Source organism: Heterocephalus glaber, unplaced genomic scaffold (assembly GCF_053883595.1).
Source record: "Heterocephalus glaber isolate CG9 unplaced genomic scaffold, H.glaber_assembly_v1.0 deba00001523, whole genome shotgun sequence".
In the NCBI taxonomy this organism is placed as follows: Eukaryota; Metazoa; Chordata; class Mammalia; order Rodentia; family Bathyergidae; genus Heterocephalus; species Heterocephalus glaber.
This window is the reverse complement of record NW_028258327.1, coordinates 25994409-26066497: the sequence shown is the minus strand read 5'-3', so window position 1 is coordinate 26066497 and position 72089 is coordinate 25994409. Positions and strand designations below refer to the sequence as shown.

The following is a 72089-nucleotide window of genomic DNA, read 5'->3' as shown; positions in this document are numbered from 1 at the left end:
CATTTAAGCAATATTAGCTCAAGATTACCATATACCTTTTTATTGTGTATTAAAAAAGCACTGCAGAATCTTCTGGAATTTCTGAAATCACTTCACTATACAACAAATCACATAATAAATTATATAGAATGTAAGTTTAAATATTACATTGACTTCATTTAGAATTAAGTGTTGCATAGCTTAAGTTAAGAAAAGGAATAAGACATTAACATCTGTATTGGTTCTGCTACATGCATCAGAGAAATATACTTCAGCATCTCAGTTAAATTTTTGCCAGAATTTAGATTTTGGCCACCAGGATATCAAAACTTCAATGTGACTAAATACCTGGTATCTTATAAAAATAATTTTCAAGACAGATATCATGTTAATTTACTTAACTGTAGGGTCATCATAATTATATGCCTAAAATAACTGTCTTTTTCTGAATAAAAATTCATTGAAATATTTCATATAGATAAACTCTGAATTTTACTTCATTGTATATATCCATTCTCTATTTTTTTTTTTTTGGTACCGTGGATCAAACTTGGGTCCTTGCACTTGCAAGGTAGGCGGCAGAACCACTGAGCTAAATCTCCAGCCCCATTCTCTATTTTTAATTATGTATAGTCTCTATGGTAGTATTTGCTAAGCATTGGAAAGATGTAGTGTTCTACTCACTATAAAATAAACTTTCCACATTAAATATCAGGTAAAAATAAGATCTCTGTTTCTATTTTCATCAGGTCATTTCCTCTGGCTTTGGTGACTGCTATTAAATATTTAAGCAATTTGTTTCATGTACATCAATAAGCCACTGTCTAAAATTTCTGACAAAAATTCATTAGGGGAATTCTTAAATAATTATTACTAAAATGTCAATAGGCTTAAACTTCCCTGAACTTGAGTTTTGCTCTTTGTCATCATTCCAAATCTAATTTGACTTCTACTTTAACAAGTTCCTTTCCTCTCAGGCACAATCCTGCATTCATTTCCTTTTTTCAGGACTCTATCAATATGTTACTCTTAGCTATAATGTAACCAATACAGTCAGTTTGTACTTCATCAATGAATGAAGTCGTTTATTCATTTCATAAAAATGATTTATGGATGAGAACTTTAAGTACACAGAATGGAAAAAATAAGAGAATAACAGTTCGGACTATGAATGCAGGTGCTGTTTAAAATTCTCCAGTGCTTTGTACATAAAGAAAACTTTTACATGCTGTAAGAGATTTCACATGTTTTGCTAAGTGGGTTTAGATTATCCCTTGAAGAATTCTGTTTCTCTTGCTCGTTCCCAATAAATATCTATTTTCATTTGAGGGAATAAAAAAAAGAAAATTCAGAAAATTCTCCATTTTGTAGCAAAAATGATGTTTAAAGCATCTGTAGCTATCAAGTTGAAATTACAAGAAATGTGTTTGCATGTGACAAGCTTAAATCAACTCCAAATGATGTCCAAATTGGACAGAGCCCGGGTTTTGTCACCATAGTCCTAACATTTCAGTTTAGATTAAGAACAGACTCATGTTCTACAGTTTCTCTGGACAGAGTTGCTTCTTTTCTTCCAGCTGCAAAGAAACAAATCCTGATTTATATTAATGATTGCCACACCATTCCACAACAGAGAGCTACCCTAGGCACGGAAATAAATTTCCCCAATTTTGAAAAGATAAATCATATAATTTTTGTTTTATAAATTGAAGTCAGTATATATGAGCTAAAATAATATAGTATATTATATAGTTCACATTTAAATTGTTTACATTATATTGAATAGACCTTAGATACCTGGGAAAACTGTTAGAAAACTGCTTTCTTTCTTTTTTTTTTTTTACATGCAACAATATTGCTTCCATTACTTATAGGAAATTCTTTGTATCTTAAATTATCATTATATATCTCCCAACAAATGTTACTGTAGGTTTATTTCTTTAGATAAAAAAGCCACATAAAAGAGGAAAGTAATTTTGATTACTTTTCAAGAATAAAAATATAGATTGAACACATTCCCAAATTATATTTAAAAGGTGGCTGAAGTGAAGCTTTTTCCATTAAAAAAGGAAATAAATGAATAATCTGAATTCTGAGAAAATAATCTGAAAATAGTCTAAAAGTCTTTAAAGTCTTTGCTTAAAAATATTATAACCATATGTAATTTACCAACCTGCCTATTCTTTTTGGAGGCAAATACACAATAACCTGATTTATGTGTTTTTTATTTTATATACTAACATTTGGAGAAGAAAAGTAAGTTGTCATATTTTGAAACATCCTGTAATATTGGAAATTGAAGGTTTTGTAAATTTTATACTTGCTCCTATGTCAGTTATTCACTTCAGGAGGTTATGATGTTTGAAGCCACATATAAAATTTTAACAAATACTAAGAACTCAAGAAATGCTTACTTTGCCTCCTTTAGTTCCCAACATTTGTTTATGAATTCTCTCATTCCTTAATGATTGGATAATATATTGTTCATAAGAACAATATGCTAGTTGTTGTATATTAATATATTTATATATTACTCTGAATGATAATATAATTGGTTGTATTAGCTATAATAAAATGCTTCGATAAAAATAGACTTCAACTGTCTGATATCTTAAAACAATAGAATTGTATTTTTTGCTTATGTTATAGTCTTATTCATTCAGATATGAGAGGGAACTCCACTATGCTGCCTTCTGGGATCCAGGCTACCAGCAGCTATCACTTCTTCAAATGTGACTGTTAAGATTTCTTGACTATTGCTATCCCAGTTAACTGAGAAGGGAGAAAGATAACAGAGAAACACATGGGAAATCTTTATAGACCAGCTTTGGAACTCAACCGGTATTTGTTAGAACTCAGTCAAAACTAATGCTGGGGGGCTGGGAAATATAGTCTCTGGGTGTCCGGAGAAACATATCAGATTTGGGTCTCTGCCACATAAGTTTATAGAAAAGAAAAATTTATAAATCTGCTTTAAACTAAAATTTCAAATCTTGGATTACTTCTTTCTAAGAAAAAACCCCTAGATTTTTGCTGACAATAATAATTATTCTTACTATGATGGGCAAACATAAATGTAAGGGCACTGGATGTGTGAGAGGCATGTACTCAAGAAGCTATAAGAGACAGTGAACCACAAGACTTAGCAATGCAGATTCCAATCAGAGCACGCTGAGTCTGCCATTGCTTGTTCTGCGACTTCGCATAAATCACCCAATATCTTCTAGTGTCAGTTTCCTTAATCTGTAAAACAGAAATGATAATATCACCTACTTTATCAAGGTGTAGTGTGGATTAAATGAGGAGTACATAAAGCAATTAGAACAAGTCATAGTACATAGTGTTTGACAAGCTCACACTGTTACTATAATAAACACGGAGATGGTTTTGTTCCTGAACCCTCTATTTTAATTCCTTGCTACAGCCATTTTCATATCTTGTAAGCTCGGGGAAATGTAAATGAAGTTCAAAGAGATTTCCAATTCTAATTCAGTTGGTCCCGTGGCTTCAGTGATTTTTTTTTCAAGTCCCTCTTCATTTATAAGCTAGAATGAGAATTTTGAGTATGAACGAAGACAAATAGGGGCAATAAGTATGATTTCTCAACTTAACATCCATTCTCCAAATTAGGAAGGAAATGAGAGACTGCAAAAAGAGTGTACAGAGGGCCAGGGATTTAGCTCACTGGTGCTGGTGCCTGCTTTGCAAGCACAAGGTCCTGAGTTCTATCCCTGGATTGAAAAAAAAAAAAAAAAAAAAGAGTGTATAGAGAAAATTGAGTAAGTAAAGATGTGATGGTATTTGTACAGATTTAAGAAATGGTTGTTTAATGTACTGCATGGGATGAAGGGGCTAGGAAAGTCGGTGTAAGTATGAGCCAGCATGCTGATTATGTGTGAAAGTCTGTGATTATCACTTGACAGGCTATAAAATAGATCCAGACACAAGCTCGTAAACACTAAGGACTGAGGTTTATATATTGTCTGGCATTGCCTGAGTCATTTATCATTTGCTTGTTTGTTTGTTTGTTCTGAAATTGGTCTCACTCTGCAACCCAAGCTGACTGTGAACTCATGGCCTTCTGCCTCAGGCCCTCTACTCACTGGGACTAGAGGCTCAGACCACTGTGTCTACTTCAAAGCAACTTATGTTAATAGCCAGTTATATCAGTCAATCACTGGCAATCAGAAAAAATTAGTCTGGATTCTCTTCCCCTCCTTTTGCTTGTTGTTCTTCTACAGAGCTTTACTGAGGTATAACTCACATACTATTAAATCCAGTTCATCTTTTTTAAATGTATGATTCAGTTTTTTTAATTTATTAGTAAAGCCGGGTATTGTGGCATGTACCTATAATCCCAGCACTCAAGTAAGCTGAGGTATGAGGATCACAAGTTCCTGTCCCACCTGGGCAAATTCACAACTCAGCAAGAGCTTGTCTCAGAATACAAAATATAAAAATGACTGTGGATGTAGTTCAGTACAAAGGCCCTGGGTTCACATTCCAGTCCCACAAAATATATTTTTTTCACAAAATTGTACCACAACTGTCATTAATTCCACAAAGCTTCAACACCTGAAAAGTAACATCACAACTATTGGTAGTCACTCTTCACAGTCCCTATCAACAATCAATCTTCTGCTTGTCCCTGTGGTTTCATTTATTCTGCATTTTCACCAATTAAATAATATATATGTGGACTTTCATGACTGGCTTCTTTTTGCTTAGTATAATATTTTAAAATCTATCCGTTATATAAAGTGTGTCAGTAGTACTTCATAACTTTTTATAATTGAATAATATTGTTATATAGATATAACACTTTTGTTTATCTATTTATCAGTTGGTGAGTATTTGGGTTGTTTCTACCTATTGACCTTTACAAAAATGATTGAATAAACATCTATGTATGAGTTTTTGTATGGACATATGTTTGTATCTCTGTTACACATATGCCTAGGATTGGTATATATTCTTTATATTCACACTAGCAATATATGAATATTGATTAGCTTTCCTGTTGCTGGTACAAAATATCTGACAACCACTACTTAAAAAAAGAGAGGGTTAATTTAGCTCACAGTTTAGAGGATTTAGTCCATGGCTAGCTAGCTCCAAGGCACAAGCTGGGAAGCAGAGCAGGAGAATAATACCACAGAGAAGGAGCCAGGGACCAGATATGGTACCCAACCTGACATAGTCAGAAATGTGCTTGACTAATCTTCTAGGTATTTCTTAATGCAGTCAAGTAGAAAATCACTATTAATGATCACACAGTTTTTCTACATCTTTACAAATGTTATATATCTTTTCTATTATTCCCATCCTAGTAGGTGTAATGTGGCCTCTCATTGTGATTTCATTTGCATTTCTCTAATGACAATTATGTTGAATATTTTTGTGTGCTTATTGGCCATTTGCATGTTTTCTATAAAAAATTGTCTTTTAAGATCTTTTTCTCATTTTTAATTGGGTTGTTATTTTCAATTTTAAAATATTTTTCCAAATTCTAGATACAAGTCTTCTATCATATTGTATTAATCACTTTTTCTGTTTATACAAGTCTTCTGTCATATTGTATTAATCACTTTTTCTGTTTCTAAGACCAAATACCTAACACACACAACTTAAAGAAAAAAAAGTTTTATTTGATTCATGGTTCCAGAGGGTTCAGTCCATGGCTAGCTATTTATAAGGCAGATACATTGTGACAGAGGGGCTTAATATAAGAAAGCTGCTCAACTCACAATGACCTTGAAGTAAAGCAGGGGAACAGCACCAAAGAAGAACAGGCCAGGAACCAGATATATTTCACAAGGCTACACCTCCTTGACCCATCCATACACACACAGAAGTGTGCTTAACTAATCTCCTGTGTGGCTACTACACTAAACTGTTTCTGCTTTTAAAGAATCTTTTTGGTGTATGTCTTATATAACTACTTTGTACAACTATTTGTATAACTACTACACAGTGTAGTAACTATTGCTATCATTTTATTATTTGATTGTGAAATTTTGTTTTATTATTTCACAAGCTGTCACACTACAGCTCTTGTCAACATCACACCCAAATACATCTCCTTAAAACCTAATTAATCTCTAAATAAATAGATTAAGAAATTAATAATTATGCTTAACATGATACAATAATTCTGAGTAAAACTACACAATAATCCCTTCTCCAAAGTCTCAGCAATTCTAACATTTCTCAAAAATCTAAATCAATGTCTCTTCTGGAACTCAAGATTAACTCTTAACTCTTTGAATCTGTAAAATTCAAAAAGATACAATGATATCCCAAGGTACAATAATACAGGGCAAACATTCTCATTCCAAAAGGAAAGAATAGGGAGACAGAAAGGAATAGGACTGAAGCAAAACTGACACTCAACAGGACAAATATTAAGTCCTATCACTTCATGTCCAGTATGAGCAGCACATCATAGTGAGATGTAATTTACAGAAGGCTTGGGCAGACAACTCCCACCCCACATTACCATCTTGGCCTTAAGGATTGTAGCCCACATGATCTCTCTCTAGGGCTGATTCCATTTGATGTCTACCTCTTTCCTCAGCAGGCAATTCTTGGCATCTCTGACATCCTGAGATCTTCAATGCCCCATCAACTTCATTCTTACAGCTTCATATAACCACCTATTAGGCGCACATTGCCTGTATTTCTAGGTCTCCCTCTCAATGCTAGGTGGAAGTCTGGATGACACCAAAACTCTTATGTTCTGCATTCCTGAGGAACCAGCATAATGTAGTCACCAAGGTCTGTTGCCAATAGAAGCAGTAGCCAGGCCTTCTTGGAGCATGATCATAGTGGGCTTTGAGTGCCTGGGTGGCTGGGCACAGTGAAGTGAATCCCAGAGAATTGATTTCTTAAGAAGCTTTTCTTGGAAAAAGTTTTCAATCAGCAATAATTGCACCTCAGATAAACCTCATTGGCTATGATATTGCCACTGTGCAAAGCTAAGAAGCCTTTCTTGAATAGGAGTCTCAGGGACTCTGCTCAAATGAAGCATTTGCACTTTTGAAAGCTTCCTCTTGGAATGGGTGAAGTCTTGCTAACTTCTTGTTCTCATTCAAAGTAATTAAGTACTTTTTAATGGTACTAATTTCTCTAGCAACTATCCCTCCTTCTGCTCCAACTTTACACGTGGTTTCATTTGGGCCACAATTTGTTTTACAAATTTTTGTCCTCTGCTTTTTGTTCCTAATTCTTACTATACATCTGGCTAAAACAGGCAGCAGAACTCAGGCCAAAATATTAATTTTGAGCTGCCTTAAAATTTCCTCTCTCAGATCAATTAGTCCATTTATCTTAATCTAGTCTCCCCTAAAGTCTCAAGATATGAAGAAAATGTAGATAATTTAGTTATTTTCAGAGTACACATGGTCTCTAACTCAATTACCAATGGTATTAGTATTTCTAGTTGAAAACTCTTGAACCTGGATTTTATTGTCTTCATTCTCATCAGTAATCTGGTCTTCAGAGCTCCAATTTTAATTGCCTACCCAGCTCTGCTTACAACATTCTAGGGCTTCTCTAGAATGCATCTAAAAATCTTCTAAACTCCTGCAAACACTTTCCAAATCCTTCTGAACCACATGGTCAGGTATAGTCACAGCAGGGGCCCACTTCTGGTACCAACTTTTTGGATTAGGCAGCTCTCTCATTGGTGGGACCAAATATCCGACACCAAAAACTTAAAGGACATGGTTTATTTGGCTCATCATTTTAGTGGGTTCAGTCCACAGTTACCTGGCTCCAAGATAGAAACATCATGGCAGAAAGGGTTATGGAGCTAAGATGTTCAGTTCATAATGGCTGGAAAGCAAAGCAGAGGAACAGCACCAGAAGGAAGGGGCTGTGGATGAGGTATAGTCCCCAAGGTCCTGCCTCCATGATCTATTCAAGCACACCCAGAAGTGTGTTTTACTAATCGCTTAATCAGCTTCCAAGTCAATCAAGTTTACAGTTAAACTTAAATGCTACACAAATATATTATTTGTAAATATTCTTCCCATCCTGTAACTGGCTTTTTCTCTTCCTTTTATAGTTTCTTTTGACTATAGATGTCACTAATTTTAACAGTATTCAAATTTTGAATTTTTTATTTTTATTTATGCTTTTGGTTTTAGATCTAAAATATCATTATGTAATCTCAGATCATGAAGGATTTGCTATAAATGTTTTCCCTCTAAGAGTTTTATAGTTTTAACCTTTATATTCAAGCCTCTAATTCATCTTACATTAGATTTTATATATGGTGTAAAGTAAGCGTCCAACTTTATTCTATTGCATGTGGACATCTAGTTGCTCCTGGACATCTAGTTGCTACTTGATGAAAAGACTGGTTTTCCCTGTTTAATTATCTTAGCTCTTTATTCAAAACTCAATTAATGAAAAATGTAAATATTTGTTTCTGAACTTCCCCAATCTAATTGTTTCATCTATAACTAATAAACCTGAAAGACTACAAAGAAAGAAATTGAATTCAGGTATCAGAAAGATACCAGCTTTGTTTTTCCACTCCCCAGAGTGTTTGGTGAACTTTCAAATGACAGAAAAATGCAAATAAACAGTTCATTGTCTCTAATAGCATCCTCTAGATCAAATTAAATGGTCTTTTTCTGAATATTGTCCTCTGGTGGTTGACATGCTATCTATTGCTCTAGAAATTTGGCTTTGTTCTCTTTCTCCTCTCTGGCTGTTCTTTTTCAATCAATTTCATTAGTTTATGTTTCTATTAGTTTCCATTAGTTTATGTCTCTACCTAGCCTCAATTTAAAAGTTCGTGTGCTAGAGTTGAGGATGTGCTTGCCTAGCATGTGTGAGGCCCTGGGTTTGAAACTAAGCACTGAAAAAAAGACTTGGTGTCCCACAGAGATCCATATTCAGTCCTCTCTCTTTTTTTTGCTTAAATTCTTTTATTGGTACATTTTAGGTACACAATACATTTACATTTATCATTACAGTCCTCTATTTTTATTTAAAACCTTCTGATTACCTTCCAATATCCATTCTTATAATTTTTGCTGATAACAGAACCACAACTTTCAAAACTAAACGAAGACATGTCTTATATCCCCTTGCTGTTTATAGCCATGTTACAAATTCTGTCCAATAATATGGGAGAAAAAGTGTATGAATCTTAGAAATTCCTTAGAAGGTTAGATTGTTTTGGTCTTACTCCTGCAGGGCATCTTAGAATAAAATGGGGGAAGGCTGGAGATCCAGTTGCTATCTTAGACCTTAAAGATGAAAGTGACACCAAATAAATAACTAAAATTAGTGACAGGACCATAATAGATGTAAAAGAACTCAGAAATGGAGACTTTTTTCATAGAGGAAATATGTCTATCTAGCAGTCAGGATTCTAGTTTCTAACAAAGAAAAAATGGATATTGGAATAATTATAGAATTTTCATGAAAGTGAACTCAGCTTCCAAGAGAAGAGGACAGCCTATAAAATGATATTCTATTAACTTGTGTCTGGAAGGGTCTCAGCATATTATTTATTACATATCATCCTATAACTTTGAGAACCAAGAATCCTCAAGAATCCTATAGTATGTGCTTAACCTCATAACATGCTCCTGAAAGACTAATAACCAAATGATATGTGACATCCAGCTGGTCTTTCTCATCCATCAAAGAAAGCAGTATAGTTTATATCAAACAAAATGTTCATACAGATTAGCAAAGCTGTTGCGAACTTGAACTAAAATCTGGGAAACATGACATATCATGTTAAAATTCTCCACTTAACAGAGCTTCCCACTATCTTTTCCAACATAGAAAGAAATGCTATGCCATCAAGACTTTGTCTTTGGTTAAATATCACACCCTCTTTAAGTAGTAAGGAATAGTATAAACAAACTTAAATTAAAAAATAAAATTAAGATTTCTAAAATGTTTGCAGTTTCAAAATATGGACTGAACAGATCACTTGAAAAACAGTCTTATGAAATTAAGAATGGTGGGCAGAAAATGTTTTAATTAGCTCTATAGATACATTTCATGAGTTAAACCCAATTTTAAAATTGAAGAAACTTCATAACTCAAATAATTTATTGTAGAGAATCATATAGATTAAAATTGATCACTTTTCTGGCAGTAAATGATTCAAACCTGTAATCCTGGTCCTGGCCTGTGTTCTCTTCAGTAGGTTCACCTGGCTAAGCATCATGTTGTATAAGCAGAGTTTCCTGTGCCTGTGATCACTTTCTAGCAGGATGCTCATAGCAATTTAAACATAACCCATTTAGAGGAGATGAAACCAGTTCTACAACTGAAGGCAAGACTTGTAAAGATTAATGAATCCAAACTTTGCATCTTTTTCTTGTCACTGCAACTCAGAAGGACAAATGAACCCACAGGTTTATGTCCAGGAGTATTCTACATTACTACCAAGAAAATTAGTACTATAAACTCAGTAAAGGAGAAGAAGCAATACACAAAGAAACTTTTTTAAGAAGAAAAAGAGGAAGGAAGAGGTGAAGCAGAAGAAAGACCAAGACAGGAGGAGGAAAAGGACAAGGAGTCAAAAACTTCAGAAAAAGTCACAATTTTATATATTGAAAGTAGACAAAACTAAAAACTGTGAGAGACTAATTTGTGATAAACATAACTCAACTACAACTGTGAAAACAGAAACTTCCAATGTGTGTACTACATTGCTGATGGGCTGAAAATTTTCAGGGTCAATAATAAACTTTGTGAACCAGGCATGGTGGCACATGCCTGTAATCCCACCACTCTGAGAGGCTGAGGTGAGAGGATTGCAAGTTCAAGCCCAGTCTGGACAATTTAGTGACCTAGTGAGGCCTGTCTCAAAAATATACTCTGTGGAGATGAGAAGGGGATCCTCAGTTGTGGGAAGAGGGGACAGGAAAGGAAAGTAAGAGATCAAGATGCGATACATATATGAATTAATACTCCACAATTAATATATTAATTATGTATTCCAAACATATATTAATAAAGTTCTTTAAATAAATACTTTTACATTTCTATAATTTTATTAATTTAAATGTACTATTATCAAAATTAAATACCATCTCACATGAATGAATAACCATTCAACCTATTACACTATCTAGAAGTCACACATCTATTTGCAATCAAATAAATTTTACTAATTTATATTCTTATATTTCAAGGAAGGCCTCTAAGGATAAAGTTAAATAAAAAGAAGTAAAATTTTATATTACTGCTCTTTAACATCACTCTACCTTTACTTTATCATTTAAATATCTTAAAAAACCATTTGACAGGATTTAATTGCAATCATATTGTCAGGACTTACACCACAAGGGTACCAAGTAGATTAGACTTATAGATTATCTGGAAACATGTTTTAAAATAAAATTAACACACAATTTTGTAAATTTTAAACCAAAAAGAATATATCTGCATATTTAAAATAATTCTTCAGAAAACATAATTTTTTTAATTATTAATTTTATTGGTACATTTTAGGTATGAAATATGACATTCAACACTGGAAATTTGTACCTTTACATAATATATCTTGGGTCTTACTTGTTTCCCCATTCCCTGCCCTCCCTTCAACCCCTCCATCCCTCCTTATTTACAAAGACTTTGTTTCCATTTTTTCATTTTCTCATATTAATTCCATTCCCCTCTTTTATCCAGCCGCTTGCACTTCCCCTTCCCCTTTGGACCTTTTCTTCCTATTTCATATTATCTATTATTCATTTATATCCTTATTTACACTTTCAGTTTCTCACACCAAAGAAACTATTCAGTATTTACATGTCTCTCCTATTTATTTCACTTAAGAGAATCACCTCGATGTGTATCCGTTTACTATACGTGTCTCTAATTTCTCATTTTTTATGGCTGAGTAGTACTCCATTTCATAAAAACACCACATTTTCTTTATCCAGTCTCTAGTTGAAGGGCAATTGGGCAGTTTCCATGTTTTATCTATTATAAACTATGCCACTAAGAACATGGGTGCACATATATCACTGTGGTATGATTCTTTTAATTCTTTTGGGAAGATATACAGAAGGGAAATAGCTCGATCAAATAGGACCCTTAATGCTAGTTCCTTGAGGTATCTACATACTGACTTCCACAGTGGTTGCACCAGTCTACACTCCCACCAGCACTGGAGAAGTGTTCCTTTTGCCCCGCAACCTCACCAGCATTTTATATTGGTTGATTTCATGGTAGCAGCCAATCTTTCTGGGGTGAGGCAGAATCTCAGCATTGTTTTCATTTGCATCTCTCAAATGACCAGTGATGTTGAACATTATTTCATATGTTTATTTGCTATTTCTACTTCTTTCTCTGAGAAATATCTGTTGATTTCAGATGCCCATTTTTGGATGGGGGTCCTTAAATTTAAGAGGTCTGATATTTTTAAGTTCTTTATAGGTTCTAGAGAGTAGACCTTTGTATGAGGAACAGCTGGTAAAAATTTTTCCCACATTTGGGGTTGTCTCTTCAAGATGTTGGTGGTTTCTCCTGCTGTGCAGAAGCTTTTAATAGGAAGAGATCCCACTTGTTGATTCTTTGTGCTAGTTCCCATGCAACTGAAGTTTTGTTCATGAAATCTTTTCCTACACTAATGTCTTCAGGAGTTCTACCTAACCTCTCTTCTAGCCAGTTGAGTGTTTCTTTTTAATATTTAGATATTTGATCCATTTCAATTTTAGTTTAGTGCACAATGAGAGATATAGATCTAGTTGTAGTCTTTCACAAGTTGAAACCCAATTTTTCCAGAACCATTAATTAAAGAGGCTATCTTTCCTCCAATGAGGGTGTTTGGCTCTTTTGGTGAAGATGAGGTGGCTGAGTGTGTCTGGAGTTGTTTCTGCATCTTCTAATCAGTTCCACTCAACTTTGGGTCTGATTCATTGCCAGTACCATGCTGTTTTTATCACAGTAGCTTTGTAGTATAGTTTCAAGTTGGGGATTGTGATATTCCCTACCTTGTCTTTGTTGCCAAGAATTGCTTTTGCTATCCTAGGTCTCTTCTTGTTCCAAATGAAATTTTAGATGGTTTTCTCAAGGTCTGTGAAGTATGCTGTTGGAATTTCAATTAGTATTGCACTGAATCTTTATAGCAGTTTTGGAAGTATGGCCACTTTCACTATATTGGTTCTTCCTACCCAGGACCAAGGACTGTCACTCCATTTTCTGATATCCTCTTCAATCTCTTTTTGCAGAGAGCTATAGTTTTCAGAGTAAAGGTCTTTTAGTATATGTGCTGCCAAAGCAAGCACTCAGAGTAGAGGTCTTTGATTTCTTTCATTAGGTTGATTCCTAGATATTTCGGGATTTTTGGATGCTATTGTGCAGGGAGTTGTTTCTCCAGTTCCTCTTTCAGTGATTCTGTTGTTTGTATACAAAAGCAATTAATTGATTTTTGTGTGCTGACCTTGTATCCAGCTGCTTTACTGAATTTGGTTATTAAGTCTAGAAGATTTTGGGGGGAGTTCTTGGGGTCTTCTATATAGAGTATCATGTCACCTGCAAATAATGACAATTTAACTTATTTGTTTCCTATCTTTATTCTTTTTGTTTCTTTCTTTTGTCTAATTACTTTGTCTAATGTTTCCAAAACTATATTGAACAGGAATTGTCATAGTCCACATCCTTGTCTTGTTCTTGATTTTAGTGTGAAGGATTTCAGTTTTTGACCATTTAGTATGATATTGGCTCTTGGTTTTTCATAGATGGCTTTTATCAAATTGAGGTAGAGACCTTCTATTCCAATTTTCTGTAGGGTTTGTATCATGAATGTGTGTTGCATTTTGTTGAAGGCTTTTTCTGCATGTATTGTGATGATCATATGGATTTGTTCCTTGGCTCTATTAATATAGTGTATGACATTTATTGATTTGCGTATGTTCAATCATCCCTGCCTCCCTGGGACAAATCCTACTTGGTCAGAGTGTGTGATCTTCTTGATGATCTTCTGCATTCTATTTGCCAGTATGTTACTGAAGATTTTTGCATCTATGTTCATTAGTGAGATTGGCCTATAGTTCTCTTTTTCAGTTGGGTCTTTCTCTGCTTTGGGGATCAAGGGGATGCTTGCTTCCAGGAGTGAATTTGGGAGTATTGCTTTCCTTTCAATTTCACTGAAGAGTTTAAAGAGTAGTGTCAATGGTTCTTCTCTAAATGTCTTGTAGAATTCAGCAGTGAAGCCATCGGGACCCAGGGTTTTCTTTGTTGGTAAGTTTTTAATTACATTTTCAATTTGGTTGATTGATATAGGGGTGTTTAAAATTTTTGGGTCTTTTTCATTCAACTTTAGTAATTTATATGTATCTAGGAATCTTTGCCATTTCTTCTGTGTTTTCCATCTTATTGGTATATAGGTTCTCATCAGTAGATATTGATGATCCTCTGGATTTCTGCTGGGTCTGTTTTAATATCACCCTTTTCATTCCTAGTAGCATGGATTTAGGTCTTTTTTTTCCAAGGGTTTCTCAATTTTGTTTATTCTTTCGAAGAACCAATTCTTTGCCTCACTGATTTTTTTGTATCATTCTCTTAGTTTCCATTGCATCTGATTTCTGCTCTGATATTTATAATTTCTTCCTTGTATGAGCTTTAGGTTTGTCCTGCTCTTCTTTATACAGAAGTTTGAGGTTCAGCATCAAACTGTCTATTTGAGCTCGCTCTGTTTTCCCAATATGAATATTCACTGCTATGAATTTCCCTCATAAGATTGCTTTCAGTCGGTTCCATAAATTCCAATGTTGTATTGGCATTGTCATTTAATTGTAGAAACTGTCTGATTTCTTCTTTAATTTCCTCTGTGACCCATTGGTTATTCAGAAATGTGTTGTTCAATTTCCATGTGTTTATGAAATTCTTGAGGTTTCTTTTGCTATTGATTTCCAATTTCATCGCACTTTGGAATGATAACATACAGGGGATAACTTCAATTCCTTTGCATTTACTTAAACATGTTCTATGAGCTAGTATGGTGTCTAATTTGGAGAATGACTCATCTGTAGCCAAAAAGAATGTGTATTCTCATTTTGTGTGGTGGAACACTCTGTAAACACCTGTTAAGTCTATTTGTTCAAGAGTTTGATTGAGTTCTAGTATTTCATTGTTTATTTTTGTCTAGTTGATCTATTTGTGACATTAGGGTATTGAATTCTCCCACTACTACTGTATTAGTGCTTATTTGATTTTTTTCATGTCTGTTACTATTTGTTTTATATAGTTGGGTGCACTAGTATTTGAGGCATATACATTCATGATTGTCAACTCTTCCTCTTGGACTGTTCCCTTTACAAAGATGTAGTGACCTTCTTTTTCTCTCTTAATTAGTGTTGGTTTGAAATCCATTTTCTCTGCAAATAGGATAGCTACTCCTGCTTTTTTTCAGGTTCCTGTCACATGGAGTATTGTTTTTCACCCTTTAACTTTCAGTCTATGAGTTTCTTTTTGAATTATGTGTGTTTCTTGTGTGCAGCTTATTATTGGATCTTGCTTCTTGACCCCTTCTGTCAGTCTATTTCTTTTTATTGGTGAATTGAGACCATTACTATTGATAGTTATAACTCATACATATTGACTTATTGTCATGACTTTTTCTGTTTGTTGGATTCTCACCCTTTGCATTTAATGTCTTGTTGTTATGTCTGATAGAATCATTCTACTGGGCTTCCTGGGGTTGTGATCCTCATTGTCTTTTCCTAGGATATTGTTTAAATTTTTTTTTGGAGTACTGCTTTGGTATTAATGAAGTTACTCAGGTGCTCTTTGTCATGAATGTATCTTTTATTTCTCTCACAATTTTGAAACATATTTTTGTAGGGTATATCCATCTCGGTTGGAGGTTGTTTTCCTTTAGAGCTTGAAATAATTCACTCCAGGTTCTTCTTGCTTGAGGGTTTGTGTTAAAAAGTCTACGGTGATTCTGGTGGGGTTTCCGGTGTATATGATTAATTTCTGTTCTCTAACTGCTTGTAGAATTTTATTTTTCTGTTGGGTTTCTGCAATCTTAACTATTATAAGCCTAGTTGTAGATTTTTTTATCATGGCTAGCTGGAGTCCTGTATGCCTCACTATCTGTATGTCAAGTTCTTTTCCCCTGCTTGGGAAATTTTCTGCCATTACTTCTGTGAATAGTTGTTTGTTTGTTTTATGTTGTTTGCACTCTCTCCTGTTTCTTCATTGACTCTGATCAGTATTATTTTATTCTTCTTTGCATTTTCTAGAAGCTGCTGGATTGATTTGTCATGGTCCTTTACTATTTTTAAGAAATTTTACCTTCACTAATTGCAATCCTGTCTTCTATGTCTGATATTCTGTCCTCATATTGGCTCATTCTGCTGTATAAACTATCAGTGGAGTTTTTTGTCTCCTGAATATCTATTTGTATCTGTTTTATGGATTCTATTTGTCTTCTGTGCTGGGATTTCATCAGGTTCCTCAGCTCCTCTATTTTTTTTATCTGCATCTTCTCTAGAGTTATTAATCATTTCTTGGAATATGGACACAATCTCTTTTTATAATTGTGAAATTATTTCTGATTTCATTTTTTCCAGATCCTCTTTGTTTTCCAGTTGAGAGAGTCCAGGTGGTTGAGTATCAGATTGTTCCATCTCCAACTCGTTGCCCTTTGGGATTCCCTTAGGTGATCTGGAAGTCTGGTTTTGAGACTTGTTTATGTGTCTTCTCATTTCAACAGATACAGCCTGGTGCACTTTTGTTCAGATGACTTTTTGCTTACCCAGTGGTCTTCAATTCTCAGCTAGCCACCAAGAGGCCTTTTCTCTGCTGCTCAACACTGTGTCATATCCAATGGTATCTGGGCGGGCCTCTGGCTGTTGCTTGCCCACTTGTGTAGCACTTTTCCAGGTAGGCCTTTGTCTGGGGCCTGTGGGCCCAAGCTGCTGATTTCTGGGTGGGGCCCTGGCTTAGGCCTGCTCAAACCTGCTCAGCTCTGGTCCACTCAGGCTTCTGGCTGGGTCTGCACGCACTTACTGATAGAACCTGGGTGGCCCTTTGGCTGCTGTTTGTACATCTGTGCAGCTCTTTTCAGGGCAGGACCCTGGCTGTGATCTCTATCCCCCCTATGCAGCTCTGGTCCACACAGGCTTCTTGCTGTGCCCTGGCTGGGATCTTTGCCCCACCCCCACCCCCAAACCCCCTGCAGCTACTCCAGACAGCTCTGTTCCATGCAGGCTTCTTACTGAGATCTGCATGCACTTCTTCAGGAAACATTTTCAAATCTTCAATTTAATTGTATCTAATTCATGACCAAAAAGTAAAGGTAAAAATTTAGAATTACTTTCTCAACTTGTCCTAATAAAGTGAAAATGTCAGAAGTGTTCTGTGGATATTAAATTCATCAAGATGATGAATGCATGGCCAGTTTCAGATTGAGTCCATGGCAGGCAGTATATGGGGTCCAATTTGGTAAGTCCAGTAAAAAACAATCCCTATCTAGATATACCTTGTGCCAAAGTCTCCCAAAGTGCTTGCTGCCTATTAGGACATCTTAATGTCAATCTTTGTGAACACATTCTCCTTCCCTGTAATGAAGAATTTTTAAAAATTAAAAAAATTATAAAAGTATAGAAAAAGGTAAATTTTGACACCTTGAACATATATTTATATTCCAGCAAGTGTTTATGAATGTTAAACTGGAAAAATATTTGCAGTATGGTTTACAGAGAAAGGTCAATATGTCTAATGTAAATTGTCCTATAAAATATTAAGAAATTATAAACCAAGTAATAAATGGGCTAAAATATGAACAAGCCCATCTAAGAGGAATTTAAAATCACCTCTACAATCATATTGATTCTCTGTTCTGCTCCTCATTCTGATTAGGTCATACACTTTTGAAAAAAACTCAGTCAACAGCAACCTCACCAAGAAAAATTACTTCCTGCAACAGGACAGTTACATTATTTTTTCTAGGGTATGGGTCACTTTAAGTATCAAAATCTGTAAATAAAATTTGCCTAGGCTACAGTTGCTGTCACACAGACTGCCTTGAACAGTTACCAGCAAAACCAACAGACCAACATTGAGAAATTTTCTCTGAGGAGAACAGATTAAATTTAATCTTTTCATGGAATTCAGATTATATTTTTCCCTCTTGTGTGAGGTAATATCTCACTAATCTTTCTCAAGATCTTAGCTCAAATATAAAATAGATAACAAATCATGGATGGCACAAGGCCATTTTTGCCTCAGTGCTCTGTGAAAAAGTAAGTACTTCTGGACAGCCATGAAGGTGACACATTATGTCCTACAATACTGTCAACTATTGCTTCTATTTCATTTCATAATTGTAAGCTTATTTTTTCATTTTCCATTTCTTCTTGACTTAATGTTGACAAGTTTTCTCTTTTTAGAAAATATGTGTATTATCTAAGTTTTCAAAGTTTTTGTGGCATATGTTGTAATGTATGCAGTATACCTTTCTTTTCTCTATTTTTCCTTCCACATATTGTTGGTTGTTTTGGCTCTGATTACTTTAGCCAAAGTTGTACATAATTGGTGCAATTAGTCTTTTCAATAAACTAATATTTTTTTTGATCGTTTTTATGTAACTTTTCTTCTAGCTCATAACTTTTCTTCTACTTTTTATGTCCTTTATACTTTATTTGACTTTATTTTCATTTTTTTCAAATTATTTAGATATTTCAATATTTTGATGTTATCATTTCATAATATATTTAAGGATATAAATTATCCTTTAACTACCAGTTCAACTCTTTCTCACAAGATTTGATATGTAACAATTTCATTAACATGCACTTCTTAGTATTCTGTAGTTTTTACTATGAAGTTTTTTTTTTGGTACTGGGGATTGAACTCTAAGCTTTTTTAATCTTTTGATTATTTCAAATCCTAAATATTATATGACTTCAAGACTATAAAATACTGATACATTCATACTTGGTCTTTGATATTTAAACTTACATGCCTTATATATGACCAATTTTTATAACTCTTGTGTACCATAAGAAGAAATTATTTTTGAATTGATAATGCAGGGTTCCAAAAAACTTTTTAAAAGAAGCTTTTATTATGCAAATATTTTGTGTCCTATCTTATTTTTGGTCTTCATGATCTATTGACTACTTAGTGAGTTTGTCAACATCTATCTTTAGTTTTATTAAAAATTTTAGAATAAATTTCTTTATAAGAAATTAATAAAATTATATTCAATCTTAGTTGCTATATCTTTGCATAAACTAAAACATTTAAAAGTTTTGTAACCTTAGTAATAATTTTCCTTCAATGTCTATTTTATTTAATATTAAAGCACTAATCAATATTTTTGTTAGTATTTGAGTGCTATATATTTTCTATTCTTTCAGACATTATTTTTACAACCTATATTTTATTTGTGACACTGAAAAACAATAAACAGGAGAAATCTACCTGTGTCTAATCTGAAACATCTCTGCATTTACTTGGTAAATTTAATTTATTTACAATTAATGAGATCACTGGTATTCTTAGGTTGGTTTTATTTTTAGAAATATATGCTTGTATTTTATATTATCCTTTTTGATTTATACTTCTTTCTTGTTTTCTCTTGCTCTGAAATTTCCTCTAATAAACTGGAAGAGATACACTCTATTGTCTTCCATTCCTGCTTTAGTCTAGGACTTTTTTAGGATAACTCCCTTCTTTTGTGAAGTAAATCTTTTTGGGCTATGGTTGAGCTTGACATATACAAAACACTTATTTCTTCTCAATGCTTTTACTGCAAAATATTGTAATACTTTACAATATTATTTGACAATGGTATTTAATATCTTTAGTTTTTATTGTTAATGATGAGTTTGATATGATGCCAATTATCTTTCCTTTAAAATGAATCCTATTTATTTTGAGATCTTCTGTTTGTCTTTACTGTTTAGCACTTTCCCTGCAGTGTTTTTACATTTTTGAATCTGAAGATACATGTCTTCCATCAGTTCTAATACCTAGGTTTCCCAATCATCACTCTTTTCTCTTTCTGGGTTTATAATTAGACTTATGATATGTTTTCCTAGATTGGTCTCAATTTTCTTACCTTGATTCTTGATTTCATGGTATCTCTGTGCTGGAATCTGTGTAATATTTTTTGACTTCTCCTTTAGGTCACTAGTTCTCTCTTCCCTTGTACCTAACATTGTTAGCCTAATTTAGTTTTTAATTCCAAAGATATATGTTTCTACAAGTTCCAACTTCTTTTGTTTTATTTTGTTTTTCCTAGATCAGTATAGTCATTTGGCAAATCTTCTTCCTCATTCATGTTTTTAATTGTCTTTTAAAATTCTTTAAGCATTCTAAACACGTTTTTTATATTATGTATCTAATAATATCAATATTTGGGGTTCTAAAGGGTTAATTTCAGTGGATTTTTTGCTTTTTCTTTCTTTCTTTTTCTGACTGTGGCTAGTCTAATTTGTTTCCATAGAAAACAAATTTTTCCATAGAAAACAAATTTCAGATGATTTGCAATATTAGATCATGTGTTCATATCTGAATATACTGTATCTTTGGATATTCTGCAAGACCAAGTTTTTGTATGGATCAAAAGATTATTTGCATCACTATTGTTAAGGTATTGAAGACACTCAAAATTGAAGGGATAGTTTTAAGTTTGTTTTGAAGTCTGTGTTTCTTAAACATTAGGAAAGACAAAGTCAATCCCTGGATTTTTATTAGGGCAGGACACTACTGAAAAATGTGGAATAATTTTTCACTGTCAGGCTTAAATTTTTAAGTTCATTTGCCATCTCCTTTTTTCCAATAAGCATTTTTTTCTTGTCCTCTCTTTTCCCTGAGCATTTGTTTTATGGGCTCATGCATTTGTCTTTGGTGCTTATGTGACCATTAAAGTGAAAATTTGTGAAACAGCAAATACCTTAATATTAGATGCAGGTTTAAGATCAGCTACCATCTTCATATAGATTCAGTATACACCAAAGGCACATAATACACACTAGGCTTAAGCATATCCCCATAATGCATAACTACCTGGAAAGCTCTTCTATGGGCAATTTTTGTACTAGGAGAATCAATCTAGTCTAGTAGTAGAAACAATAAATAGTGAAGTTTTGAATCTATTGGTGTATCATGTACATTAATCTGGTCTTTTGAAAGGCATCAAAATCAAGTACAGAGTAAATCAGATAGAAGAGGTGATGACACAGGGTCCTGGCAGTGTAAAGTCCATGCTTCTACATATTCTTGAATCTAGACCAGTTGTGTCTCTGCCCATGCAACAATTCATAAGCTCTTCCCTTGCTTTAATGACTGAGAATTGTTGGCACAAGCCAGTACAAATTATATCTCCAAGCTCTGGAAATAAAAGAGTTCTGACTAATGCAGAATTATTTCATTTTACACAAGTATTTTTCCATAGCCTACAAAACCTAAGTTTTATATGACAACATACAATTGTTGATTTAAATTGATGAATAAAATGGGTATAGAAATTCTATCAAAACCTAAAAATTAACCTTTAGGTTGGTAAGTTAGTCCTAGACTACTTTCAGTCAATGCCTTCAATATGTTCTAGCCATCAGAATTAGAAAAAAAATAAAGCAGTCTTAGAACTAACATGAAATACTTTCAATACCCAAGATGGGTGAAAAATAATGCCTTTTTCTCCCACAAAGCTTGTGCACTTCTCTAAAGACACCTGTGAATCAATCCAAATATAAATGTTCAAGTACTAATCTGAACTGCCTGACTATGCAACATTTTTCTTAAGGTCTCTGGAGGGGAAATGTTTCATAGTGGAGCCTATAAAACATGAAAAAGATAGTTTGTTTTTAAATCAATCATTACATTTAAATAAGCAAAGAGGAGTGGAAGTCTGAGGCAATTGATCAATTAATGTATATCAAAATTTCTATTGTATATGATGTGTTACAGCTATGTGTTACAGCTCCCAGTGCAGAGGAGGCTTCTGGGTCAACATGCCACAGCTCCAAGTGCAGAGTAGGAGGCTTCCAGGCCAAGCTACCATTTCTCCCAGCACAGAGGAGGCTTCCCGGTAGACATGCTACAGCTCAAAGCACAGAGGAAGCTTCCAAGTCAACATGCTGCAGCTCCCAGTATAGAATAGGAGGCTTCCAGGCCAACCTACCACCACTCCCAGAACAGAGGAGGTAAACCACGTGGATGCCAGCAGCACCTTGCCCCCCCCATCAAAATGGGAAAACACATAAACAAGCCTCAGCAACCCCAAAGGGAAATGAGATGGAACACTGTAATATTCAACCACCTGGACTCCCTGAACTGACAACAAAAGAGGATCTGGAAAAATGAAATCAGAAATAATTTATCACATAACAGCACAGATTGTATCCATAGTTCAAGACATGATTAATAAATCCAGAGAGGACACAGATTAAAAAAAAAGAGAAAAGCTGAGGAACATGATGGAATCCCAACATAGGAAATAAATGGAATCCATAAAACAGAAGCAAATAGATTTCCAGGAGATTAAAAACTCCATTGAAAGTCTATGCAGCAGAATGAGCCAATGTGAGGACAGAAATTCAGATATAGAAGATAAGATTGCAATTAATGACCAGGAAAAGAAAAATTGCTTTAAAATTGTAAAGGGCCATGAGAAATCAATCCAGCAGCTGCTAGACAATGGAAAGAACAATAACATAAGACTGATTGGAGTCAATGAAGAAACAGGAGAGAGTGCAGATGACATAAAAAAAAATGTTCACAGAAGTGACTGCAGAAAACTTCGCAAGCAGGAGAAAAGAACTTGACATACAGATAAGTGAGGCATATAGGACTCCAATTAGCCTCAAAACAAAAATGTACACATAGTCATATGATTGTTAAGATTCCAGAAACTCAACAGAACAACAAAGTTCTACAAAGAGTTAGAGAAAAGAAACAAATCACATACAAAGGAAAGCCCATCAGAATCACAGCAGACTTCTCAACACAAACCATCAAGGCAAGAACAGCTTGGAGTGACATATTCCAAGCCCTAAAGGAAAACAACCTCCAACCCAGATTGATGTACCCTGCAAAATTATCTTTCAAAATTCATGGTGAAAGAAGATACTTTCATGACAAAGAGCACCTGAGTAACTTCATGAATACCAAATCAGCACTCCAAAAAAGTTTAGACAAAATCCTAGGAAAAGAAAAGGAGGATCACAACCCCAGTAAGCCCAACAGAATGAATCCACCAGGAAAAATAAAAAATTAAAAGCAAAGGGGAAAAATTAAAAAAAAGTCATGACAATGATAAGTCATTATCTATCAGTTATAACCATCAATGTTAATGGTCTCAACTCACCAATTAAAAGAAATAGACTGGTAGAATGGGTCAAGAAACAAGATCTAACACTATGTTGCATACAAGAAACACACATAATTCAAAAAGAAACTTATAGACTGAAAGTTAAAGGGTAAAAAACATTACTCCATGTGACAGGAACCTGAAAAAGAGCAGGAGTAGCTATCCTCTTTGCAGAACAAGTGGATTTCAAACCAACCCTGATTAAGAGAGACAAAGAAGGATACTACATCCTTGTAAAGGGAACAGTCCAAGAGGAAGCGATGACAATCACAAATATCTATGCACCAAACACTAGTGCATCCAACTATATAAAACAAATATTAATGGACATGAACAATCATATAAGCACTAATATAATAGTAGTGGGGGACCTCAATACCCCACGGTCACAAATAGATGGATCAACTAGACAAAAAACAAGCAATGAAATACTAGAACTCAATCAAACTCTTCAACTTAGCAGATGTTTAGAGAGTGTTCCACCCCACAAAATCAGAATACACATTCTTTTCAGCTGCAAATGGTCACTGTCCAAAATAGACCACATACTCACTCATAGAACATATTTAGGTAAGTGCAAAGGAATTGAAGTCATCACCTGTATATTACCAGACCATAGTGCAAAGACATTGGAGATCAATAGCATAAGAAACTGCAAAACTTTCATAAACACATGGAAATTGAACAAAACACTTCTGAATAACCAACGGGTCACAGAGGAAATTAAAGAAGAAATCAGACAGTTCCTTCAATTAAATGAAAATGACAGTACACCATATCGGAATCTATGGGACACAATGAAAGCAGTCTTACTGGGGAAATTCATAGTAGTGCATACACATATTAGGAAAACAGAGTGAGCCCAATTAAACAACTTGATGCTGAACCTCAAGCTTCTAGAAAAAGAAGAGGAGGACAAACCCAAAGCTTATACAAGGGAGGAAATTATCAAGATCAGAGCAGAAATCAATGCAATGCAGACTAAGAGAACAATACAAAAAGTCAATGAAGCTAAGAGTTGGTTCTTTGAAAGAATAAAGAAAAATTGACAAGCCCTAAGCTGACTGTATCAGAAAAAGGAAAGGAATGGTCCAAATCCATACAATTAGGAATGAAAAGGATGACATTACAATGGACCCAGCAGAAATCCCGAGGATCAGCAATATCTACTTCAAGAACCTATACACCAGTAAGATGGAAAACACAGAAGAAATGGACAGGTTCCTTGATACATATGAATTACCAAAGTGGAACAAAGAAGACTTGAAAGTTATAAATGACCCAATATCAATGAAATTGAAAATATAATTAAAAACTTATCAGCTAAGAAAAGCCCAGGTCCTGATGCTTCATTGCTGAATTCTACAAGACATTCAGAGAGGAATTACTGCCACTCCTGTTTAAACTCTTTACTGAAATTGAAAGGGAAGCAATACTCCCAAATTCATTCCTGGAAGCAAGCATCACCTTGATCCTCAAAGCAGAGAAAGACCCAACTGAAAAAAAGAACTATAGGCCAATCTCACTAATGAACATAGATGCCAAAATCCTTAAAAAGATACTGGCAAATAGAATGCAGAAGATAATCAAGCAGATCATACACCTTGACAAAGTGGGATTTATCCCAGGGAAGCAAGGATGGTTCAACATATGCAAATCAATCAATGTAATACACTATATCAATAGAGCCAAGGACAAGAACCATATGATCATCTCAATAGATGAAGAATAGACATTCAACAAAATCCAACACACATTTATGATAAAAACTCTACAAAAAATTGGAATAGACAGTCCCTACCTCAATTTGATAAAAGCTATCTATGAAAAACCAGCAGCCAATACCATCCTAAATGGTCAAAAACTGAAATCCTTTACACTAAAATCAGGAATAAGACAAGGATCTCCACTATCACCACTCTTGTTCAATATGGTTTTGGAAACATTAGCAATGGCAATTAGACAAAAGAAACAAATAAAAGGAATAAAGTTAGGAAATGAAGAAGTCAAATTGTCATTCTTTGCAGATGACATGATACTCTGTATAGAAGACCTCAAGAACTCCCCCAAAAGTCTTCTAGACTTCATAACCAAATTCAGGAAAGTAGCTGGATACAAGGACAACACACAAAAATCAATAGCTTTCCTTTACGCAAACAACAGACTCACTGAGAAAAATAGGGCAAACAATTCCTTTCACAGTAGCATCCAAAAAACTGCAATACATAGGAATCAACATAACAAAAGAAATCACAAACCTCTTCTCTGAAAACTATAGCACTCTGAAAAGAGAGATTAAACAGGATATCAGAAAATGGAAAGACATCATTTGCTCCTGGGTAGGAAAAATCAACATAGTGAAAATGGCCATACTTCCAAAATTGCTATATAGATTCAATGCAATCCCAATTGAAATTGCAGCAGCATACTTCATGGACCTTGAGAAAACAATCCAAAAATTCATTTGGAACAAGAAGAGACACAAAATAGCAAAACTAACTCTAGGTAATAGAGACATGGCAGGGGGTATTTCAACCCCAACTTGAAACTATACTACAAAGCTACTGTGATAAAAACAGCATGATACAGCAAAGAAACAGACCTGGCGACCAGTGGGACACATTAGAAGATACCAAAACAACTCCAGACACATTCAGCCACTTCATCTTTGCCAAAGGAGCTAAAGTCCCTCAGTGGAGGAAAGATCACCTCTTTAATAAATGGTACTGGAAAAATTGGGTTTCAACTTGCCAAAGACTAAAACTAGACCAATATCATTCACCATGCACTAAACTAAAATTAAAATGGATTAAAGATCTAAATATTAAAAAAGAAACACTAAATGAGCTGGAAGATAGTTTAGGAAGAACTCTGGAAGACATTGATGCAGGAAAAGATTTTATGAACAAAACCTCAGTTGCCCATGAACTAGCACAAACAATCAACAAGTGGGATCTCTTCTTACTAAAAAGCTTCTGCACAGCAAGAGAAACCAACAGCAGTGTGAAGAGACAACCCACAATGTGAGAAAAAATTTTCACCAGCTGTTCCTCAGACAAAGGTCTACTATCTCAAATCTATGAAGAACTTAAAAAGTCAGACCTCCCAAATTTAAAGACCCAATCCAAAAATGGGCATCTGAAATGAACAGACATTTCTCTGACAAAGAAGAAGAAATAACAAATAAACATATGAAAAAATGTTCAACATCACTGGTCATTCCAGAGATTCAAATGAAAATAATGCTGAGATTCCACCTCACCCCAGAAAGAATGGCTGCTGTCAAGAAATCAACCAATAACAAATGCTGGCAGGGCTTTGGGGAAAGAGGAACACTGCTCCACTGCTGGTGGGAGTGTAGACTGGTGCAACCACTGTGGAAATTAGTACGGAGATACCTCAAACAGCTAGGACTGGAAGTCCCATTAGACCCAGCTATTCTCCTGCTGAGTATTTCCCCCAATGAATTAAAAGAAACATACCACAGTGATATATGTTCACCCATGTTCATAGCACCACAGTTCATAATAGCTAATACTTGGAAACAGCCCAAATGCACATCAACTGGAGACTGGATAAAGAAAATGTGGGGCTTTTTTTATAAAATGGAGTACTACTCAGTCATCAAAAATGAGAAATTAGAGACATTTATTGCTAAATGGATGCACATTGAGGCAATACCCTTAAGTGAAATAAATAGGACACACATGTGTAAATACTGAATAGTTTCTCTAGTGTGAGAAACTGAAAGTGTAAATGAGGACTAAAACGTATAATGGATAATGTGAAATAGGAAGAAAAGTGGCAATGTGGAAAGGGAAGTGGGAGGGGTAGGAGAAAAGAAAGAAGAGAATGGAATTAATATCAGAAAATGAAAATGAAAACAAATTCTTTGTAAATAAGGAGGGATGGAGGGGTTAAAGAGAGGGCAGGGGAAGGGGGAAAAAATAACAACCAAGAGAGATTATGTAAAGGTTCAAATTTCCAATGATGAATGTCATATTCTATACCTAAAATGTTCCAATAAAATAAAATTTTAAACAATTTCTATTGTATAACAATATCTATATGCTTCAAACTAGCTATGTCTCCCATCATTAAAAATCAAATCTTTACCATTGCTCTTTACCTCTTGATACATATAATCAGTGTGACAAGTCAGAATAGAGCTAAAGAATAGAAATTAAATCTTCATGCTATCTTGAAAGTTGGCTCTAATCTAGCAAATGAGTAATAGTATAGGCCTCATTCTCATTACTTTTCTCCATGCTCAAAGTCTAATATAGGGCTGGGGATTTAGCTCAGTGGTACTGCACCTGCCTCACAAGTGCAAGGCCCTGAATTTGATCCCTGGCACCAAAAAAACACACAACTCTATAGAAAAGACATTATTGTCCAGTTTCCCTGTATAATCTTACTCTCACTCCAACTATTACGTAAAGACTATATCCTATATAAGTAAATTTATATGAGCTCAATAGAATCATAATCTGCACTAAACTACAAAAAATAAAAGGAAAAAAAGGAAGCAATCAGAAAGCCAGGATACATCATTTTGAATTATCATTTTAAGATTATTGCATATCAACATTTTTTTAACAAATCATGGATTATTTATTTCAGGATACAGTGGCCACATTTCTAATCTATTAGCCTCCCATTTCCTTTCTTGAGCTTAAGAATTTATCTATTTGTTCTTTTGGAAACTACAAATCTTCTGGGAGTTCTGTTCATTGGCTGTTTTAGTTCTTTGTCTTTGAGAAACAGACTATTTCTCAGTGAAGCTTCAAAAATGATTTTTCCAAAGGAACCCCACCACAATGCAGTGACTGTGCCGGCAGTTACTCTAAGAAAACTCTCCCTATGAGTTGGCTAGAGAGGAAGAAATTGGGTAATTTCTTTGAAGCCATAAAGAGGAGGAGAGTAAACGACTTGCGACTAAAGAGGGTTTAGGTTCCAAAATGAATTTCCACATACAGGGAAAGGAGTGGTCTGGGACCAAAGTAGAAGACAAAGAACAATGTCTCTGCTTGCCACCTCCATGGTGCCCACTCTGGACCAGGAGTTTGGTTTTATTCTTTCTGCAACTCTTCTTGGAGTTTCAGACTTGTTCATCATTTAAAGTAAAATTTTAAAGAATAAAAAATAAATAAATGTCCTTCCAGAAGATGTTATGTCAAAGAATTATCACTTCAGCATATGTGATACTTGTGATCCACTAAGAATAATATGTCATTGTAACTAATGAAGTCCTCTTTTATAATAAATAAAATTATTGGCTTAGTCCTCCAATATTATACCAGCATGCTCAGAAGTATTTTCCTTAAATAAATACCTTGGTACTAAGAGCTTTTAAATTAATAAAAGTTTTAATTTCCATAAAGAATTATAATTGTAAATTATAAATATTATTAGCACTGAGATTCCTTCTCATTTTATAAATAATCAAACTAAAACTTCAAAAGGTGTTCAAGTTCACTCAGCTGGTTAGTGGGAAGATCACATGCAGAACCTACGTGTTCATGATTCCTATTGTTTGTCCACTCTTCTGACTGCTGGTCATAACCCAGTATTCTGTGAAGTTGTACATCGATATAATAGTGTCTCATGCAGATACAGCTTTTCAAATATTTCTGTAAGAAATCTAAGTTGAAATTCATAAATTGTAATTTCCATCATCCTTTAACATTGGTAAATGCTGATAAATTTAGCTTGCCATAGCAGATTTCACCAATTCAGTGCCTTCATTATAATATATAATATGTGAAATATGTAGTATCCTGTTATATGGTATGTGTAATATGTAGTATAATATATAGTATTGCATATTTCATATAATATATTTTGTATTATTTATGATTAATATGTATTATACATATTACTTACTGGGGTTCGGTGTGATATTTCAACACATGTACATGAGGTAGACTAATAAAATCCACATTCCCTTCATTCACCCTTCTCATAGTCAAACCCTTCCCAGTCTCCAGGAATCATTATTCTAAATCCAGATTGACTTGTTTTTTAGCTTCCACATATGAGAGAGAACATACTTGTTTTTCTGTGTCTGATTTGTTTCACTCAACATAATATCTTCCAGATCCACCCATTTTGTTACAAATAGCATGATTCCTTCTTCTTTATGGCTGAATAACATTCCACTGCATATGTGTACCACATTTTCTTTATCCATTTCCACCAATGATGGATACCAGGTTGATTCTCTATTGTAGCTACTGTGAATAGTGTCACAACAAGCTGGCATGCTGATTTCTTTTTAAAATTTGTCTAAACAAACATTAAAGCAACATCTCTGGCCATAATATATGCAGAAAGAAACTAATTCAAGTTTTACATTGAGCATATCAACAGGAATACTACACTAATCCTACTTGCTATGGAAACTGGAGAGTATACTAAGTCTCAATATTGATCTTAATAAATAAAGATTGACAATAGTATATTGATAACAGAGCATAAAATTATGTGTTGTGGCCCTAAATTGTATATTCTGGCAAAATACTTCACATCTGCAGGCCTGTTTTTCTTTAAATTAATATCACTTCTAAGCTCTAAGGGAAGAAATTTTAGGTTAGCTTCAATATAAAGTATATGTCTAAATTTTATGATTAAAAGAAGGAAATACTGCTGATATTAATCTAAGTGATGTAAAATACCAAGAAAATCAGAATTGATTAAAAATGGCATATTTGAGTGTTGTTCATAGTTACTAATGGAAAACATATTGTATTTGTGTAAACAATATGCTCAGAAGAGTGGCCTTAAACTTTAGACATGTAGCAGATGAGAAATTTCCCTGGAAATGATAAATGTTTGAATAACACCTCAGAGTTGTTGAGTATGGAGCTGGAAACTGAAAGTGAAGCAGGCAATGAGGAGATCTGAAGGAGAGGCACGAGGGACACCAAAATCACATCCACAGTTTCTGCATTCAAATTGCTACAAGTCTAGTTGGCAGGCAGAAATGTAAATGTAACCCACATGTTGGCTGGGTCATGTTGTCCTTTGAGATGTCCTATAAAACAGGACTGATTTCCAGGGGACTTGTCTTCTAAGGCTAATTTCACATTCTGATATCCTGCTGTTCCTGAACTCCCTTTCTCATAGCCACTCTTCAGCCTGAACTAACCAGATTCTGAATAGAGTCCTTCGTCCTTGATTTCAGCTGAAACATCACTCACACAAGGAATCTGCATGTGGCAGACATTATCAAAGGTTTGTGGTAATGGCAATGGGAAAAGAGAGGTTCTGTCATAGAGCCAAATAGCAAAGAACTCGATCAGAGAGATCTCTATGCTTAAAGTTCTCTAGCTACAATATTCTGGTCATTTTTGTCCAGTTTCCCAGCTTCCCACTATATTCTGCCTCTTTTACCTCTCTACTTTCTGTTGTTTATCCCTGAATATCCATTTCCCCTTAACCTCTTAAAGTTATTCTTTATTTTACTGTCTTCTTTCAGAGTAGGCTTTTAGAATTCCATCTTCTTCCTCTTAAGTAATCAGTGGGATGCTTTCCTAGAAATAGCTGCTGCCCTTAAGAGGAGCTCTTGGATCAGCTTTGAAAATAATAAACTTCTCCGTAGCAGCGTATATAATGCAGTAACATACTTCTTTCAAACCTAAGTCAATACTAGCAACAGCAGTAGTGGAGACTTTGGTTTTAATATCTCTATTCATAAAAATTATCTTTTTTCAGAGAGCTGTTATGAGGGTTGATTGGTTATGAATGGGGAATTCTAAGTTATATAGTAGTGCAATGTATACTCCTCAATAATTAGCAATGTCTGATGTATAGCAAGCATTCAACTAATTCAACAGCAATTCTTCTAGACTTAGTACATGGCAGCAAGAAAAAATGCAAATGCTGAACAAAAAGGCATCATAGATCCACCAATTGAAAACACTGATTTTTTGATGCAGGGTCTTTCTATTAGTCCAAGCCTTGAACTTACTATGTAGGCAAGTCTGGCTTCAAATTTGTGATCCTCCTGCCTGAGCCTCCTGATTGCTGAGATTAAAGGTGTGGATCACCATGTCTGACTTGAAAACATTTATCTTTGAAACAGATCATGAGGACATCCTAGAAGAGGAAACAAAATGGCAATGATATATAGTAAAGAAAACAGACAAAGAAATTCTTTAGAGGAGCAGTGATAAATAAATTAAAACAAGTGGTTGGCCAGGTTCCTGAATGTAACATAATGATTTTGAACTCAACACCATAAATTGAAAGCAAAAGCACTGCTGTTATATGTGATGTGACTGACAAATGAACTTTTCGCTATATAATAGCATCACATCATCCTGACCATTGATGTTAAAGTCTGTACTCCCTCCCTGGTCAAGCAGCACCCATGGAGTTGTGTTCACCCCAGGAATCCACACTTTGAGGAATTTCAACTCCAATTCACTGGAAAGAGGATAGTAAAATAATACAGGGGTCTGGAATTGTGACACACAAAAAACTACAAAAGGGAAGGGGTGTTTACCTTATAGAGTAGAAACTTTAAAGGTTTGATATAATAGACTGTGACATTCTTGAGAACAGGTTTTGGTTCTTTTGACCTTTGAGTCTTCAGTGCCTGCATATGGCCATTGCTCAATAAAGATCTGTTGAATAAGAACAAATGAATAACTGAATGCCCAGTTGTCATACAGAATAGCAATCAAATGAGTTCTTTGTATCCCTAAAGGGCAGAGGGTGGTGGAAACAGTAGATACAGAGATGGTAGCTTGACATAAAGAAGATTAACCAATGAATGGAGCTTCTGCAGAGAGGATCAAATTTCCAGGCCCACGCAAGTGCAAGCAAGCTTATCTCTGGAAAAGGAAGACTCAAATGTCACTTTGGGGCCAGGGATTTAGCTCAATGGTGCCAAGCCTGCCGGGCAAGCACAAGGTCCTAAGTTCAATCCCTGGTACTGGAAAAAAATGTCACTTATGCTCTGCTACTATCCAGCCTCATCAAAATGTTTGAATTTCTAGCATTATCTAGATTACATATAATGATTTGTGAGCATTTTGTTACATTATTTATGCATGCATAGCAAATTTCTCTGCAAAATTCTCTACTGAAGCTTAATCTTTTTGTTGCTTTTTGCTACATCTCATAAGTCAAGTATCACTGAGGAGAGATGACACATATGAGCACACAGTCAATTTCCATGACCTGAAATACATACACATTCCAGGAAGTTTCCAAACTATTCATCTACAGATGTGACGTCTTTTCAGATACCAGATGGTCCCTATGAAAATTACTCAAAAAACTAAAAATAGGACTACTATATTATTGAGCTATTCCACTCCTTGGTATACACACAAAGGAGTTAAAGTTAGCATACTATAGAGATACCTGATTGCCCATGTTTACTGAATCATTAGTTACAGTAATCAATGCATGAAATTTACAAAAGCCAAGATATAGAATCAAAATAGGTTCCTATCAATGGATAAACAGAGCCCGCTGCAGACAGGCAGGTCTGCAGACGTGGTCCCAAGGTTGCCAGTCACACTGAAAACACCGAATCAGCCCACTGTAGACAGGCAGGTCTGCAGACAGGGTCCCAAGGTTGCCAGTTGTGCTGAAAACACCAAATCAGCCCATGCCCCAGCAGCAATCCACTCCCCCCCCAACACTCCTTTGGCCTCTTCTCTGTACAGCCACCTGGTTCCACACTGCAAAGACCCAGAGAACACCAGACCACCAGACCACTGTACTGTAGCTAAGCAAGTTCGCAGCATTTAAAGAATTCCTGCCCAGAGGTAGGGGCTTCTGAGCCACTGTCCCACTGCTCCTGGTCCAGAGGAAGGGGCTGCCCGGCCACCATCCCTCCCACTGCCCCCAGCCCAGAGGAAAGGGCTTTTGGGCTACCATCCATCCCGCTGCTCCAGGCCCAGAGGTAGGGGCTTCTGAGCCACTGTCCCACTGCTCCTGATCTAGAGAAAGAGATTTCCAGGATGCCAAATATCCCACTGCTCCCAGCCCAGAGGAAGGGGCTTTTGGGCCACCATCCCTACTGCCACTCCTGGCCCTTGGACCACCTCTCCCAGCTCAGAGGAGATGAGCCACATGGACGTCAACAGCAACCCCCCTGCCCCCCCCCAGTCGAAATGAGAAAACACGTAAATAAATCTCAAAACCAGACTTCCAGATCACCTACAGCAACCCCAAAGGGAAATGAGATGGAACACTCTGATATTCAACCATCTGGACCCACTGAACTGGCAACAAAAGGGGATCTGGAAAAAATGAAATCAGAAAAAATTTCTCAGATAACAGGAGAAATTGTGCCCCTAGTGAAAGACATGATTAATAAATCTAGAGAAGAGCTCAAGAACATGATGGAATCCCAACATAGGAAACAAATGGAATCCATAAAACAGATGCAAATAGATTTCCAGGACATGAAAAACTCCATTGAAAGTCTACACAGCAGAATGAGCCAATGTGAGGACAGAATTTCAGATATAGAAGATAAGATTGCAATTAATGACCAGGAAAAGAAAAATTGCTTCAAAATTCTAAGGGAACATGAGAAAACAATCCAGCAGCTGCTAGATGATGCAAAGAAGAATAACATAAGAATGATTGCAGTCAATGAAGAAACAGGAGAGAGTGCAGATGACATAAAAAAAAATGTTCACAGAAGTAATGGCAGAAAATTTCCCCAGCAGGGGAAAAGAACTTGACATAGAGATAAGCGAGGCATATAGGACTCCAACTAGCTTTGATCAAAAAAAGTCTACACATAGGCATATAATTGTTAAGATTCCAGAAACTCAACAGAAGAACAAAGTTCTCCAAGCAGTTGGAGAAAAGAAATAAATCACAAACAAAGGAAAGCCCATCAGAATCACAGCAGACTTCTCAACACAAACCATCAAGGCAAGAAGAGCTTGGAGTGACATATTCCAAGCCCTAAAAGAAAACAGTCTCCAACCCAGATTGATGTACCCTGCAAAATTATCTTTCAAAATGGATGGAGAAATAAGATAAAAGAGCACCTTAGGAACTTTGTGAATACCAAACCAGTACTCCAAAGAATTTTACACAATATCCTAGGAACAGACATTGAGGATCACAACCCTAGAAAGCACAGCAGAATGTACCCATCTAGCACAACAGTAAATTAAATGTAAAGGGGGAGAACCCAAAAAAAAGAAAAAGTCATTACAATGATAAGTCAATACTTTTCAGTTATAACCATCAACATTAATGGTCTCAATTCACCAATCAAAAGAAATAGACTGGCAGAATGAATCAAGAAGCAAAATCCAACAATATGCTGCATACAAGAAACACACTTAATACAAAAGGAAACTCATAGACTGAAAGTTAAAAGGTGTAAAACAATACTCCATGCGACAGGAACCTGAAAAAAAGCAGGAGTAGCCATCCTCTTTGCAGATCAAGTAGATTTCAAACCAACACTGATTAAGAGAGACAAAGAAGGACACTACATCCTTGTAAAGGGAACAATCCAAGAGGAAGAAATGATGATCATAAATATCTATGCACCAAACACTAGTGCACCCCACTATATAAAACAAATACTAACAGACATGAAAAGTCATATATGCACTAATACAATTGTAGTGGGGGAACTCAACACCTCACTGTCACAAATAGATAGATCAACTAGACTAAAAATAAGTAATGAAATACTAGAACTCAATTGAACTCTTGAACAAATGAACTTAACAGATGTTTACAGAGTCTTCCACCACACAAAATCAGAATACACATTCTTCTCAACTGCACATGGGTCATTTTCCAAAATAGACCACATATTCACACATAGAACATGTTTAAGTAAGTGCAAAGGAATTGAAGTTATCCCCTGTATATTATCAGACCATACTGCGATGAAATTGGAGATCCATAGCAAAAGAAACTCAAAAAATTTCATAAACACGTGGAAATTGAACAACACACATCTGAATAACGAATGGGTCATAGAGGAAATTAAAGAAGAAATCAGAAAGTTCCTTCAAATGACAATGACAATGCAACATACCAGAATCTATGAGACACAATGAAAGCAGTCTTATGAGGGAAATTCATAGCAGTGAATGCTCATATTAGCAAAACAGAACAAGCCCAATTAAACAACCTGATGCTGAGCCTCAAGCTTCTAGAAAAAGAAGAGCAGGACAAACCTAAAGCTCATACAAAGGAGGAAATTATCAAAATCAGAGCAGAAATCAATGCAATGGAAACTAAGAGAATGATACAAAAAATCAATAAAGCCAAGAGTTAGTTCTTCGAAAGATTCAACGAAATTGACAAACCCTTAGTCAACCTTATCAGAAAAAGGAAAAAAAAAGGCTCAAATCCAAGCAATTAGGAATGAAAAGCGTTAAATTTCAACAGACCCAGCAGAAATCCAGAGGATCAACAATACCTACTTCCAGAACCTATACGCCAATAAGATGGAAAACACAGAAGAAATGAACAGATTCCTAGATAAATATGAATTACCAAAGTTGAACAAAGAAGACCTAAAATTTCTAAACAACCCAATATCAACCAATGAAATTGAAAATGTAATTAAAAACTTATCAACTAAGAAAAGCCCGGGCCCTGATGGCTTCATTGCTGAATTCTAAAAGACATTTAGAGAGAACTACTGCCACTACTGTTTAAATTCTTCACTGAAATTGAAAGGGAAGCAATACTCCCAAACTCATTCCTGGAAGCAAACATCACCTTGATCCCCAAGGTAGAGAAAGGCCCAACTGAAAAGGAGACCTATAGGCCAATCACACTAATGAACATAGATGCAAAAATCCTTAATAAGATACTGGCAAATAGAATGGAGAAGATCATTAAGAAGATCATACAGCCTGATGAAGTGGGATTCATCCCAGGGATGCAGGGATGGTTCAATATATCCAAACCAATCAATGTAATGCACTGTATCAATAGAGCCAAGGACAACAACCACATGATTAACTCCACAGACACAGAAAAAGCATTTGACAAAATCCAACATGCATTTATGATAAAAATCCTACAAAAAATTGGAATAGATTGTCTCTACCTCAAACTGATAGAAGTCATCTATGAAAAACCAACAGCCAATATCATATTAAATGGTCAAAAACTGAAATCCTTCACACTCAAATCAGGAACAAGACAAGGATGTCCACTATCACCACTCTTGTACAATATAGTTTTGGAAACATTAGCCACTGCAATTAGACAAGAGAAAGAAATAAAAGGAATAAAGACAGGAAATGAAAAGTCAAATTGTCATTATTTGCAGATGACATGATACTCTATATAGAAGACCCCAAGAACTCCACCAAAAGTCTTCTAGACTTAATAACCAAATTCAGTCAAGTAGCTGGTTACAAGGCCAACACACAAAAATCAATAGCTTTCCTCTACACAAATTACAGACTCACTGAGAGAGAACTAGGGCAAATAATTCCTTTCACAATAGCATCCAAAAAACTGAAATACCTAGGAATCAACCTAACAAAAGAAATCAAAAACCTCTTCTCTGAAAACTATAGCACTCTGAAAAGAGAGATTGAAGATGATATCAGAAAACGGACAGACATCTCCTGCTCCTGAGTAGGAAGGATGAATATAGTGAAAATGGCCATACTTCCAAAACTGCTATATAGATTTAATGCAATTCCAATTGAGATCCCAGCAGCATACTTCATGGACCTTGAGAAAAAAATCCAAAAATTCATTTGGAACAAGAAGAGACCCAGAATAGCAAAAGCAATTCTAGGTAACAGAGACATGGCAGAGGGTATCACAATCCCCAACCTGCAACTCTATTACAAAGCTATTGTGATAAAAACAGCATGGTACTGGCAAAGAAACAGACCTGATGACCAGTGGAACAGATTAGAAGATGCAGAAACAACACCAGACACACTCAGCCATCATATCTTCAATAAAGGAGCCAAACACCCTCACTGGAGGAAAGACAGCCTCTTTAATAAATGGTGCTCGAAAAATTGGGTTTCAACTTGCCAAGGATTAAAACTAGACCAATATCTCGCACCATGCACTAAACTAAAATTGAAGTGGATTAAAGACCTAAATATTAAAATAGAAATGCTGAACCAGTTGGAACACAGGTTAGGTAGAACTCTTGAAGACATTGGGGTAGGAAAAGATTTTATGAACAAAACCTCAGTTGCCCATGAACTAGCACAAACAATCAACAAGTGGGATCTCTTCCTATTGAAAAGCTTCTGCACAGCAAGAGAAACCACCAACAGTGTGAAGAGACAACCCACAAAGTGGGAAAAAATCTTCACCTGCTTTTCCTCAGACAAAGGTCTACTATCTCAAATCTACAAAGAACTTAAAAAAATCAGACCTCCCAAATTTAAAGACCCAATCCAAAAATGGGCATCTGAAATGAACAGACATTTCTCAGACAAAAAAGTAGAAATAGCAAATAAATACATGAAAAAATGTTCAACATCACTGGTCATTCAAGAGATGCAAATGAAAACAAAGCTGAGATTCCACTTCACTCCAAAAAGAATGGCTGCTATCATGAAATCAACCAATAACAAATGCTGGCGGGGCTGTGGGGAAAGAGGAACCCTGCTCCACTGCTGGTGGGAGTGTAGACTGGTGCAACCACTGTGGAAATCAGTATGGAGATACTTCAAAGAACTACGACTGCAAGTCCCATTTGACCACTGCTGGGGATCTTCCCCCCAAAATTAAAAGAAACATACCACAGTGATATATGTGCACCCATGTTCATAGCAGCACAGTTTGTGATAGCTAAAACTTGGAAATATCCCAAATACCTATCAACTAGAGACTGGATAAAGAAATTGTGGGGTTTTTTTTAATAAAATGGAGTACTACTCAGCCATAAAAAATGAGAAATTAGAGACATTTATAGCTATGGATGCACATTGAGGCGATACTCTTAAGTGAAATAAATAGGACACACATGAATAAATACCAAATAGTTTCTCTGGTGTGAGAAACTGAAAGTGTAAATATGGCCTAAAATGTTTGATAGGTAATGTGAAATAGGAAGAAAAGGGGCAAAGGGGAAAGAAGTGGGAGGGGTAGGGGAAAGAAAAGAAGGGAATGGAATTAATATGAGAAAATGGAAAAATAGAAACAAAATCTTTGTAAATAGGGAGGAATGCAGGGGTTGAAGGGAGGGCTGGGCGAGGGTGAAAAATAAGAACCAAGAGAGACTATGTAAAGGTGCAAATTTCCAATGATGAATGTCATTATATTGTATACCTAAAATGTACAAATGATTAGAATGCATAATCGATAATGCAAAATAGGAAGAAAAGGTCCAAAGGGGTAGGGGTAGTGGGAGGGGCAGGGGAAAGGAAAGAAGAGAAAGGAAAAATGCTGAGAAAGGGAAAAAATGGAAATAAAGTCTTTGTAAATAGGGAAAGGTGGAGGGGGTGAAGGGAGGGCTAGAAATGGGGAAAAAATAAGAACCAAGATGCATCATGTAAAGGTACAAGTTCCCAATGAGAAATGTAATTGTGTTATATACCTAAAATGTACCAATAATAGAATTTTTAAAAAATGGATAAACAGATAAGGAAAATGTGCTAAATATATGAAATGGAGTATTATACAGCCATAAAGAATTCATAAATATAACATGAAAGTGAAAAAAGAGGTTATTAGAGAAGATGAGGGGATACAGAGGAAAAGAAAGAAGACAATGAGGAAAGAGAGTAGATATGATCAAAGTATGTTGTATTCAAGTATGAAAATGACACTGTGAAACACATTGGTGTATTCAAGAAAAGAAGAACAAGACATAAAAGAAGTCAGGTGGTCCCACTGGCAAAAGTGGACATAGCAAATTTCAACATACTTTCCTTTGCCACCATTGCTCCTAAAAGGAACATACAATATTTACTTATATCTTCTAAAAGAATGCTGCCATATCTTGTCCTTTTATATTTCCACTTACACCCTCATCCTGGAAAAACCTTTCTGTTAACAATTATATTATTTTCTAAAACTTCATTTTTAAACTTAATTCAGCATCAAAACGTCATAACTTCATCTTGGAGACAAAAGGTTACTACCTAGGTGTGGTTCAATACAAACTCTGACTCAGTTTTCTGTAATCCCTAATACCTATTAATTTGCACAGTTTTAAGAGTAACAATTCACATGATTTTCCAAAGAAATTAAATCATCTTTATTAAACATAATGTTGTCTAGTAATTTTTAACTCAATTGTTTTCTTCTATAGTTCTTGGGAATTATCCAAAAAGGACTCTTACCATGTATATTACAAGACTAATTGAAGAAACTTGAAAAAAAGAAAAAGAACTAGGTGAAGAAAGAATGCTAACAAAGAAGGAAAGGTTTTTTATCTTTCACAACAAAATAATCCCTCAAAAGCCTATTTTACACCTTGAGGGTTTGACAAAATCTTCTGGCTGACCAAAATTTAGTCAGTTTCCCAAAACTTCTTTTAGGCTTACTTGTACACTTCCTTGTAAAATCCATTGTTAGCAATGAACCCTGATACATGAGTTTAGCAAGAACTCTAGCCCATAAATCTAATCAGTTTGCTCATCCTGCACCATTTGGCAGGTGATATCTGTTAGTTTAGCCAGAATCCCCCTTATTCCTGACGCTTCTTCTTAGTAATTTCTCACCTACTGACTCCAATCATGCTCCTTAGCTATAAGTTCCACTTGTCTATGCTATGTTCAGAATTGAGCCCAATCTCCAGCCCCAAATGCAAAATCTGGTCACTGTTGTTCCAATAAATATCACAGTAGTCTTGCATAAAGTCTTCCTTATTATGATATAACAAGAGTTATTGAACAATGTTTTTCTTTAACAGATGCTACGGATGTTCTAAATCTTCCCAATGAAAACCATTCTTTCAAAAAATCATCAGAACAAACCATTTTTAAAAGATAAACAGCATACTAATTTCAATGACTACCTCTGTCAAAAAATGAATCAAGAAGAACCCACATCCAGCTCTAAAAATGTTAAGAAACTGGGGCATAAGAGTACTTAAGGAGACTTAGCCAGTAGATTAATGTGTCAGCTATAATTTTAAAACTTACTCTTTTTATGGCATGGAAGTTCATTTATCTATTAAATATTTATTGAATGTCTATGCTGTGCCAGAAAATGTCATGACTTTGCTTTATTCAAATAAAAATAGGACAATATCCCTGTCCTAGAGAACTCTTAAAATTACTATTTTATCCTTCTCTTTCATCTTTATCTAGCAAGTCCTGATTGCAGGCATGATTATGTCACATATGAAATTGAACATTTTTTTAAAAAAATAAAATGATATAATAAGATTAAAAGTTTTGGAATAGAATATTAATATTTTATACATCATTATTTTCACACTTTATATAACTTAATATTATAATAAAATTAAGTCCAAATATTTAATTGAAGATATTACTCTATACTAAAATCTATTGTATCTCCCAAAGATTTCTCCTACAGTTATTCTACATAGATAAACATCATTCTCTCTTCCCCTCTGCTGACTTTTGTAATGAGTAGCAAAATGATCTGTAATAAGAGAGGAAATCCAGCCCATCAGTAAAGAAGACAATGGAAGTCAAAATTTTTCCAAACTTTAATTTGATATTAAGTAGCATCAACAGAATTCTAGTATACCAAGTCAAAATATGTTGCCCTAAGAACATTTGGCCTTGAAAATGTAAGAAGTTCTCAAGCACAAATATCAAACAAGAAAATTAGTCATTGAGAGATGATTTTCACAGAAATATGCAAGTTAATGAAATACTGTTTAGTAGAAGACTGACTTTCTAGTAAAAGTTACATATATATTTCCAAGAGGAGCATGTAATTTTAAAAATTTGTAAAATGGACTTGCCTGTGGAAACATTTTCTTAACAGAATGCCTTGCCAAACTTTTCAAGAAGCAGAATTATAAGTATGGGGGGTGGGTCAAGGAAATGATGTCTGTGAGCACATACCTCAGTGCTTGAACCAGAGCAGGTGTTCATGAAAACATACTGGGATCTGTAGTCACAGTAATGAAACTGATGCTGTTATCATCAATGACTGGCCCACAATAAAACACATACATAATGTTTCTGAAAACAGAAGATGAGACAAAAAGAGATGTTATGTACCACAGCATGCTAAGAACCCAAATTCATCATATTCTAATTACCACACCTGTACTATAAGATAGATTTATGTCAATTTTATGGGATGATAGAATGGAGGTTCTGAGTATGTGAGTTTCACAGCAGCTAAATAACTGGTCTCTCTGAACTTGGAATTAACTCTCCTTTGGAAACTACATTAATTTGTTAAATAAACTCTTGATTTTACACTATAGAAATTTTTTGGTTTTTATGTTTGCCTTATTTTATGACAAATGTAGCTTTGCTCTGGAGAATAAAGCAGAGCTCCAGGTGAATTTAGTCTCTGCTATTTACTTACTATGAGCTTGTTCTTATTGTAAGATTAGATCCTTTGGTCCTTCCTCCCTCTCTCCCTTCCCTTCCTTCATTCCTTCCTTCCACATAAAACCAGTGATATTTTAACAAAACAAGAAAATGGTACAATGTGAAGAGATAAATTGGGGGTACTGAACAAGGTAGATAAAGACATTTGCGGCTATGGGAGGAAGGTTGAATTTTATCAGTAGTAAAAGGAAGCCAATGTAGAGTTTTAAACAAGGAGAGAACTTTGTCAAATTATTATCAACCAGATCCAACTTGCTACTAATTGAAGAATGGATAGTGGCAGCTGTAGGGAGTATTGTGAATGTCCAGAAAGAAGGTAAAGAAGTTGACATGTTTCTTAAGGGAATAGAAGATGACCTAGACTAATAGCGTAGTAATAGACAGGAGGTGAGGAGGGAATGTTGGATATTATTTCCAACTAAGTATCAATAAGGCTTGCTCATGTATGTGATGTCTAGTTTATCATAAAGCAAGGACTCCTGGATTTTGTCTTCATCAATTTGATGAAACACTGATTTTAAACATGGAAGGAGAACAGAAGTTTGAAAGGTGGACATGGATGGAGAAAACCCCAGCATTTCATTCTGGATCTGTTCAGTCAGAGAACCTGAGCTACATCCAAGGAGAGATGTCAGGCAGACATCTGAACATGAAAGTAAGGAGCTCATGAAAAATGTGGATAATTCCTGTGGAAATGTGGGAGTCATCAACAGGGGTGAGCTCACAACCATGAACTGATGAGATCACTCAAGAACAAAAGTTAGAGATGGAAAAGATGACCACTTGGGGCCCAACCTTGAGTTACCATATGAGGAGCTCAAAGAAGTCACCCCAAAGGAGGAAAACAAAGAATGAACTAAAGAAGGAAGAAAAGCAGGAGAGATTGAAACTGAGTAACAGACACAGGGGATAAAACGTAGTGAGTAGCTGACTGTATTTAACATGAAAAGAGTGAGACATTTCTCTCCATGATAGATAGATAGATAGATAGATAGATAGATAGATAGATAGATAGATGCAACAATGGGTTTGATTAAAGATGAGATGAGAGAGTTTATGTCTGATGGCAGCAATTTTCCCAGTGAAGGATAAGGGCCTTAAGTCAAATCAAATCTTAGATATATGGAAGTATGTAAATAGAGGAAAAAGTTTCAATATGTATGAATTTTTGTCTCAAGGTATTGTGCAAAATGAGGACTCCCTGTATAAACATACACAAGAACACAGTGGCAGCAAAGATGGTAAATTTTCAAAATATAGAATGGTATGAGAAACAATGAGCTTTCTGAAAAAATGTAATGTATCAAGTACTCGAATACACAAAAGAATGGACTGCTATTTGCTTCTTAGAGGGCAGACTTTCTGAAGGGGATAGTGGCTCAAAGGAAAAAAGAAGCGTTGATGAGGAATAAATTAGTTTTTATTCTCATTTCCTTTTTCTTTGTACTATAACTTTTACTTAACACAATGTTCAAAAGACTATGTGTCCCAGGATAGCAGAAATAGAGAAGAGCAAATAGTTCTTTAAGGCAGTTACACCTGATGAGTGATATGGGATAATAAGACCTCAGCTGAGATACATGTAGGAGCAACTCACCTCCAAAACATGAAGCAAGACACAGCTTGAGAGCCTAGTAAATGAAGAACCACTGTTGTGCAAATATAAAACTATGCAGACCATAATTATAGATGCTTTGAAATCCAGTTCTAAATTAATAAGCACATCAAGCCTTACAAACTAACATCACACATTAGTTTAACATGCTAAGGGAATGAGTATATTTTTGAAATTATTTTGATTTTCCTTAGTTTGCTTATAACTTGGGATTTACTTTCCTTTTAGTACTTTAGTGATTCTAAAATGAGTTTTAGGGACAACCCATCACATCCAAGGACACCTAGACTGAAATGGCTCATTGATTTTCCTTCAACACTGCCATCATCTCTTTCTTGAGCCTTTTCTACTAGTGCAGAAATTCAGTTCTCCTCTCCCATAGTGAAGAGGCATCTCTCAAATTGATTTGGAAAAAAAAGGTTGAAATCCAAAATACTGACATCACTAAATGCTGGTGAGGTTGTGAAGCAATAGAAACCCTCATTCATTGCTGAAGGGCATTGAAAATGGTACAGCCATTTTGGAAGACGGACTGTTTGGTAGTTTCTTACAAAACTAAGCATACTCTTTCCTTAAGATCACATACTCTTATTCTTTGGTATTTATTCACATACTGTGGGAACTTGTACACACACAAAAACCTGCACATGAATGTTTATAGAACATTTATCTTTTATTGACAAAGCTTAGAAGCAACTACAATGTTCTTCAGTATCTGAATGGATAAACTGTAGTACATCAAAATAATTGTATATTTTACAGTGGTTAAAAAGAAATGAGCTATCAAACTTGAAAAACTATGGAGAAAAAAATAAATGCATATTACTAAGTGAAAAACAATACAAACAGTTTACATACGATATGATTCCATCTATTTGCATTTTTTGGGGGGGGGTTGGTACTGAGGATTGAACTCTGGACCTTGTGCTTGCGAGGCAGTCAGCAGAACCACTGAGCTAAACCCCCAGCCCTATTTGACATTCTTAAAAAGGGAGAACTATAGAGTTGGCAAAAAACCTATTGGCAGAACACAGAGGATGTTTTGGCAATGAAAATCCTCTGTATGATATTATATGATACTATAATGATGAATTTAAGTCATTATAACATCAATTTTCCTAATTAAACCATGGACATTGTGTCATAACGATGTATAGAATCACGGATTGTTACAAAGGTACCAATGTGACACAGGGTATTGGTGGTAGGGAAAACTGTAAGTTTGCAGAGGTTGAAGTTATGTGGAAATCTCTGAACTTTATGTGCAATATTTCTGTGTGTCTAAAACTACTCTAAAAAGTGTAGTCTATTTTAAAAACTGAGTGAAAAGCTATCTTTTCTATAAATATTATATTAGCTGAAAACTCCCAGATCTGTTTCACAAATAGGGTTCTCTGTGGCCACTCTAAAACATTCCTGTTTGATTTTCTGTTTAGCTGAGTAATGGAACCTTTAAACTTTGTTCTTAAGCGATCCTAATTCCCTTGGAGCCTCTCTGCCTTTCTCTACATATAGTCCTAATTCAAATAGACTGTAATATATCCTTATATATTTCTAGGAAAACCCATGTTCTGGAAAGCAGAATGGTTATATTAGTTTTACATTTTTATAATCTCTAAAATTTAAATCACAAAGGAAAAGAAAACTTCTGTAATACCCTAGTTTAGGATGATTTTTTTTAAATTTATTATTTAAGTCTGTCTTTATTTTAAGAAAGTGACTTCAACAGGTCATGGTGGGTCTGAATTCAGACAGAACAAGCCCAAATTCTATCCCTCACTGCCATGCTAAACAGGAAGAAACACATAAAACTGTCAGGCCATTTCACTGAAAGGCCTGTATTAGTGTTGAAAAACAGGAACATTTCCAGTAGTAGTCTGGAAGGTTTTATTTCATTTGTTTGCCTTATAAAGTCATGCTTGGTCATCTTATTAAAAGACAATTTTGCTATAGAAAACACAAGACTGCTCCTTGAAATTATGCATCAACAAATATTGATTTGCACCAGACTGGACCTTCATTGCAGGAAAGCAAAGCTATGACTCAAATAGCCCATTGATTCAGGACAGAAGAACTGTGTCTTCTGTCTTTTTTGACTCTCCAGGATTTTCTTAACTTTTCCCTCATCAACAATATATCATTCTGCAGATCGAGGTGTTGAATGAAATGTGCCAGTAGATGTGAAGGGCTGGGTAGGAGTAGAGAGTTCTTTTTAATTCCCTGTCAAGTCCTGTCCACACTGCCTTTCCTCTTAGCGACTGCTCTGGATTCTTGATTAACTAAGCCTTCACTCAAAGATAATTTCACTCAGAGAAAAAAAGAATCATTCTTTTATCCTCAACAATATTGTAGAATGAAGACAAAAGTGGCAAAATAGGAGAATGTAGCAAAGGTTGTGTTGAATTTAATCTCCTATAATCCATTATCTTCATCTTTTCCTTTAAAGAAAAAAAAAGGGGCAGTTACACAGTGGTGAGTTAGTGCTATGAGAAGAGAATGCCCCAAAAGTACTATAGAATGCATTTACTAAAAATTCTTAAGGAACAAAGCAGGGTGAGCAGCAATGCTGTTCACGAGAAGTGGTGACTAAACTTGAGACGGGAAGGGTGGAAGAGATCTAAATGAATGAAAAGGAGAAGTCTGTGCCATAGTTTCAATGTTCCCTTGCAAAACTCATGTTGAAATTTCAACGGCACAGTGATAGTTTTGGAAGGCGGAGTCTTTAAGAAAGGATTAGGTCATGAAGGCATTACCCTCACCACTTAGAGGGAGGTCAGGTTCCCTGGTTTTCTCTTGCTCCCACATGCTCACTTGCCCTCCTGCCAGGTTAAAATACAGCAATTAGGCCCTCACCAAATATGGCCCCTTGACCTTGGATTTTCCAGCCTCTAGCACTGTAAGCTGAATAAACTTTTATTTTCTATAATTTACCTAATCTGTGATATTCTCTTATAGCAGCAGAAAATGGACAAAGAAAGACCAGAAGTTACCTATTGTTCCCATTCATTCTATCAGGAAACACAAGAAAATGAAGTAATTGTCTCAGGATCACATAGTTGTTATTTTGTAGAACTAGAATATCACATTGTCTTCATAGGGGACTGAAAGATATGTTCAAATCTTCATGGAAGTTATTTTACTTCCATAAGTTTCAATTACTTCATTTCTAAAGTGACAAATGAAATGTTCAAGGCACTAACTATATAGTAATAATTAATATTATTAATTCTCTGTCACTGGATTGTAAACTCTGAGTATGCAGGCAGTATATTCATCTTATTGAATAATACTGTATATATCCACAGGCCTTACTCAATATGTGCCATGTGACAGATGATTAATATGGATGTAGAAATTATTGAGGGAATGAAATAAAAGAACATGTATGAAGTTGAAGTATAATCCAAGTACTTTCTCAATGATTTCTTTCCTTATCTACCACATCAAAAAAGACAATCCCTTTTGCCTATACAATTTTATTTGGAATATATGTGAATATCCTTAAATATCATTTGATATTTGCATCCAGGCTCAACTCTACAGTTTGTGAATAGTAATTATTTAATCTATATACTTTGGCAATAAATCAGGTATGATCCTTGATATAGGCACCAGCACTATCTCCAATAAAGGTGATAAACAAGAAGAATTGATATATCCAAGACGAACTTTCACTCTATGCACTTGACCTTTAAGTTGTCCTCAGGGGAAAATAGCTATAAACAATGCTTTAAGTAATTTTGTGGTCCTAAAATCTTAAGGTGATTTCATATTATTATAATAAATTTGCATTTCCTTGATTGCTGATATTTTAACTCTTTCATAAGCACAGACTTCAGCTTTACAGTAATTTGGTCAAAATCATCAACTCAGAAAGTAATTCTGAAAATGTTTTGCTCTCTCTCTCTTTTTTTTTTTTTTTTTTTTTTGGTATTGGGGAAGGCAGGTGCAGTGTCACTGAGCTAAATCCTGGCCCAATTCTGACAATTTTTTTTTTTTTTTTGTACCGGGGATCGAACTCCGGTCCTTGCGCTTGCACAGCAGGCGGCAAAACCACTGAGCTAATCTGACAATTTTTATAGGGAAGAACTGGTTAAGAGGTTGGGATTTGCTAAATTTTGCCACTATCACTTGCATCAATCCCCATGACAGCAACTAAAATTTTGCCTTTACTCTGAGTGATAATGTTTTCATCAGCCTCAGAAGATCATGACAGAGAGTTGAATAAGAAGTGAATCAAGTGTCACTTTCACTTTTCTTTCTTTTAAAAATAAGAAAAATATGTAGGGGACCTTAAAAGTGGTACACCAAACAAATTTACTTATGTAGATAAAATTTCTGAAAATAATTATTACTCTAAAGAATTCCCATTATCAGATTTCAACATAAATTACCAAGTGCTGCCTTCAGTGTCAATCTATATTAATGATGAACTCATTATCATATCGTTAAATCTCTTCCATTTAATTTCTGTATGCCAAGGTTTGCTACAAGGCAGAGTTCTAATATAAGTACAAAGTCCCTTATAATTTTTATTTTGTAAAAATATGCACATGAAAGGCCAATGGATACGTGAAAAAAATACTCAACACTACTAAGTATTAGATAAATGTAAATCAAAATCATAATGAGGTATATTATTCCACTCCTGTTAAAATGGCTACTATCAAAAAGAAAAGAGATAAATGTTAGTGAGCATGTGGACAAAAAGGAATACTTGTACCTATTGGTGGGAATGTAAATTAGTAAGGTCACTATGGAAAACTGTATGGAATTTCTGCAGAAAATTTAAAATAGAACTACCTTGTGTTCCAGCAATCCCATTACCAGGAATATAATCCAAAGGAAATGAAACCAATATGTTGAAAGGATATCCAGACTGCAGTATTAATTGCAGCGTTATCCACAATAATAAACCCACGTGTCTACGAAGGGTGATATTCAGCTTTAAAAGATAAGGACATTTTGTAACTTGCAACACCATGAATGAATCTGTAGGACATTATGTAAAGTTAACTAAGGCACAGAAAGACAAATACCACATGATCTTATTTAGATGTGAAGTCTAAAACAAACAAACAAACATTACACTCACAGAAGCAGAAGCAGTGAATTGTACTCTAATTCACTAAGGTGTAATGGCACAGTGACCAAATCATGGATGGCCACCAATATAAAGCAGAAGTAGATGATAAGAAATGAAATCAGAGGAGCAAAGAGGGTAGGAATCAAATGAAGGTAACCCTAAAGTAGTCAGAGACACATCTCCATAAGGAAAACTAGGGAGACTAAGAAAGACAAAGCTAAAGCTTCAAGAAAAAAATGAGCAAGGGAAACAAGGAAGAATAGCAGTTATGTTGTTGTGTTTCTTTACAGGAACATAGGTGGGTGGCTCTAGATGTTAATTAATCATATGATGAGTTTTGAATTCATGCAGCTAGATGTATTCCAATTTAGCCTATGATAATAGATAAAATATTCAAAACTCCAAGTTCACCATTCTTTTACCTAGGTAACCTATATAAGTTCTAGAACTTATCTGTAGAAATACTCAGGGGTAGAAATCTGTTTGGAAGTAAAGACCAAGGGATTTATTGTGTAATTATATTTTCATATAAGTGGTATTATTTTCTTTATATATGTTATAGGAAAAAGCATTCATAAAGAGACTTCTATTCATGTTTTACTTTTATTCTTATGTCATATTAAAATATTTTATTATATGGAATGGCATTTGGAGATGCTTTTGGCTTCAAGTTACAGAACATTTAGCTAAATGTTTATAAAGGTTTTAAAGACTTTAAAGTATAAGAAATCAAGAGACAATCAGCCAGGGATTTAGCTCAGTGGTTCCACCACCTGCCTCACAAGTGCAATGTCCCGAGTTCGATCCCCGGTACCCAAAAAAAAAGAGAGAAAGACAATCAGTTCCATATCTGATATAGCATCTCAAAAGTATAATCCACTGTACTGTCCTCAGCATTCTTAGCATTCTTTCGTCCTTTTAGGTATGCCTCTTCATAATTTCAAGATATCTATAAAAGCTCCAAACATCACAATAATACACAGGAACATGTAAGTCAGGAAGGAATAAAACCCTTCTTTGAGCTCTGTTCCCCCCCTTTTTGTTAATTTAAAAGAAAATCTGTCCCCAGAATTGTATTGACCAGAACTGTATTATATCCACCTAGACTAATCAGAAGTAAAGCAGGACATAATGGTCATTACCACATAAAATGATCATGAAATATCCCCTATAGGTGGCTAGGATTCCTATCTTCCCCAAAATAAGGAATTACCTAAACACAGCTGTGGTTCCATGAAGAGGGAAGGAGAAAAGGCTCCTATGCAAATCGAAGGGCTGATGGGGACATCAAGAATTAAAGCTCCCACCAATACATCCCTGGTTACCATCATTCTTCATTGTTTCAGTTACATAGTTTTGCCTATCCATGGCAAAATGAGAGAATAAAAAGAGTGTAAAAAATATTCTGGTCTCTAGAAATTTAAAAATGGCAGTACTTTTCATATACTATTAGGTCACAGCTAAAGAACATGAATAAGGAATTGATAAATAATCACAAGTTATACCTGGTGTTCGATATAGGTCTTTAGCCATAAACAAACTTTTGTTTAGGACAATGATTGCTTCTTTTTTATGGGTTGTATCTTTTTAAATCTCAGAAATATTAATACATAAATAGCATAGTTCACATCAATAAAGAAACAGTTACTCATGGTATTGGAAGAATTAAATTTCATTGGCCTCTCTTTATCTTTATTCAGACTTTGCCACAGGATGGCCTGTGTATTGTTTATATTCAACAGTAGGTGTTAATGCTCAACAGGAGCAACAGTGGACTAATTGCTGATGAAATTTTTAAAAATCTCTTACTATACCCTTTTGGCCAAAATCAGATGAAACTAATCTCCAAAACATTTCTTTTGTGCATTCCAATTAAATGACTGTCTAAATGTTATTGATTAGAAGGTTGCTCAGAAAACAACCTGTAGTTAGTCTTGAATATTTGTTTTGTTAAAAAAAAAAAAACAAGTTAAATTATGTGATAATGGCTATAAAGTACTAATTAAAACTACAGATTTGGGCCATTGAACAAATGAAATACAGGTATCTTAGAGATATAATGTTGAACCAAACTCAAAATGCAGAAAATGACATGATATAATACCATTTATATAAGCTTAAAATATATTCTCCAATAATATTATTTAGAATCCATATATGTAGTAATAGTACAAAAATATAAATTATTTTGGGAATGATGCAATTGATTTTTTAAATTAAGCTTATTGGTGCAATTTAGATATACATAATGATCACATTCATAATATGAAATTTGTACCTGTACCTGATATATTTTAATTTATTTTTTCTCATTTCCCTCACCTCCCTTCAACCCTTTTTTCCTTCTTTGTTTACAAAAGCTTTGTTTCTATTTTATCTTTCTTTTCTTATTTTTTCCCATTTCCCTTTCTTCCCACCCCTCCCTGTGACATTTCCCATTTGAACATTTTTTAAACAACAGGAAAATAATATGAAAAGAATAAGTGAATATATATCAGTTATAACCATCAATGTAAGTGGTCTCAATTCACCAATCAAAATAAACAGACTGGAAGAATGGATCAAGAAACATGATCCAACAATCTGCTGCATATAGGAAACACATTTAACTTAAAAAGAAATTCATAGACTGAAAGTGAAAGGATGGAAAACAATATTTCATGCAACTAGAACCCAGAAAAAAAGAACAGGGGTAGCTATTCTGTTTGTAGACAAAGTTAACTTCAAACCAAGACTGATCAAAGAAGACAAAGAAGGTCACTACATACTTGTAAAGAAAAAACTCCAAGAAGAAGAGATAACAACCATAAGTATATATGCACCAGATACCGGTGCACTCAACTGTATAAAACAAATACTAACAGACATGAAAAATCAAATAAGCACTAATACAGTTGCAATGGGGGACCGTGATACCTCACTGTCACAAATAGATCAACTAGACAAAAAACCAACAAATCAGTATCAGAGCTGAACCAAACCTGTGAACACATGGACTTAGCGGATGTCTGCAGAGTACTCTGCCCCACATCAGAATACACATACTTCTCAGCTGTACATGGGACATTTTCCAAAATAGAGAGCTCATACTGGCTCCAAGTACTAGCTCATAGAACATGCTTAAAGTAAATGGAAAGGAATTGAAATTATCCCATGTATATTATCAGACCATAGTGCAATGAAATTGGAAATCAATGGCATAAGAAACCACAAAAATTTCATAAACACATGGAAATTAAATACCCTTCTGAACAACCAATGAGTTATAGATGTAATTAAAAAAGAAATTAGATAGTTTCTAAAATTAAGTAATAACGCCAAAACAACATCAGAACTCATGGGACACAAAGAAAGCAGTCCTATGAGGGACACTTTTAGCAGTGAATTCCCATATCAGAAAACCAGAGAGAGATCAAATAGCAACTAACGTTGAATCTCAAATTTCTAGAAAAAGAATAACAAGTCAAGCCCAAAGCTTGTATGAGGGAGGAAATTATAAATATTAGAGCAGAAATTAATTCAATTGAGACTAAGAAAACAATACAAAGAATCAATGAATTGAAGAGTTGGTTCCTTGAAAGATCAAATAAAATCGATAAACCCTTGGATAACCTTATCAAAAAAAGACTCAAATTAATGCAATTTGAAATGAAAAAGGTGAAACCACAATGAATCTTGCAGAAATATCCAGAAGACCATCAATACCTACTTTGAGAACTTTTATGTTAATAAGACAGAAAACACAGAAGAAGTGGACAAATTCCTAGATACATGTGAATTATCAAAGCTGAATCAAGAAGATATAAAAGAGAAAACACAAGAAACGGAAGTACTGTCAAGAGGGAAGGTGGTGAGGCAAGATGGTGGCAACCAAGAGGAAGCGGAGTGGGAACTTGGCGGTTTCAGCGAAGAAGCCAAAAGGAAACAAAAAAGATGCCGAGCCTCCAGCCGAGTCATCAGCTGTGCCAAAGGAGATGGAAGAAGCAGAGAAGGACCGTATCCCAGGTCCCGTTTGCAAGGGCAAGTGGAAAAGTGAGGAACGGATTCTCATCTTTTCTTCCAGAGGAATAAATTTCAGAACAAGACATTCAATGCAAGACTTGAGAACGTTGATGCTTCTTTCTAAAGCAGATACTAAAATGGATCGTAAAGATAAATTATTTGTGATTAATGAGGTCTGTGAAATGAAAAACTGCAATAAATGCATCTATTTTGAAGCTAAGAAAAAATAAGATCTTTATATGTGGCTTTCGAATTCACCTCATGGGCCCTCTGCCAAATTCCTTGTTCAAAATATTCATACCCTAGCAGAACTGAAGATGACTGGAAACCGTTTGAAAGGTTCTTGGCCGATTTTGTCTTTTGACCCTGCTTTTGATGAATTGCCACATTATGCTTTGTTAAAAGAACTCCTAATTCAGATTTTTAGTACGCCATGATATCATCCCAAAAGCCAGCCATTTGTGGACCATGTATTTACTTTCACCATTTTGGATAATAGGATATGGTTTCAGAACTTTCAGGTCATAGATGAAGATGCTTAAGTTGTAGAAATAGGACCTTGTTTTGTCTTAAATCTGATAAAGATTTTTCAGGGAAGTTTTGGAGGACCAACTTTATATGAAAATTCTCACTTCCAGTCACCAAACATTCATTGGCGTATCATAAAATCCAGCACAGCTGCGAAACACAAAGAGAAACAGCAAGTAAAAGGTGCAGAAACTGAGAAAGAAAGAGCCAAAAACTGTTCTTCCACACGATCCTACTGATGATGTTTTTGTTACACCAGCTGAGGAAAAACCAATAGAAATACAGTGGGTAAAACCAGAGCCAAAATTTGATTTGAAAGCAAGGAAAAAAAGGATTTGCAAAAGGCAAAGAAAATTGAAACACAAGATGAACAGTGGAAATGCAAAATGAATCAATGGATAACTAAGTTTTCCAAATATTATATATTTATTTTGCATTCAGTGTGTAAATACATCTATTATCCTGGACTACTTTGTCTAATTTCTGTGCCATTTGAAAGAAAAAATATCTTAGAATCAGGGTGTTTATCTTTTTCTAAATAAAGCACTGTATTACCAAAACTCAAAAATAAAAAAATAGAGAGAGAAAACACAGGGTATAAAATCTGTTTGCCAAAATAGTAGCAGAAACCTTCCTAAATATGGAAAAAATGAGATTACAGACAAGTGATACATATAGAACCCCAAGTACCCCAAATCCAAACAGAAGCTCTCAAATCACATCATAGTCAAAATACCAGAAGATCAACATTGGGACAGAGTCTTAAAAGCCATTATCATTCTCTTGGAAGGGACCACACTACTGTTAATGTCACAGAGGTAATCTGGGTGTTGGCATACAGAGAAAAACCATTAATATCAATAATTATGTGACCCTGGTGATATACATCAAATCAGCAACTGTAATATACTCCAAGAGAATTGGTTATTGACATACTATAAGAATCAATAACATACCAACCAACCATAGAAAATAAATCTATAATTATAGTAAAAACACTAAGACATCCCAGATATTGACAGACAGCAAATATATACTAATGAAACAACTATACCTCCTCTAATGATGGAAAGTTATTGAACAATAATAACAGTTATTGTTAATAATAATAACAATAATAAAGAGTAACAATGCTTGATGGTTATACTACTAAAGATGTAGACATTTGGGAGTGGGAGAATGTAAGAGGAAAAACTTGAAAAATTCAATAACAGGAGATGAGAAGGAGGAAAGAAAAGTAAGACAAAAGATTTTATTGAGGAGTAGAAGGATATTTAAAGAATTAGATAAAGGTAACAGAAAACAATGAGAAATAGATAAAAAGTAGGAAAGAAAAATGATGAAGAAAAAGAAAGAATGAATATGGATAAAGAAAAAAATAATTTTTTTTTGAATTTTGAAAGATTATTTAATATTAACATCTTATAGAACATAAACTCAATTCAAGAGCAGAAGAAAAGATAGTGTTTTCAGCAAATGGCACTAGAATACCTGGTATCTGTACATAAAAAGTTAACCTCAAACATTTACTTCCACACATAAAAATAACTTGAAAGGATCCATGAACCTAAATATGAAAGACCAAAACTATAAAACTTTCAGAAGAAATTATAAGGGAAAATGTTTATAAATTTAAGGTAGCCAAGAATTTCCTAGGATACAAAAAACATGATGTACAAAAGAAAAAAATTGATAAATGAGATTCTATCAAAATTTAGAACTTTATATGACATTGTTAAGAAAATGAAAAGTAGTTCTTAAACAGACCATATTTATAATGCATATAACCTATGACCAGAATATATAAAGAACTCTTACAGCTCATTAATAGACAACCCAATTAAAAAGTGGATATAAGAAGATGATAAATAGCCAGTACAGCACGAGGAAAGGTGTGCAACACTAGAATCAGAAAAATACTAATCAGTACAATAACAAGATTGAATTATACACTCATTAGAGAGATGAAGTTAAAAGTTTTAAAAGAACAAATGTCAGCTTAGGTGTGAACCAGTTAGAACTTTCTAATACTGCTAATGTGAATGCAAAATGATAAAACCATTTTGGAAAACAATACAGAAATTTCTTGAATTACTTTTAAGAAACAACAGTCCTGTTCTTAAGTTTTTACTTGAGAGGAATGAAAACACATGTTCACAATAGATTTGTACATACAAGTTGACTATCCCTTATCTGAAATTCTTGGGACCAGAGTGTTTCAGATTTTCATTAGAAATCCACTTGATCTGTAAATAGGATAGCTATGCCTGCTTTTGTTTCTGGTTCCTGTCACATGGAGTATTGTTTGAAAAAAATAAATTTAAAAGGAAAAGAAAGAATAAAAGAAAATGAGGAAGAAGGAAAAAGAAAAATTCCACAGACACCAATAAACCAACGAAGAAGAAAGAGAAAGAAAAGAAAAGAGTCCAAAAACAGAAAAGAATTCTCTGTTTTTGAATGAGTGATTTTTTTCTTGGATCTATACTTTTTGGAGTCTAGCAATTCAGTTTTCTCCACTTAGCCTTACAGTCTGCAGATCTGTGAGGTGGGTATAAATAAAGGTGGGTTCTAGAGCCCTCTCTGCTTATTTCAGGCTGTGGCAATATCCTAGGTGAGACCCTACTAACACTGGCAGACAAGAAGGCAGTCAGACCCCAGATCTGTGCTGGAGGTAGGCAGAAGGATGAGGACTCAAGTACACAAGGCTGACATTTTTAGATCCAGTGCAATTCAAGTTGGGCCTAGCCTTCCACTGTGGGGAACAGGGCTGCTGTGCTTGGCTGACTCCTATGACTATCTGTCACGCAGAAGGGTAACATTGGAAAAGTGAAGCCTTCCCCCAGCCTTCCTGAGTTCCAGATTCAAACAATCAATCTCTTCTTGGAATGGTACCCAACCAAGAACTCTGCAATAGGATGGCTGCTTGTACTGGGATCCCTATTCAGCTGTTGCCTGCTGTATGGGGGGAGTCCTCTCTCAGAGTAAAACCCTGTGCTCTCTCTGCAGCTCACAACCATGGGCTCTTCATAACACCTATGATAATGGCTCAGTCTGTCATCACCATTTCTCACTGGAGGCTCAAGTACTCAAGAACTCAACTTGCTTCTGCAGATCCAAGCTCCTGTCCCCATGAGCTCCAAGCTAGGGATTGGGAAAAAAGTCTAGATTGTTTAATTTTTTCTCTGCATTGTAGCTTAATTTTCAAACTACTCTGTAGCTTTTAATTTTCCTGTCAGTTCCTTCCTGCTTCTTAGCAATCTACTTCTCTTTTTGTCTTTCCCAAGTTATTATTTTCAAGTGTCTGGGTTCTGGATCTCAGAGAGGTTAAATTTTGCTGCCACTCACCACTTCACCATCTTTTTAAAAAAATTTTTTTATATATCCTTTTATTTGTACATTTTAGGTGTACAATAGAATGGCATTCATCATTGGAGATATGCACCTTTACATACTCTCTTGGCTCTTATTTTTGCCCCCTTCCCGTGCCCTCCCTTTAACCCCTCCATCACTCCCTATTTACAAAGACTTTGTTTCCTATTTTTCATTTTCTCATATTAATTCCATTCCCTTAATTACTTTCCCCTACCCCTCTCACTTCCCCTTACAGTTTGCCCCTTTTCTGCCTATTTCACATTATCTATTATACCTTTTAGTCCTTGTTTACACTTTCAGTTTCTCACACTAGAGAAACTATTCAGTATTTACACATGTGTGTCCTATTTATTTCACTTAAGGGTATCACCTCAATGTGCATCCATTTAGCAATAACTGTCTCTAATTTCTCATTTTTTATGGCTTAGTACTACTCTATTTTATGTAAAAAAAAAACACACACACATTTTCTTTATCCAGTCTCCAGTCGATGGGCATGTGGGCTGTTTCCAAGTTTTAAGTATTACAAACTGTGCTGCTATGAACAAGGCTACTTATATATCACTGTGGTATGATTCTTTTAATTCTTTGAGGAAGATACCCAAGAGGGGAATAGCTGGGTCAAATGGAACTTCCAGTCCTAGTTCTTTGAGGTATCTCCATACTGATTTCCACAGTGGTTGCACCAGTCTATCCTCCCACCATCAATGGGGCATTGTTCCTGTTTCCCCACAGCCCTATCATCATTTGTTATTGGTTGATTTCATGATAGCAGCCATTCTTTCTTGGATGAGCTGGAATCACAGCATTCTTTTCATTTGTACCTGTTGAATGACGTGATGTGGAACATTTTTTCATATGTTTATTTGCTATTTCTACTTCTTTGTCTGAGAAATGTCTGTACACTTCAGATGCCCATTTTTGGATTAGGTTTTTTAATTTGGGAGGTCTGCTTGTTTTAAGTTCTTTATAGATTTTAGATCATAGAACTTTGTCTGAGGAACAGCAGGTGGAAATTTTTTCCCACATTGTAGGTAGTCTCCACATTGTGCTTTCTTTTGCTGTGTAGAAGCTTGTTAATAAGAAGAGATCCCACTTGTTGATTGTTTGTGCTAGTTCATGGACAACTGAGGTTTTGTTCATAAAATCTTTTCCTACACCAATGTCTTCAAGAGTTCTACCTAACCTCTGTTCCAGCTGGTTCAGTGTTTCTGTTTTAATATTTAGATCTTTGATCCATTTTGATTTTAGTTTAGTGCATGGTGAGAGATATAGGTCTAGTTTTAGTCTTTGGCAAGTTGAAACCCAATTTTTCCAGCACCATTTATTAGAGAGGCTATATTTCCTCCAGTGAGGGCATTTGGCTCCTTTGTCAAAGGTGAGATGGCTGAGTGTGTCTGGAGTTGTTTCTGCATCTTTTAATGTGTGCCACTGGTCCTCAGGTCTGTTTCTTTGCCCATGCCATGCTGTTTGTATCATAGTAGCTTTGTAGTATAGTTTCAAGTTGGGGTTGTATTACCCCCTGCCATGCCTCTGTTACCCATAATTGCTTTTGCTATTCTGGGTCTCTTCTTGTTCAATGTGAATTTTTGGATTGTTTTCTCAAGGTCCATGAAGTATGCTGCTGTAATTTCATCTGGGATTGCATTTGCATCCATATAGCAATTTTGGAAGTATGGCCATTTTCACTATGTTGACCCTTTCTACCCAGGAGTATGGGATGTCTTTCCATTTTCTGATATCCTTTTCAATCTCTTTTTTCAAAGTGCTATAGTTTTCAGAGAAGAGGTTTTTGATTTCTTTTGTTAGGCTGATTCCTAGGTATTTCAGTTTTTTGGATGCTATTGTGAAAGGGTTTGCCCTATTTCTCTCTCAGTGAGTCTGTTATTTGTGTAGAGAAAAGCTATTGATTTTTGTGTGTTGACCTTGTATCCAGCTACTTGACTGAATTTGGTTATTAAGTCTAGAAGACTTTTGGGGGACTTCTTGGGGTCTTCTATATACAGTATCATGTCATCTGCAAATAATGACAATTTGACTTCTTCATTTCCTAACTTTATTCCTTTTATTTCTTTCTCTTCTCTAATTGCTGTGGCTAATGTTTCCAAAACTATATTGAACAGGAGTGGTGATAGTGGAGATCCTTGTCTTGTTCCTGATTTTAGTGTGAAGGATTTCAGGTTTTGACCATTTAGCATGATATTGGCTGTTGGTTTTTCATAGATGGTTTTTATCAAATTGAAGTAGAGACTGTCTATTCTGATTTTTTGTAGAGTTTTCGTCAAAAATGTGTGTTGGATTTTGTTGAATGCTTTTTCTGCATCTATTGAGATGATCATATGGTTTTTGTCCCTGGCTCTATTGATATAGTGTATTACATTGATTGATTTGCATATGTTGAACCATCCCTGCATCCCTGGGATGAATCCCACTTGATCAGAGCGTATGATCTCCTTGATGATCTTCTGCATTCTATTTGCCAGTATCTTATTAAGGATTTTGGCATCTATGTTCATTAGTGAGATTGGCCTATAGTTCTCTTTTTTGTTTGGGTCTTTCTCTGTTTTAGGGATCAAGGTGATGTATGCTTCCGGGAATGAATTTGGGAGTACAGCTTCCCTTTCAATTTCATTGAAGAGTTTAAACAGGAGTGGCAGTAGTTCCTCTCTAAATGTCTTGTCGAATTCAGCGGTAAAGCCATCAGGACCCGGGCTTCTCTTGGTTGATAAGTTTTTAATTACATTTTCAATTTCATTGCTTGATATTGGGTTGTTTAGAATTTTCAGGTATTTTTCATTCAACTTTGGTAATTCACACGTATCGAGGAATCTGTCCATTTCTTCTGTGTTTTCCATCTTATTGGCATACAGGTTCTCGAAGTAGGTATTGATCCTCTGGATTTCTGCTGGGCCTGTTGTAATTTAACCCTTTTCATTCCTAATTGCATGGATTTGGGCCATTTCTTTCCTTTTTCTGATAAGGTTGGCTAAGGGTTTCTCAATTTTTGGTTATTCTTTCGAAGAACCAACTCTTGGCTTCATTGATTTTTTTATATTGTTTTCTTACTTTCCATTGCATTGATTTCTGCCCTGATCTTTATAATTTCCTCCTTTCTATGGGCTTTGGGTTTGTACTGCTCTTCTTTTTCTAGAAGCTTGAGGTTCAGCAACAGGTTGTTTAATTTGGGCATGCTCTGTTTTCCTAATATGAGTATTCACTGCTATGAACTTCCTTCATAAGACTACTTTCATTGTGTCCCATAGATTCTGATATGTTGTATTGTCATTGTCATTTAATTGAAGGAACTGTCTGATTTCTTCTTTAATTTCCTCTGTGACTCATTGGTTATTCAGAAGGGTGTTGTTCAATTTCCATGTGTTTATGAAAGTTTTGCAGTTCCTTTTGCTGTTGATCTCCAATTTCATCACACTATGGTCTGGTAATATACAGGTGATACCTTCAATTCCTTTGCACTTACCTAAATATGTTCTGTGAGTGAGTATGAAGTCTATTTTGGAGTATGACCCATGTGCAGCTGAAAAGAATGTGTATTCTGATTTTGTGGGGTGAAACACTCTGTAAACATCTGTTATGTTCATTTGTTCAAGAGTTTGATTTCTAGTATTTTATTGCTTGTTTTTTGTCTAGTTGATCTATTTGTGACAATGGGGTATTGAGGTCCCCCACTACTATTGTATTAGTGCTTATATGGTTTTTCATGTCCATTATTATTAGTTTTGTATAGTTGGGTGTGCCAGTGTTTGGTGCATAGATATTAATGATTGTCATCTCTACCTCTTGGATTGCTCCCTTTACAAGGATATAGTGTCCTTTGTCTCTCTTAATCAGTGAGGGTTTGAAATCCACTTGGTCTGCAAAGAGGATAACTACTCCTGCTTTTCTTTGGGTTCCTGTCACATGGATTATTGTTTTCCACCCTTTAACTTTCAGTCTATGAGTTTCTTTTTGAATTAAGTGTGTTTCTTATATGCAAGATATTGTTGGATCTTGTTTCTTGACCCATTCTGCCAGTCTGTTTCTTTTGTTTGGTGAGTTGAGACCATTAACATTGATGGCTATAACTGATACATATTGACTTGTCATTGTCATGACCTTTTCTTTTTGTTGGATTTTCCCTCTTTGCTTTTAATTTCTTGTTTTTCCCAGTGGATTCATTCTGCTGGGCTTCCTGGGGTTGTGAGCCTCATTGTCTTTTCCTAGGGTTTTGTCTAAAATTTTGGAAAATTCATTTGGAACCAGAATAGGCCTAGAATAGCAAAGGCAATTCTGGGCAACAGAGACATGGCTGGGGATATCACAATACCCAACTTGAAGCTATACTACAAAGCTACTGTGATAAAATCAGCATGGTATTGACAAAGAAACAGACCCAAGGATCAGTGGAATAGATTAGAAAAAGCAAAAACACTTCAGACATACTCAGTCACCTCATCTTTTACAAAGGAGCCAACCACCCTCATTGGAGGAAAGATAGCCTATTTAATAAATGGTGTTGGAAAAACTGGATTTCAACCTGCCAAAGATTATAACTAGACCCATATCTATCACCATGCACTAAACTGAGATCTAAGTGGATTAAAGATCTAAATATTAAGACAGAAACACTAAACTTGCTGGAAGATAAGTTAGGTAGAACTCTTGAAGATATTGGTATAGGAAAAGACTTTATGAACAAAACCTCAGTAGTACAGGAACTAGCAGAAAGAATCAATGACTGGAATTTCATCTTATTGAAAAGCTTTTGCACTGCAGTAGAAACCACCAACAGAGCTAACAGACAACCTACAATGTGGGAAAAAGGTTTTAGCAGCTGTAACTCAGACAAAGAGCTACTATCTAGGATATATAGAGAACTGAAAATAAAGACCTCCCAAATTCAAAGACCCAATTCAAAAGTGGGCATCTGAAATGAACAGACATTTCTCAGATGAAGTAAAAGCAGCAAATAAACATATGAAAAAATGTTCAACATCACTGGTCATTCGAGAGATGCAGATGAAAACAACACCGAGATTCCACCTCACCCCAGAAAGAATGGCTGCTGTCAGGAAATCAACCAATAACAAATGCTGGCAGGGGTGTGGAGAGAAAGGAACCCTTCTCCATTGTTGGTGGGAGTGCAGACTGGTGCAACCACTATGGAAATTAGTGTGGAGAAACCTCAAAGAACTAGGGCTGGAGGTCCCATTTGACCCAGCTATTTCCCTGCTGGGTATTTTCCCAAAAGAATTAAAAGAATCATACCACAGAGATATATGTGTACCCATGTTTATTGCAGCACAGTTTTTAATAGCTAAAGCTTGGAAACAGCCCAAGTGCCCAACAACTGGAAACTGGATAAAGAAGATGTGGGTTTTTTAATAAAATGGAGTAAGAACGAGAAACTAGAGTCATTTATAGCTAAATGGATGCATATTGAGGCCATACTCTTAAGTGAAATAAATAAGACACACATGTGTAAATATCAAATAGTTTCTCTAGTGTAAGAAACTGAGAGTGCAAATAAGGACTAAAAGGATTAATAACTAATAATTGATACTTTGAAATAGGAAAAGGTCCAAAGGGATAGGGGTGATGGGAGGGGAAGGGGAAAGGAAAGAATGGAAAGGAAAAATTATGAGAAAAGAAAAAAAATGGAAACGAAGTATGTAAATAGTGAAGGCTTTAGGGGTGAAGGGTGCACAGGTAATTGGGAAAAAATGAGAACCAAGATACATCATGTACAGGTACAAGCACCCAAAGATAAATGTAAATGTATTGTATACCTAAAATGTACCAATAAAAGAATTTAAGGGAAAAAAAAGAACATCATGTCCCTTCCTATCTCTAGAGGATAGCCTACCCACAAAGGCTAAATTGATACAAGATAGTAGAGCCACAGGTGATGCAAACCACTGCTGAACCACTGCTAAAGGAGAGCTACCTACTGACTAGAATCATCTGATATCATTGCAGACTTACAGGAATGCTTCTACTGCTTTAGATTAGATTCTGTGTCAAACGTGCCTGTACCCACATTATAAGTGAACGATCACTGCTATCATCATCAAATTTTTCTCCTTTCCTAATAACAACTCTTCTTCTGGGATGAAATACCTGACACACAGATTTTAAAGGAGAGAGTGAATTTGGCTCACAGTTTCAGAGGTTTCAGTCCATGGTAGGCTGGCTCCATGGTATAAATGTCAAAGCAGAAGGGTGTGGGAGAGGAAAGCTGACCGAGTTGTGGCATCTAAAAAGCAGAGAGACAGGGCAAGAGCACCTGAGTGGAAGGGGCCTACAACCAGATACATTCTCAAGGTCATGATCCCAAGACCCACCCAGACATGTCCAGCAGAATGCATCTCTGAAGCCAACCAAGTTTATAATCAAGATTAACTGTCACTTAACAAAGCTGATGTAATTGCTTGTACCTAGAAAATAAGAATGAAGAATAAGATATAAATGGAAGTTCATGCAACATCTATTGATTTTTTTCCAGTTATCCTAAAGTATGTAATATGCTTCCCAAAGAAAAGTAAGAATATTATGTACCTTGGATTATGCTAACTAATTTAGAGTTGTTAATAATATGTTTCTGTGTTTATTATGAATGTTCTTACAAAAATCAAAGCATGATTTGAGGTAAGGATCTTTTCTACTTGGCAATAGAAACAAATAAAAGCAAGAAAACTTTAAAAAAAATAAATTTTGGGGGAGTGCTGGTTTAGTATTCATGAAGTTCCTAAGGTGCTCCTTGTCATGAAAGTATCTTCTTTCACCATCAATTTTGAAAGATAGTTTTGCAGGATGCATCAGTCTGGGTTGGATGTTGTTTTCCTTTAGAGTGTGAAATACATCACTCCAAGCTCTTCTTGCCTTGAGAGTTTGCGTTGAGAATTGTGCTGTGATTCTGATGGACTTTCCTTTGTATTTGTATTTGATTTGTTTCTTTTCTCTGCTTGTAGAATTTTGTTCTTCTGTTAGGTTTCTGGAATCTTAACAATTATATGCCTATGTGTAGATGTTTTTGATTAAGGCTAGTTGGAGTCCTATATGCCTCGCTTATCTGTATGTCAAGTTCTTTTCCCCTGCTTGGGAAGTTTTCTGCCATCATTTCTGTGAACAGTTTTCTTATGTCATCTGCACTCTCTCCTGTTTCTTCATTGACTCCAATCAGTCTATGTTATTCTTCTTTGCATTGTCTAGCAGCTGCTTGACTTATTTCTCATGGTCTCCTACAATTTTAAAGAAATTTTTCTTTTCCTGGTTACTAATTGCAATCTTATCTTCTATATCTGAAATTCTGTCTTCCCATTGGCTCATTCTGCTGCATAAACTTTCAATGGAGTTTTTAATCTCCTGGAAATCTGTTTGCATCTGTTTTATGGATTAAATTTGTTTCCTGTGTTGGGATTCCATCGTGTTCCTCAGCTCCTCTACTTTTTTATCTGTGTCCTCTCTAGATTTATTAATAATGTTTTGCTCTATGGGCACAATCTCTGCTGTTATGTGAGAAATTACTTCTGATTTCATTTTTTCCAGATCTTCTTTCGTTGCTAGTTCAGGGAGTCTAGGTGGTTGAGTATCAGAGTGTTCCATCTTGTTTCCCTTTGAGGTTGCTGTAAGTGATCTGGAAGTCTGTTTCTGAGGCTTGTTTATGTGTCTTCTCATTTTAACGGGGGGGGGGGGGGTGCTGCTAGCACCCGCGTGGCTCACCTCCTCTGTATGGGAGCTGTGGCACACCTATCCAGAAGCCTCCTTCATGTGGGGAGCTGCACCACGCCTACCCAGAAGGCTCATCTGGGCTGGGACCTGTGGCACAGTGACCTGGAAGCCTCCTCTGTGCTGGGAGCTGTGGCACGCTGACCCGGAAACCTCCTCTGCACTGGGAGCTGCAGCATGCCTATGCGGAAGCCTCCTCTGGGCTGGGAGCCATGGCACACCAATGCAGAAGCCTCCTCTGTGCTGGGAGCTGTGGCAAGCCTACCTGGAAGCTTCCTCCGCACTGGAAGCTGCGGCATGCCTAACCGGAAGCCTCCTCCATGCTGGGAGCCATGGCATGCCTACCCAGAAGTGTCCTCTGGGCTGGAAGCTGAGGCAGGTCAACCTGGAAGCCTCCTCTGTGCTGGGAGCCATGGCACCCTGACCCAGAAGCCTCCTCCATGCTGTGAGCTGTGGCACGCCTACTCAGATGTCTCCTCCATGCTGGGAGCCATGGCACACCTACCCAGAAGCCTCCTCCACGCTGGGAGCTGTCCACTTCACAATCTTGATTCTCTATTTCTTCATTTGGATAAGTGGTATAAGTTTAATGGATAGAGCATCTCTTTTTAAAATGAATTTTTAAAAATTTTATTTAGAATTTTGACTCAAAATCTTCCAGAAAATAGACTCTAGCTACATAATACATCAATATAATATCCTAACATACTCTGGTGGATGTTTTTCAAGATGCAAAAGATTTGGAATTACAAAGTTTGAAAATCATCTTGTAGTTAAGTCATAATTCACTCAAATGTACAATTTTTTCTTGAGATAATTCTGATAAAAAACTAATTTCTAAATGTTAATATTACCTAGATTGATGTGAATTCAAAATAATATAATATCTAGAAATTTAACTTAAAAACAAAAATAATCATTTTGTACTCTACTATATATAAAAATTATGATTCACAGAATATTATATGAATAGATTTCTTGGAGAACATAGAGCTAAGATGTCTTGCTTACTGCCCAAGACAAAAAACTATTGTCGCTACTTGAATTTTCTAAGACCCGAAAGAAACCTGAGGAAATATTCAATTGTCTAATGGCCTAGTGGATCTGGGGAACTCCAGGCACCCATACTGGCAGAGCAGGCAGAGTATTATTGAGGTAACTGAATAATATTTATTGTTTATATAAAATGTTTGGGATTTATACCGTAATCTTAATAATAACACTGCAAATCATGCATTATTTTGTGGTGAAGTTACATAACTTGACCAAATTCGTCCAGTTAACTCACAGTACAGCTAGTTTTCAGCACAAGTCTGTATGTGCCTACAACTTATGTTCTCTCCACCGTATTGCCTCTTTCTCCTCAACACAATTTATGGGTCTTTTGGAGAAAAAAATATAAAATTTCAAGTAAAGCATACTAATTGATAATTTGTATGTCAACATGATGGTCATAAGTTACTTCAACTCCCAAACCCACTTGCTGGACAGTATCAACACATGGATGGATTTGCAGTTTAATACTGTCATGTTAATTCTGTGATTATCCTTATTGTTATTGTTTTTTACTTGTATGAACCAAAGAATTTCTCAATAGAAATTGCTTAGTGAAGACAAAAGACCATTCCTTAGCAGGAGCTAGTTTCTAGGGCAGCAGCATCCATCCCACACATCTCACTCTTGAAGTTGTTCTCTACCCTCTGAGATGAATTATCACACTTTCCTGGAAAAGGAAGAATGTGGTCTGCTACTGGCATGAAGCACATACAAAATTCCCTACCATCTGAAAAGCAACGGAGGCTACTGGCCCATGTTGTGCAGGCATGAATATTTCCTGTTCTTTGCCTATCTTAGGTCAGTTATCAATATAGGGAGGGATCCCAACTAGTACTCCATATAGCACCATGATTAAAAAAGTGAACTGGAGCCAGATCTCAATACTCAAATTGTAGGTGAACCAATTAGTCAAGTTACTTCATCTCTGCATCTCAGTTTTCTTATCTTTAAAATGGCAATGATCAATTTCCCTCAGAGTTATGTGATTTTCCATGTTACTATAAGTCACTAAGGACCTAGAACATAGTAAGCATTCTAGAAATTTTAGCTGTTATTGTTCTCCAGCCAAATGCATACATTGTTTATTAAAAACAATTTGCCAAATCTCATACTCCATTAGTACTAGGCACCAAGGTACAAAGTGTATAAGATATTATCTTAATATTTAGAAATATCATAGACTAATTAAGAGGACAAGATATATAAGTAAAAAAATATAAATAATAATAATACAGGTAGGACCAACTGCTGTGTTAAGTTTCTGTCATGATTTTCTGGTAAACAGTATCAGACAAATACTCTTATTTACTCTTTACAGATGAAAAAAAAAAAGAAAAACTACTCAGGCTCAAAGAGGTCAACCTGCTCTTCAATACAACACTTCCTGCCTCACTACACACAAAGACCTGAGACCTCAGCTTCTTCTGTCTCAACATCTCCTGAAGTCAAGAGACGCTCCGTAAAAATCTTAGAGAGCTTATTGAGAGAGTTTTTTGAGATTTGGCTCCATATCCCTCAAATTGCTAAAATGTTTAATGGGGTACCATTTCCTTCCCTCAATCTCCCCCCAGCTATCACAGTTCCTAAAGGGCAATTTATAAGCCCTCTCTCTGTAAGTTGTTAAATGTCATTCAGTTTAGAAATAATAGAGAATAACAAATAATTAAAATGTAGAGGAATCAAGGTTGAGAATTTTAGGAATTTCTTATAGTCATGATCTGTGGTTGATTGAGCAGTTAAGATTGGCCTTGTGTGTTTGAGTTTCTGCCTCAGACTGAGGGAGTTAATCAAAACACTTCTCTAATTTATTTCTTCCACACATTCCTAGACAAAAACATTCTTCTTAATGAATGAGCTAACCAACAAACAGATTCTATCATTACTGGTGTAGCACAGAACAAAACAACTCTACCTGAGATGGAAGTAAGTCACACAGAAGGCTTCAAAAAGTCTCAGAAACATTACTCTCTATTACAAACATTTTCGATGAACAAATGGAACTGACAACTTCTCCTGACAAATGAAAATATTCTACCAATAAAACACCAAGCTATTAAAACTTCAAAGAGCTAAATGTGGAAGTTGTGTATACCTGATGGTCTTCCAATCCAAGGCAGATGCACCAAAGTTAATTTTGATAGTCTATGGGGAAATTGAAACCACTTGTTGGGGGTGGCTGTTAGGAATTCTGGTTAACCTGGATTTGTCTTGCTTGGTCGTCTCTACAGGAAGGATTCTGTGAATAGCTTCACTTTCCTATGCTATTTGAATAATTTTTACAGACTCAGTTGTATTTCAAATAGGATTAAGTTACTTCAATTTGCAGAGATTGGTGGAGATCAAAAGCTAAATATGATTATGATTATTAATTTATTAAGCTTGGGAGGCAAAAGGAGAGAACTTCTCCTTGCACCAGAAACAATCATTGTTCTGAACATGATCACTTTCATTGTTTTGTGGAAATAGATATATAAACAGTTTCACTTTCATTTAAAGTAAAATTTCAAACCATTTTTACCTTTTAAAAAATGTACTTAAAACAACATGTATTTTATTTCACTGAAGTGTGGGTTTAGCTGCCTTGGTGACAAGTTGTTACAGGAGATTCAATTCTCCCCAAAAGAGGATACAAAAGGTTTTCAGTTGACTATATGCATTGTAGAGAAATTAAAGTGAACTAGAGCAAACATCTATTTTTGTACTGCTTAAAGATATGCCCTGGCTTGACCAGAGGATCCCTTACAGTATTTTATATTTCTTGAGTTAATGAAAGCCTTCTGAAAATTTAATGCAATTTACTGACAATCATGAATATTTTAAGGGGAGTTTTTAAATTTCAGTGATTTTTCATTTGTGTTTTCTTAATCCACTGCCCCATAGTTGTATTATAATTATGGTACTCAAATGACTCACTAATAGAGACTTAGCTACATATTATGAACAAGTCTATTATTGCTACTCCATAATACATAATAATGATACTAATCCAGACTATGAAGAAAGAAATGTTTTTTCCTTTTTATTATATCAGAGTCTAATTAAAACAAGAAGAATAATATTCTAAATATTCTGAAAGGCAGGCTTCTAGTTTACTAAATGAGGTCCTACACAAGAAAGAATAAATTGATTTACATTGAAATTGTTACTATGGATGAAAAAAGGGTCATTGACATGAAAGCAAATTTCACTGAGTAGGATATTGTTTCCCAATAATATACCACTCATCTCAGGCTGTAAAATGTGTTTGAGATGTTGAAAGTATCATGATTTACTTTTTCAGTCCTCTACCCTTGAATATTTATGTATTCAATAAATGTCAGTACTACTTATGGACCTTCCATTGATATCTTTCCCATGTGGAAGGAGAATAGAATAAATGGCTAGAAAGAGAGCAATTAAAAATACTACATAAAACATGCTAACATATACAATAGGTATGTTAAGATCTCATTTATATCGAGTCATGCACTACATAACATCTCATTAGTGACAGATGAATTATAGACATGATGATGGTCCCATAAGATTACAACAGATCTAAAAACTTTCTCTTGCCTAATAAATTCATAGCTGAAGAAGAAAGAAAAGGAAATGAAGGAGAAGAAAAGGAAGAACTTTAAAGAAAATTCATAGGGATATGTTTGGAAGAAAATTAACTGACCTCAACAAACTCCTTAAAAACATTTGAAAATATGATCCCCATCACTAAAAGTTTTTTCTTAATAGAAAGCAATATTCATGGTGCACTAGCTACTTGCAAGGAAAGCTGTGGTAGAGAAAGAAACAACTCAACTAAAACACTGTGATATATTTTTGAAAAAAGTGAAAACTGCTAAGGAAGAGCCTCAGATCTGTTCTGTAAGAATAATTGCAGAAGAAGTCATGGCTATCATCAGAAGTGACAGCTCCATTGGTGTCACTGTCCCTGAAGAGCTTCCAGTGGGACAAAATGTGGAGATGGAAGCTGTGGTACTGATAATCCTGAGCCTGGATAGGCCTAGGCTAGTGTGTATTTGCATTTTCTTTTTGAACAGTAGAACTTAGAATATAAAACAAAATTTGAAAATTAAAATGGAACAAAGCTTACAGAAGAAGGATATGAAGAAAATGTTTTTTAAGCAGCATTACAATATGTATTTTAAGTGTTATCCAAGAGTCAAAAATGTTTAAAAATTGAAAAATAATAAGGAAAAAGTTACAATAAGCCAAGGTTAATTTATTATTGAGTAAAAATGTCTGTTGTAAATTTAGTGCAGCCTGAGTTTACAATATTTATACAGGCTACAGTAGTGTATAGAGGTGTCCTTGGCCTTCACATTCAGTCACCACTCCCTCACTGACTCACCCAGAACAACTTTCAATCCTGTAAGCTCCATTCACAGGAAGTGGCCCTTACAGGTTTATAATTTTTAATTTTTTTCTTTTCTATTATTTTTCATTTTATTATTTCATTTTTATTATTTTCATTTTTTTATTTCATTTTTCTATTATTTTTCATTTTTGTGGTACTGGGAACAGAACTCACACCCTCCCATTGAACTACATCCTCAAGCTTTTTATGTATAGATGTATGTATTATGAGACAAACCCTCAGAAAGTTGCTCATACAGGGCTCAAAATTGTGATCTTCAAGGCTTAGCCTGGAGAGTCCTTGGAATATTTTTTATACTATATTTTTACTGTAATTTTTCTGTTTAAATATGTTTAGATATAAAAATATGATTATGATTGCCTACAATATAAAATAATGTAACATGTTAAATAAATTTATGGCCTATGAACAACAGGCTATACCATATAATATAGTTGTGTAGTAGACTATACAATTTAAGTATGTGTAAGTACACTCTGTGATGTTTGCAAAATGATGAAATCACCCAGCAACTCATTTCTCAGAATGACTAATAAATCCCCATTATCAAGTGATACATAATTGTATATTGAAATTTTGTTTTGTTCATATATATTTTATATACATATATATTATATATGTATATAAAAATAAATATATGTGTATATATAGAGGGGGGAGTTTTATTTACCTGTGATGACTTGTAAAGGTGTCAATCTATACATCTCAGCTGTTAACTCTGATCCCAGGAATTGCAGGTGATAAACTTTTATGTAACTTCTCATTTAAATTTACAAGCTTAATTTATGTATTTTTAAAGGTTCAAGTAAGAATATTTTATAAATCTATTGTACAGTGCTTATCTAAAAGGAAAAGGGTGTGTGTGCAGTTGACAAAAATTATATTTAAAATTTTAAATTATACTTCAAAATTTCCTGTGTTTTTAGAAACTAAACAAAAATTTTGAGTAATGACTACCTTTGGATGTTAGGGATAAGAGTAATCTTTTCTCATTTACTATTTTAACATTTTATAATAAACAATTTTTTGTAATAGAGACAAATTCTATACAGGATCAAAAATGTTTTTAATGTATATCTAGATTTGATTTCAATCTGTTACTCCATAGCTGTCAATCTGGATAAACAATTTTATTTCCCTAATCTTAATTTTCATTATCTATGAAGATGATTAACAATATCTGCTCTGCTTACCTGAGACTTTTTATAAGGTTTTAAATACTTTTGAAAGTACTATATAAATTATAGCATTCCATGTCAAAACACGATATCATTATGAATAATGATTTAACTATGGCTAAGTAAAGGGAAGAGAGGAAGATAACTACAGTTCCTTCTATTCCTTAGAAGATACTCAAGTATAATTTAGCCAGCTATACTTAAAGTTTACTGAGGAAAAAATAAGAATTGGGGTAGAATGGGCATTAGGGAATGAGGAAGATACAGAAATAAAAGAAAGAAAAATTTGCTTATGGATATTTTATACTTATCACTTAAGCCAAAATTAAAATTTCCTCACTGCAATGTTATGTATCATTAAAACAATTTTGATCATTTTCCAGGTGTTCTCAGATTGCTAGATATCCTTCATATCTGATTATATGAAGGCAAAGACAGTTAACTAAGTTTTTCAATTGAGCCATATCATTCTTTCTTTATTTCTTTATTATACCAAAATAAGTACTTAGAACTGATTATATGCTAACAATTACATAATCCATCCTTTCCAAAATATATTAGATTTTAAAAATTATTTGACTTTCCTTATGAAATACTTCTTCCATAGATAAAAACAAAGGTTATAACAATTAATACTCCATTAATATGACTTTAAAACAAGTTATCTGTAATAATTTAATATCAGCATATTATTAAAAATGTTACACAATTTTGATATTTCAATAACAGTGGATACCAAAATCTTATTAGTTTTGTCAGTGATGAAAACATGCTTTTCTGGTGTAAGAAGATGGGTCATATTCCACTATTTTGAAATATCTGTCATTTAAATTATAATTTTAAAAGTCTCAAATCTGTCAGCATTCTATATCAAATTAATTTCAACTACAGCTCAGCTTTTTCAGACTCAGCTGTTTTGACTTCAGCTTCTGTAATCCCTTCTTTAAGGAAAATCTCTTCCTTGATCTCATTCATTTGATGTTACCAAGAGATCAGTAGCCTACAGAATGAGTCCCTTTTAGTCTTACAGGGCCAAATTATGGTGAACAGAGTTTAATGATAAAAGTAAAGATTGTACAGATGTGCCCATGATCTCACAGTGGGGGATATTTATTTTTACTTTGGGACGTCTTAATTTCCTCTTCTATGATCAGAAATATATGAACAAACCCAGTTGTCCAACATATATTAATAGGTATACTGGTCATATCAGATGCTCCATGAAAAATGGGTAGATGTGGGACATGATAAAGGATTATCGTAAAATTGAGAAATGCTTATGCTATATTCTCTGTTAGGCAGTCCCCATGTGAATTAGATAAGAATATACTTAGCAAAACGTATTTTTAAAAGTTTTTAATTTTTTCAATT

General features: G+C 35.0%; 1 long non-coding RNA gene and 2 pseudogenes across 1 annotated transcript; 1 reads left to right on the top strand and 2 right to left on the bottom strand.

Annotated features, from left to right (window-relative positions):
• Positions 1-6835: 6835 nt before the first annotated feature.
• Positions 6836-6958, bottom strand: LOC147825008 (U4 spliceosomal RNA; annotated as a pseudogene).
• A 21808-nt stretch (positions 6959-28766) lies between these two features.
• Positions 28767-41542, bottom strand: LOC147825007 (uncharacterized). The gene is made up of 4 exons (XR_015441569.1): positions 41284-41542; positions 31803-31923; positions 31266-31393; positions 28767-28937 (listed from the first exon to the last, which is right to left on the bottom strand). It is a non-coding gene; the product is annotated as an uncharacterized LOC147825007 (long non-coding RNA).
• A 10803-nt stretch (positions 41543-52345) lies between these two features.
• On the top strand, positions 52346-53511 carry LOC101724729 (ribosome biogenesis protein BRX1 homolog pseudogene; annotated as a pseudogene).
• Positions 53512-72089: the final 18578 nt, after the last annotated feature.